Raw genomic sequence first — 66,382 nt, 5'->3', positions numbered from 1 at the left:
GACTGAACTGAAGGATTAGACTATTGCAGCAGCTTTAAAAACTCTAGGATCACCAGGGAGATTTGATTGTTTAGAGCCACCGCCCCTCCCTGACTGCCCAGAAACACGCCCCACATACAGGGCAGGCAACACCAACTACACACGCAAGCTTGGTACACCAATTGGACCCCACAAGACTCACTCCCCCACTCACCAAAAAGGCTAAGCAGGGGAGAACTGGCTTGTGGAGAACAGGTGGCTCGTGGACGCCACCTGCTGGTTAGTTAGAGAAAGTGTACTCCACGAAGCTGTAGATCTGATAAATTAGAGATAAGGACTTCAACTGGTCTACAAATTCTAAAAGAACCCTATCAAGTTCAGCAAATGCCATGAGGCCAAAAACAACAGAAAATTATAAAGCATATGAAAAAACCAGACGATATGGATAACCCAAGCCCAAGCACCCAAATCAAAAGACCAGAAGAGACACAACACCTAGAGCAGCTACTCAAAGAACTAAAGATGAACAATGAGACCATAGTACGGGAGATAAAAGAAATCAAGAAGACCCTAGAAGAGCATAAAGAAGACATTGCAAGACTAAATAAAAAAATGGATGATCTTATGGAAATTAAAGAAACTGTTGACCAAATTAAAAAGATTCTGGACACTCATAGTACAAGACTAGAGGAAGTTGAACAACGAATCAGTGACCTGGAAGATGACAGAATGGAAAATGAAAGCATAAAAGAAAGAATGGGGAAAAAAATTGAAAAAATCAAAATGGACCTCAGGGATATGATAGATAATATGAAACGTCCAAATATAAGACTCATTGGTGTCCCAGAAGGGGAAGAAAAGGGTAAAGGTCTAGGAAGAGTATTCAAAGAAATTGTTGGGGAAAACTTCCCAAATCTTCTAAACAACATAAACACACAAATTATAAATGCTCAGCAAACTCCAAATAGAATAATCCAAATAAACCCACTCCGAGACATATACTGATCACACTGTCAAACACAGAAGAGAAGGAGCAAGTTCTGAAAGCAGCAAGAGAAAAGCAATTCACCACATACAAAGGAAACAGCATAAGACTAAGTAGTGACTACTCAGCAGCCACCATGGAGGCAAGAAGGCAGAGGCACAATATATTTAAAATTCTGAGTGAGAAAAATTTCCAGCCAAGAATACTTTATCCAGCAAAGCTCTCCTTCAAATTTGAGGGAGAGCTTAAATTTTTCACAGACAAACAAATGCTGAGAGAATTTGCTAACAAGAGACCTGCCCTACTGGATATACTCAAGGAAGTCCTACAGACAGAGAAACAAAGAAAGGACAGAGAGACTTGGAGAAAGGTTCAGTACTAAAGAGATTCGGTATGGGTACAATAAAGGATATTAATAGACAGAGGGAAAAATATGACAAACATAAACCAAAGGATAAGATGGCTGATTCAAGAAATGCCTTCACGGTTATAACGTTGAATGTAAATGGATTAAACTCCCCAATTAAAACATATAGATTCGCAGAATGGATCAAAAAAAATGAACCATCAATATGTTGCATACAAGAGACTCATCTTAGACACAGGGACACAAAGAAACTGAAAGTGAAAGGATGGAAAAAAATATTTCACGCAAGCTACAGCCAAAAGAAAGCAGGTGTAGCAATATTAATCTCAGATAAAATAGACTTCAAATGCAGGGATGTTTTGAGAGACAAAGAAGGCCACTACGTACTAATAAAAGGGCAATTCAGCAAGAAGAAATAACAATCATAAATGTCTATGCACCCAACCAAGGTGCCACAAAATACATGAGAGAAACACTGGCAAAAACTAAAGGAAGCAATTGATGTTCCCACAATTATTGTGGGAGACTTCAACACATCACTCTCTCCTATAGATAGATCAACCAGACAGAAGACCAATAAGGAAATTGAAAACCTAAACAATCTGATAAATGAATTAGATTTAACAGACATATACAGGACATTACATCCCAAATCACCAGGATACACATACTTTTCTAGTGCTCATGGAACTTTCTCCAGAATAGATCATATGCTGGGACATATAACAAGCCTCAATAAATTTAAAAAGATTGAAATTATTCAAAGCACATTCTCTGACCACAATGGGATACAATTAGAAGTCAATAACCATCAGAGACTTAGAAAATTCACAAATACCTGGAGGTTAAACAACACACTCCTAAACAATCAGTGGGTTAAAGAAGAAATAGCAAGAGAAATTGCTAAATATATAGAGACGAATGAAAATGAGAACACAACATACCAAAACCTATGGGATGCAGCAAAAGCAGTGCTAAGGGGGAAATTTATAGCGCTAAACGCATATATTAAAAAGGAAGAAAGAGCCAAAATCAAAGAACTAATGGATCAACTGAAGAAGCTAGAAAATGAACAGCAAACCAATCCTAAACCAAGTACAAGAAAAGAAATAACAAGGATTAAAGCAGAAATAAATGACATAGAGAACAAAAAAACAATAGAGAGGATAAATATCACCAAAAGTTGGTTTCTTTGAGAAGATCAACAAGATTGACAAGCCCCTAGCTAGACTGACAAAATCAAAAAGAGAGAAGACCCATATAAACAAAATAATGAATGAAAAAGGTGACATAACTGCAGATCCTGAAGAAATTAAAAAAATTATAAGAGGATACTATGAACAACTGTATGGCAACAAACTGGATAATGTAGAGGAAATGGAAAATTTCCTGGAAACATATGAACAACCTAGACTGACCAGAGAAGAAATAGAAGACCTCAACCAACCCATCACAAGCAAAGAGATCCAATCAGTCATCAAAATCTTCCCACAAATAAATGCCCAGGGCCAGATGGCTTCACAGGGGAATTCTACCAAACTTTCCAGAAAGAACTGACACCAATCTTACTCAAACTCTTTCAAAACATTGAAGAAAAGGGAACACTACCTAACTCATTTTATGAAGCTAACATCAATCTAATACCAAAACCAGGCAAAGATGTTACAAAAAAGGAAAACTACCGGCCAATCTCCCTAATGAATATAGATGCAAAAATCCTCAAGAAAATACTTGCAAATCGAATCCAAAGACACATTAAAAAAATCATACACCATGACCAAGTGGGGTTTATTCCAGGCATGCAAGGATGGTTCAACATAAGAAAATCAATCAATGTATTACAACACACTAACAAGTCAAAAGGGAAAAATCAATTGATCATCTCAATAGATGCTGAAAAAGCATTTGACAAAATCCAACATCCCTTTTTGATAAAAACACTTCAAAAGGTAGGAATTGAAGGAAACTTCCTCAACATGATAAAGAGCATATATGAAAAACCCACAGCCAGCATAGTACTCAATGGTGAGAGACTGAAAGCCTTCCCTCTAAGATCAGGAACAAGACAAGGATGCCTGCTGTCACCACTGTTATTCAACATTGTGCTGGAAGTGCTAGCCAGGGCAATCCGGCAAGACAAAGAAATAAAAGGCATCCAAATTGGAAAAGAAGAAGTAAAACTGTCATTGTTTGCAGATGATATGATCTTATATCTAGAAAACCCTGAGAAGTCGACGATACAGCTACTAGAGCTAATAAACAAATTTAGCAAAGTAGCGGGATACAAGGTTAATGCACATAAGTCAGTAATGTTTCTATATGCTAGAAATGAACAAACCGAAGAAACACTCAAGAAAAAGATACCATTTTCAATAGCAACTAAAAAATCAAGTACCTAGGAATAAACTTAACCAAAGATGTAAAAGACCTATACAAAGAAAACTACATAACTCTACTAAAAGAAATAGAAGGGGACCTTAAAAGATGGAAAAATATTCCATGTTCGTGGATAGGAAGACTAAATGTCATTAAGATGTCAATTCTACCCAAACTCATCTACAGATTCAATGCAATCCCAATCAAAATTCCAACAACCTACTTTGCAGACTTGGAAAAGCTAGTTATCAAATTTATTTGGAAAGGGAAGATGCCTCGAATTGCTAAAGACACTCTAAAAAAGAAAAACAAAGTGGGAGGACTTACACTCCCTGACTTTGAAGCTTATTATAAAGCCACAGTTGCCAAAACAGCATGGTACTGGCGCAAAGATAGACATATAGATCAATGGAATCGAATTGAGAATTCGGAGATAGACCCTCAGATCTATGGCCGACTGATCTTTGATAAGGCCCCCAAAGTCACTGAACTGAGTCATAATGGTCTTTTCAACAAATGGGGCTGGGAGAGTTGGATATCCATATCCAAAAGAATGAAAGAGGACCCCTACCTCACCCCCTACACAAAAATTAACTCAAAATGGACCAAAGATCTCAATATAAAAGAAAGTACCATAAAACTCCTAGAAGACAATGTAGGAAAACATCTTCAAGACCTTGTATTAGGTGGCCACTTCCTAGACTTTACACCCAAAGCACAAGCAACAAAAGAGAAAATAGACAAATGAGAACTCCTCAAGCTTAGAAGTTTCTGCACCTCAAAGGAATTTCTCAAAAAGGTAAAGAGGCAGCCAATTCAATGGGAAAAAATTTTTGGAAACCATGTATCTGACAAAAGACTGATATCTTGCATATATAAAGAAATCCTACAACTCAATGACAATAGTACAGACAGCCCAATTATAAAATGGGCAAAAGATATGAAAAGACAGTTCTCTGAGGAGGAAATACAAATGGCCAAGAAACACATGAAAAAATGTTCAGCTTCACTAGCTATTAGAGAGATGCAAATTAAGACCACAATGAGATACCATCTAACACCGGTTAGAATGGCTGCCATTAAACAAACAGGAAGCTACAAATGCTGGAGGGGATGTGGAGAAATTGGAACTCTTATTCACTGTTGGTGGGACTGTATAATGGTTCAGCCACTCTGGAAGTCAGTCTGGCAGTTCCTTAGAAAACTAGATATAGAGTTACCATTCGATCCAGCGATTGCACTTCTCGGTATATACCCGGAAGATCGGAAAGCAGTGACACGAACAGATATCTGCACGCCAATGTTCATAGCAGCATTATTCACAATTGCCAAAAGATGGAAACAACCCAAATGTCCTTCAACAGATGAGTGGATAAATAAAATGTGGTATATACACACGATGGAATACTACGCGGCAGTAAGAAGGAACGATCTCGTGAAACATATGACAACATGGATGAACCTCGAAGACATAATGCTGAGTGAAATAAGCCAGGCACAAAAAGAGAAATATTATATGGTACCACTAATGTGAACTTTGAAAAATGTAAAACAAATGGCTTATAATGTAGAATATAGGGGAAATAGCAATAGAGAGCAATTAAGGAAGGGGGAACAATAATCCAAGAAGAACAGATAAGCTATTTAACGTTCTGGGGATGCCCAGGAATGTCTATGGTCTGTTAATTTCTGATGAATATAGTAGGAGCAAGTTCACAGAAATGTTGCTATATTAGGTAACTTTCTTGGGGTAAAGTAGGAACATGTTGGAAGTTAAGCAGTTATCTTAGGTTAGTTGTCTTATTCTTACTCCCTTGTTATGGTCTCTTTGAAATGTTCTTTTATTGTATGTTTGTTTTCTTTTTAACTTTTTTTTCATACAGTTGATTTAAAAAAGAAGGGAAAGTTAAAAAAAAAAAAAAACAAGGAAAAAAAAAGATGTAGTGCCCCCTTGAGGAGCCTGTGGAGAATGCAGGGGTATTCGCCTACCCCACCTCCATGGTTGCTAACATGACCACAGACATAGGGGACTGGTGGTTTGATGGGTTGAGCCCTCTACCACAGGTTTTACCCTTGAGAAGACGGTTGCTGCAAAGGAGAGGCTAGGCCTCCCTATGGTTGTGCCTAAGAGCCTCTTCCTGAATGCCTCTTTGTTGCTCAGATGTGGCCCTGTCTCTCTAGCTAAGCCAACTTGAAAGGTGAAATCACTGCCCTCCCCCCTACGTGGGATCAGACACCCAGGGGAGTGAATCTCCCTGGCAACGTGGAATATGACTCCCGGGAGGAATGTAGACCTGGCATCGTGAGACGGAGAAAATCTTCTTGACCAAAAGGGGGAGGTGAAAGGAAATGAAATAAGCTTCAGTGGCAGAGAGAATCCAAAAGGAGCCGAGAGGTCACTCTGGTGGGCACTCTTACGCACACTTTAGACAACCCTTTTTAGGTTCTAAAGAATTGGGGTAGCTATTGGTGGATACCTGAAACTATCAAACTACAACCCAGAACCCATGAATCTCGAAGACAGTTGTATAAAAATGTAGCTTATGAGGGGTGACAAGGGGATTGGGAAAGCCATAAGGACCACACTCCACTTTGTCTAGTTTATGGATGGATGAGTAGAAAAATAGGGGAAGGAAACAAACAGACAAAGGTACCCAGTGTTCTTTTTTACTTCAATTGCTCTTTTTCACTCTAATTATTATTCTTGTTATTCTTGTGTGTGTGCTAATGAAGGTGTCAGGGATTGATTTGGGTGATGAATGTACAACTATGTAATGGTACTGTGAACAATCGAAAGTAAGATTTGTTTTGTATGACTGCATGGTATATGAATATATCTCAATGAAATGAAGATTAAAAAAAAAAAAAAAAGACATAATGCTGAGCAAAATAAGCCAGGCACAAAAAGAGAGATATTGTATGTTACCACTAATGTGAATTCTGTGAAAAATGTACAAGGTTTTATACTGTAGAATGTAGGGGACCTAGAGATACCAATTAGTGGAGGGGGAATGATAATCTAATAAGAACAGATAAACTATGGAGGGTAATCTCAATGTTATGGGAATGCTCAGGAATGATTATGGTTTGTAAACTTTCTTGGATATAGTAAGATCATGTTGGAAGCAATAGAGTTATTTTAGGTTTTTTTTTTCTCTTATTCCTTTGTTTTCTTAGGGGTTGTTAATTTTCTTGGGGTATGGTAGGAACATGTTGGAAGCAATGTAGTTATTTTAGATTATTTGTTTTTCTTACTCCTCTGTTTGGACATGGTTTATTAATTTTCTTGGGGTATGGTAGGAACATATTGGAAGCAAAGTAGTTATTTTAGGTTATTTGTTTTCCTTAATCCATTGCTTTGTTTGAAATGTTGTGGGGTTTTTTTGGTTGTTGTTTGCCTGTTTGTTTTTAATTTTTTGATAAACAAAGTTAAAAAATTGAAAAAAAATCAGTAGAAAAATGGGAGTAAAAACTAAATGACAAATAAGGTGGGATGGGGGGATGGTTTGGGTATTCTCTTTTCACTTTTATTTTTTATTCTTATTCTGATTCTTTCTGATGTAAGGAAAATGTTCAGAAATAGATTGTGGTGATGAACGCGTAACTATATGATCATACTGTGAACAGTTGGTTGTATACCATGGATGACTGTATGGTTTGTGAATATATTTCAATAAAACTGAATTAAAAAAAAAAAAAGATGCAATATAGTTCAACCTCCAAAAAAAAAAAAAAAAAGAGTGAGGGGGGCAGGGATGGATAGTTATTGCTTAATACACAGAGAGCATCTGTTTGGGATAATGAAAAAGTTTTGGTATTGGATGGTGGAAGTGATACACAATATGGTGAATTTAATTGGTACCACTGAAATGTACATGTGAAAGTGGTTACAGTAAGAAATTCTGTGTTGTATATGTTACAACAATAAAAATAAAAATACAAATAAAATTTTTAAAGTGAGGCAACTCCGTAAGTGGTCAAATGAAAAAAGGGCTAGTTATCCTAGCTCTTTGGCCATCAGTAGTTGCCTTTTGGAGGCACTCCTCCTCTGACAGTGCTGTGGTTCCTCAGAGCTCTATGTTGTGATCTCTCTATTTCTAAGATATACATATTCTCCCTGGGAGGATCCCCAAATCCATCTCTCTAGCCAGATCTTTCTCTTGTGCTCCAGACCCTGAATATCCAACTGCCCACTGAGCAGATCCCCAAATCAACCGTGCAACATGAGCTCTCCCAAGTGTCTCAGTGTTCCTTCCTGGAGGTGGTGACTGGCATCACCATCTACCTATTTGAACAAACGAGAAACTTGGGAGTTATCCTCTCCTCACTCTCCTTCAAATCCAGTAAGTCATTTAGTCTTATCTTTTCTGCCTCCTTAATAAGCATCTCTCAAGTCACCTTACCTTCTCTCCATTTTCTCTGCCAATACCGAAGCTCTGACCATCTTTATGTCTTGCCTAAATTACAGAGAGGCCTCTTAAGTGATCTTCCAGATGCCAGAGCTGTATTCCTCTGGCTGCCATGTGATTGTTCTAGGGCCAATGTAATCATTCCACTCTCCTGCTTAAAATCCGTTAATGGTTTGCCACCTCTCCCAACTTTCTTCCACCTCCCACCATTGCCCAACACTTACCAGTCTTTGGATGTGCCATCTTCCTTCTCACTGCCCAGTATACATTCAGTTCCCTCTGCAGAAATTTTCCCTGGCTTACTTGTACTCATCCTGGATGTCTAACCCAGATGTCACTGGTAATAAAGATGGAGCTTGGACCCTTCTGCGTGCTATCAAAACACTCTATTTTTAGCCCCATCTTAGCATTAACTTTACTATGTTGTAACTTACTATATTACAACAGCGGGTTTCCTCTGCTTTTTCTTGCCACCTTCAACCCCCAGGATTACCAAGCTCATTCAAGATATTCCCAGAGTGTTAAGCACAATATAATTATTCAACAGATTATTTGTTGAATGATTAGCTCATCCTCAGTACTTATTTAATGGTTATTTCTTTATAGCATTCAGTCAAACCATATCATCTACAGAGACAGTAGTTAAATACTTAGAAATAAAGTTCTGTTAAAAAAAAAAAAAAACAAAAAATGTTCATCCAATGCAATGTTCACACAAATACTCCTCAACAAAGCAGATCATTCGTTAAATGCCTACAACATGTCAAGATTTAAACCTGGAGATGTAGGCACATTAATCTCACTTAATCCTCACTAGAACCCTAAAATAAAAACAGCTGACAATCGTGGGATGGAGAACATCTTCTTGACCAAAAGGGGGATGTGAAAGGAAATGAAATAAGCTTCAGTGGCAGAGAGATTCCAAAACGAGCCGAGAGGTCACTCTGGTGGGCACTCTTACGCACACTTTAGACAACCCTTTTTAGGTTCTAAAGAATTGGGGTAGCTGGTGGTGGATAACTGAAACTATCAAACTACAACCCAGAACCCATGAATCTCGAAGACAATTGTATAAAAATGTAGCTTATGAGGGGTGACAATGGGATTGGGAAAGCCGTAAGGACCACACTGCACTTTGTCTAGTTTATGGATGGATGAGTAGAAAAATAGGGGAAGGAAACAAACAAACAAACAGACAAAGGTACCCAGTGTTCTTCTTTTACTTCAATTGCTCTTTTTCACTTTAATTATTATTCTTGTTATTTTTGTGTGTGTGCTAATGAAGGTGTCAGGGATTGATTTAGGTGATGAATGTACAACTATGTAATGGTACTGTGAACAATCGAATGTACGATTTGTTTTGTATGACTGTGTGGTATGTGAATATATCTCAATAAACTGAAGATAAAAAAAAAAAATTACAGTTCTATGCTGCAAACTCAATGTATGTCATCACAGATGTCCCCCAACAGTTGTTCCAGACTATTTTTTAATTGTTTCTGGCTATTTACTAGTTGCTCTAGAAGACTAACTAAATTCCACACCTCTTGATCCTACCATCTTGTGCTGCCTCTCCCAATATAGATTTTATATACCTGTAGAGATGCCTTGTATTTGCTTCCCTACTTAATTTTGGTTTTCCCCATGGGAGTCTTCCAAAAGAAAGTCTGTTTTTGAAAGCTCTCCAAATTGTAATCCACTGTGATTTTTACTCAATGGTTTTAATGTATTGGTTAGAAATAGGGGAAGGGTGTTCTCTGATACTTTTACCAATGTACAATCTTAGGCAGGAAATGTGAACCTAGAGCTTTAAAGTAAGTGTTTCCCAGTCATTCTTGGGTTTCCTTATATGTAATGTTGGAGCTAGTATGTAGTCTTCCCTTATCATATGTGTAGAACTTGTCACTTTTCTATTCCTCATCATGGCTGCATTAGATGTCCACAAATGTAATCAGTGACATCTTATCCCCTTTCTGTTGCAGATAAAGTCTTTTGTTCCTTAGGGTACATAAAAGAGACACAGGATTGGATGGACCTTTAGTGGTGGCTGCTGTACACTTCTCACAGCCATAATGGGTTTCCAACAGTGCCCTCAAGCTACAAGTTTTGTTGGACTTCCTCCATTATGTGAAGGACTTCATTTCATAGGGGAAATACAGAGATGGGTCAGGGAAAAAATACAGCAGTTTCTGCTGTTTCTGTGCCCCAGCAAGAAGCATGGGGAATCCTTTGTCAGGATTCCCCTCAATTTTCCATGTTAATTGCCAGAAAAAGTTTGTGAAGCCACACTACCAATAAAATGTTAAATAAAAGTGACTACATTTAATCACCATCATTGTCAACTCTATATTTTCTTAAGCTATACAGTCCCAGTTTTATCCTCTGTCTGTCCTTCTGGTGTCATACATGCCCCTAGCATTCCTCTTTCAGTCATACTCACACTGAGCTTTGTTCATTATACTTACAATACTGTTCTATCATCACATAGCATTGTGCTAACCATTTATGGATATTTACAATCAATCCTGATGAACATTCTATACTCTTTCAGCATCAAATGCCTAATCTTTATCCACTTTCTACCTCATGATAACTTGTGTTCTTAACTTGAACTTTCAGAGTTTGCTCATTATAGTTAGTTCATATTAGGGAGACTATACAGTATTTGTCCTTTTGTTTCTGGCTAATTTCACTCAACATAATGTCCTTAAGTTCATCCACATTGTTGCATGTATCAAGACTTTATTTTGTCTTACAGCTGCATAATATTTCATTGTATGTATATATGACAGTTTGTTTATACACATCCATTGATGAACATTTGGGCTGGTTCCATCTCTTGGCAACTGTTCCAGTTTGCTAATGCTTCCATTATGCAAAATACCAGAAATGGATTGGCTTTCATAAAGGTTAATTTGGTTACAAAGTTACAGTCTTAAGGCCATAAAAGTGTCCAAGCTACAGCATCAACAGTAGGGTACCTCCACTGAAGGATGGCCAATGGCATCTGGAAAACCTCTGTTAGCTCAGAAGACATGTGGCTGGCATCTGCCTGCTCCCAGGATGCATTTCATAATGGCATTCTCCAAAATGTCAGTGTCAGCTTTCTAAGGCCATCTTCCAAATGTGTCTATCAGAGAGGATCTAAGATGGTGGCATAGAGAGGAGTGGAAGCTAGGTAGTCCCCCTGGAACAACTAATAAACAACCAGGAACAAATAGTAAATAATCTGGAATAACTGCAGGGGAACAAATGTGACCATCCACTCATCATACACCAACCTGAATTGGCAGGAATGCCCAAGATCACAGCATAAAATCCGTAAGTAAAAACTGCAGATCCAAGCCAGGAGCCCTCTCCCCCCACAGCCTGAGCTGAAAAGCCTCATGGTGCTAGAGAGAGGCTCTCCCCGAACAAGTGAATATAGCTCAGCTGACCTCCAACTGGGGTTTTAATTAATAAGTAAGGACTGCTCACTATGAGCTATGAATCCCAAGCAAGAAGAAAAAGGCTTTGGGTGATGACTGACCTTGGAGAGCCAGAGGATGGCTGCAGACTGGCCCTGAAGGGGGCTTTCTGTCCCTGTTTCAGATCAGTGGAGAAAGCCTCAGCCATTTTCAGTTCCCAGCACTCTGACCCACACAAGGGTGGGGATAGCACAGGCAGACACTATTCAAATGTTAATGACCTCCCCTATGGGGGTTTTCTTCCCTAAGAGGAGAGGAGTGGGGCCCAGCTGTACTACCCACCTTCCATTCAGAACCAGACCCCAGAGCCTGGGGGAAAAAAGCCATGGGCCACACCTGCTTACACCAGTCTGGAGTTACAGGCTGACAGGCACCACCTGCTGTGCAGAAAACCACACTGACCTGAGGCATCTCAGGGTGTACCAATTTTCTAAGACACACCCTCAGGGATACCAGATACTGAATAGTTCTTTCTTCTGTGACTTGAGCCCATTCTGGTCTGGGAAAACCTGATTGGGGTAACCAAAAACACCATACCTAGAAAACAGAAAATTACAGCCTACACTAAGAAAAATGAAGTTATGGCCCAAAAGAACAAACTTACACTTCAACTAAGATACATGAATTTAAACAACTAATAATAAGTCAATTCAAAAAGTTTATGGAAGACACGATGAAAGAGATGGACCATATAATGAAAATACTGGGTGTACATTAGGTAGAAATTGAAAGCTCAAAAAACCTACTGGCAGATTCTATGGAAATGAAAGGCACAACACAAGGGATGAAAGACACAATGGAAACATACAACAGGAGATCTCAAGAGGCAGAGGAAAGCACTCAGGAACTGGAGAACAAGGCACCTGAAAGCCTACACACAAAAGAACAGATAGAGAAAAGAATGGAAAAATACAAGCAATGTCTCCAGGAACTTAAGGACAAAACAAAAAGCAAGAACATACATGTCATTGGTGTCCCAGAAGGAAAAGAAAAGGGAAAAGGGGCAGAAGCAATAACAGAGCAAATAATCAATGAAAATTTCCCATCTCTTAAGAAATACAAAAAATATGGATCCAAGAAGTGCAGCATGCCCCAAACAGATTAGATCTGAATAGGCCTATGCCAAGACACTTAATAATCAGATTATCAAATGTCAAAGATAAAGAGAGAATTCTGAATGCAGCAAGAGAAAAGTGATCCATCACATACAAAGCAAGCTTGATAAGACAATGGGTGGATTTCTAAATAGAAACCATGGAGGCAAGAAGGAAATGGGGTGATATATTTAAGATACTGAAAGAGAAAAACCACCAACCAAGAAACCTATATCTGGCAATATGAGGGAGAGCTTAAAATTTTCTCTGACAAACAGACAATGATAGTTTGTGAACAAGGTACCTGCTCTACAGGAAACATTAAAGGAAGCACTGCAGACAGACAGGAAAAGACAGGAGTGAAAGGTTTCGAAAACAATTTTGGGAGATAGCACAGCAATGTAAGTACACTGAACAAAGATGACTGTGAGTATGGTTGAAAGAGGAAGGTTAGGAGCATGTGGGACACCAGTAGGAAAGAGGAAAGATAAAGACTGGGACTGTATAACTCAGGGAAACCTAGAGTGCTCAACAATTGTAATAAAAGGTATAAATATGTTTTTACATGAGGTAGAACAAATGAATGTCAACATTGGAAGGTTTTAGAAATAGGGTGGGATTGGGGTAAAATACAATCAATGCAAACTAGAGACTATATTTAACAGAAATTTTGTATTATGCTCCCTTTAATATAACAAAGGCAATATACCAAAGCTAAATGCATATGGGGGAGATAGGGGAAGGATATGGGACAACTGGCATTGGTGATGTTGTCTGACTCTTTATTCTACTTTAGGTTAATGCTATCTTGCCTGTTGTTGCTTTCTAGCTGTCATGCTTTTTTTTGTTCTTATTGTTTTTCTCCCTTTCTCTTTTCTTTTTCTTTTGTCTCTCTGCCTTCTTTGACTCTTCCTCCTTCTTTGTGAAATAAATGGAGATGTACTTATATAGATAGTGGCAATGGTGCTGAATACATGAATATGTGACTATACAGGGAACCAACAATTGTTTACTTAGGTTAGAATTTATGGTGTGTGAACAAAACCATCTTAAAAGAAATGGGTTGATGAAAAAAACTTGAGGGCATGATATTGAGTGAAATAAGAGAGAAACACAAAGGCAAATATTGCAGGGTCTCACCGATATGAACCAATTATAATATATTAACTCACAGACATTAAATATAAGTTACCAGGATACAGAATGAGGCTAAAGAATGGGGAGTGGTTCCTTATTATGAGCAGAACGTTCAACTAGGGTGAACTTAAATGTTTGGAAATGGACAGGGGTGATGGTAGCATGTTGTGAGAACAGTGCTTAATGGTGTGTGAAGGTGGTGGAAAGGGTAAGCTCAGAGTCATGTATGTCACCAGAAGGAATGTTGGAGGTTAAAAGATGGGAATATATAAAACAGTGAATCGTGTGGTGGACAATGTCCATGATTAACTATACAAATATTAGAAATCTCTCTCATGAATTAGAACAAATGTATGACACTATAACTACAAGTTAATAATAGAGAGGCATATAGGAAAAAATATATATACCTATTGCAAACTATATACTACAGTTAGTATTTTAACATTCTTTCATCAACAGTAACAAATGTACTATACAAAAACTATGAATGAATAATGGAGGAGGGCATGATTAGGCATATGGGAGGACTTGAGTTTCATTTTTTTGTCTTTATTTCTTTTCTGGAGTAATTAAAATGTCCTAAAAGTTGAAAAAAATTGTGTTGATGGATGCACAGCTGTATGATGGTACCACAGGCAATTGATTATACACTTTGGATCTCTGGATAGTTGTATAGCATGTGAACAATATATATATATATATATATATATATATATATATATATATATATATATATAGTGTATCAGCTGCAGCTCTTCTCCAAAATGTCACTTTCAGTTGCTCTGATTTCCTTCTGTTTGCCAGCTCTTTTATATGGCTACAGTGATTTAAATCAGACCCGCCCTGAATGTGTAGGGTAACACCTCCATGGAAATTATCCAATCAAAAGTTTTGCCCACACTTGATTGAGTCATATCTCCATTGAAACACTCAACCAATAGGTTCCAACCTTATCAACACTAATACTGCTGCCCCAAAAGATTGCATCAAAGAACATGTCATTTTGGGGGACATAATACATCCAAACTGGCACAGCAATAGTGAATAATGCTGCTATAAACATCAGTTTAAAAATATCCATTCATGTCTTAACTTTCATTTCCTCTGAGTATATACCTGAGTATGTCACCAGAAGGAATGTTGGAGGTTAAAAGATGGGAATGTATAAAACAGTGAATATTGTGGTAGATAATGTTCATGATTAACTATACAAATATTAGAAATCTCTCTCGTGAACTAGAACAAATGTATGACACTATAACTATGTTAATAATAGGATTGCTGGGTCATAGGGAATTCTATACTTAGCTTCCTGAAGAACTCCCATTCTGCCTTCCAGAGTGGTTGCATCATTCTACATTACCACCAACAGTGAAAAAGTGTACTTATTTCTCCACAAGTTTTTACATGAAGGAGAACAAGTGAATGTGAATATTGCAAGGTATTGCAAATGGGGTGGTATAAAGGGAAAATACAGTCAATGAAAACTGGGTATATAGTTAACATTGTAATATTCTTCCTTTAATTTTAACAAAGGCAATACATCAAAGCTAGTCAACAGAGGAAGATACAAGGGATTCTGTGTTGTATGGGATTCCAGTTCTTGCTGTTTCTTGTCTCTTATTTTAATTCTTGACTCATTTTTTCTTCCTCTTCTTCATTGTGGAATAAATGAAAATTCTCATATAGACTGAGGTGATGAAACCATAATTATATGATTATACTGGGAGCTACTGATTGTTCACTCTGGATGGATTGCATGATGTATGAATAAAACTTCATAAAATAAACAGAAAGATACAAGTGCCAGAGAAGATATGGAGAGAGATAAATACCTCTTCACTGTTGATAGGGAAATAATTTGGTGCAGCCCCTCTGGAGGGCAGTGTGGTAGATCTGCAGGAGGCTAAGAATAAGACTGCATATGACCCATCGTCCCCATTATTTGGTATATGCTTGGAAGAACTGAAAACAGGGACACAAATAGACATTTACACACTGGTGCTTATGGCAGCAGTATTCACAATTTGAAATGAATTTAGGCAGCCTAAGGGTACATCAACAGGAGAACAGAATGATTAACAGACATAGAGTGGGATATTGACCAGCTGCAAGAATGAAGTTGTGAGTCACCCAAATATGTGAATAAACCTCGAGGACATGACTGAAATAAGCCAGAAATGAAAGGACAAATATTCTAAGACTTAACTAATATAAACTTACTATAATGAGCTAATGCAGAGAACTGAAGTCAAGAATACAGGTACCAAGGCATAGACTGTGGACAGATATTGGGCAATAAAGTTTCAGTGGCTGAGAGATATCAAAGAGTTGAGAGGTCATTCTGGAGGTTATTCTTATGCATTATATAGATATTACTTTTTAGGTTCTAGTGTATTAGAAGACAGAGTAGGAAATACCTGAATATATTGAATGGTAATCCAGACTTGATCCTTGCTGATGATTGTGAGCTTTTATCATGGGACCACGTGATGGTGCAAACTTGGTAACTGACAATCCGTTTAACCAGGGCATGGGCAGATGACTAATAAATTAATGACAATAAATATATAAATAATAGTGGGGATAAGGGGTATGGGATGGTTTTGGTATATTTTTACTTTTTTAGTTTTTTAATATTTGGTTATATTTTTTTCTTTAAATAGAATATTGAAAAGTCTCAAAAATTGATTGTGGCAATGAATACACAACTATATGATGATATTGTCAGCCACTGATTGTAGACTTTGGGTGGATTATATGGTGTGTGAGTATATCTCAATAAACTTGCAATTAAAAAATAAGGGAAGGCAAGATGGCAGACTGGTGAGCTGTATGTTTTAGTTACTCCTCCAGGAAAGTAGGTAGAAAGCCAGGAACTGCGTGGACTGGACACCACAGAGCAATCTGCGTTTGGGCATACTTCATACAACACTCATGAAAACGTGGAACTGCTGAGATCAGGGAAATCTGTAAGTTTTTGCGGCCAGGGGACCCGCGCCCCTCCCTGCCAGGCTCAGTCCCGTGGGAGGAGGGGCTGTCAGCTCTGGGAAGGAGAAGGGAGAACTGCAGTGGCAGCTCTTATCCAAAACTCATTCTACTGATTCAAACTCCAACCACAGATAGACTGAGACCAGACACCAGAGAATCTGAGAGCAGCCAGCCCAGCAGAGAGGAGACAGGCATAGAAAAAAAACAACACGAAAAACTCCAAAATAAAAGCGGAGGATTTTTGGAGTTCTGGTGAACATAGAAAGGGGAAAGGCCCGGAGGCGCATATGCAAATCCCGAAGAAAAGCTGATCTCTCTGCCCTGTGGACCTTTCCTTAATGGCCCTGGTTGCTTTGTCTCTTAGCATTTCAATAACCAATTAGATCTCTGAGGAGGGCCCGGTTTTTTTTTTTTTTTTTTTTTAATCCTTTTTTCTTTTTCTAAAACAATTACTCTAAGAAGCCCAATACAGAAAGCTTCAAAGACTTGCTATTTGGGCAGGTCAAGTCAAGAGCAGAACTAGGAGAGCTCTGAGACAAAACGCAATAATCCAGTGGCTGAGAAAATTCACTAAACACCACAACTTCCCAAGAAAAGGGGGGTGTATGCTCACAGCCATCATCCTGGTGGACAGGAAACACTCCTGCACATTGCCAGCCCCATAGCCCAGAACTGCCCCAGACAACCCAGTGTGACGGAAGTGCTTCAAATAACAGGCACACACCACAAAACTGGGCGTGGACATTAGCCTTCCCTGCAACCTCAGCTGATTGTCCCAGAGTTGGGAAGGTAGAGCAGTGTGAATTAACAAAGCCCCATTCAGCCATCATTTCAGCAGACTGGGAGCCTCCCTACACAGCCCAGCAGCCCAGAACTGCCCTGGGGGGACAGCACTCACCTGTGACATAGCACAGTCATCCCTCAACAGAGGACCCGGGGTGCACAGCCTGGAAGAGGGGCCCACTTGCAAGTCTCAGGAGCCATACGCCAATACCAAGGACTTGTGGGTCAGTGGCAGAGACAAACTGTGGCAGGACTGAACTGAAGGATTAGACTATTGCAGCAGCTTTAAAACTCTAGGATCACCAGGGATAAATGATTGTTAGAGCCACCCCCCCCCCCTCCCTGACTGCCCAGAAACACGCCCCATATACAGGGCAGGCAACACCAACTACACACGCAAGCTTGGTACACCAATTGGACCCCACAAGACTCACTCCCCCACTCACCAAAATGGCTAAGCAGGGGAGAACTGGCTTGTGGAGAACAGGTGGCTCGTGGACACCACCTGCTGGTTAGTTAGAGAAAGCGTACTCCACGAAGCTGTAGATCTGATAAATTAGAGATAAGGACTTCAATTGGTCTACAAATCCTAAAAGAACCCTATCAAGTTCAGCAAATGCCACGAGGCCAAAAACAACAGAAAATTATAAAGCATATGAAAAAACCAGACGATATGGATAACCCAAGCCCAAGCACCCAAATCAAAAGACCAGAAGAGACACAGCACCTAGAGCAGCTACTCAAAGAACTAAAGATGAACAATGAGACCATAGTACGGGAGATAAAGGAAATCAAGAAGACCCTAGAAGAGCATAAAGAAGACATTGCAAGACTAAATAAAAAAATGGATGATCTTATGGAAATTAAAGAAACTGTTGACCAAATTAAAAAGATTCTGGACACTCATAGTACAAGACTAGAGGAAGTTGAACAACGAATCAGTGACCTGGAAGATGACAGAATGGAAAATGAAAGCATAAAAGAAAGAATGGGGAAAAAAATTGAAAAAATCGAAATGGACCTCAGGGATATGATAGATAATATGAAACGTCCAAATATAAGACTCATTGGTGTCCCAGAAGGGGAAGAAAAGGGTAAAGGTCTAGGAAGAGTATTCAAAGAAATTGTTGGGGAAAACTTCCCAAATCTTCTAAACAACATAAATACACAAATCATAAATGCTCAGCGAACCCCAAATAGAATAAATCCAAATAAACCCACTCCGAGACATATACTGATCACACTGTCAAACATAGAAGAGAAGGAGCAAGTTCTGAAAGCAGCAAGAGAAAAGCAATTCACCACATACAAAGGAAACAGCATAAGACTAAGTAGTGACTACTCAGCAGCCACCATGGAGGCGAGAAGGCAGTGGCACGATATATTTAAAATTCTGAGTGAGAAAAATTTCCAGCCAAGAATACTTTATCCAGCAAAGCTCTCCTTCAAATTTGAGGGAGAGCTTAAATTTTTCACAGACAAACAAATGCTGAGAGAATTTGCTAACAAGAGACCTGCCCTACTGGAGATACTCAAGGAAGCCCTACAGACAGAGAAACAAAGAAAGGACAGAGAGACTTGGAGAAAGGTTGAGTACTAAAGAGATTCGGTATGGGTACAATAAAGGATATTAATAGACAGAGGGGAAAAATATGACAAACATAAACCAAAGGATAAGATGGCTGATTCAAGAAATGCCTTCACGGTTATAACGTTGAATGTAAATGGATTAAACTCCCCAATTAAAAGATATAGATTCGCAGAATGGATCAAAAAAAATGAACCATCAATATGTTGCATACAAGAGACTCATCTTAGACACAGGGACACAAAGAAACTGAAAGTGAAAGGATGGAAAAAAATATTTCACGCAAGCTACAGCCAAAAGAAAGCAGGTGTAGCAATATTAATCTCAGATAAAATAGACTTCAAATGCAGGGATGTTTTGAGAGACAAAGAAGGCCACTACGTACTAATAAAAGGGGCAATTCAGCAAGAAGAAATAACAATCGTAAATGTCTATGCACCCAACCAAGGTGCCACAAAATACATGAGAGAAACACTGGCAAAACTAAAGGAAGCAATTGATGTTTCCACAATAATTGTGGGAGACTTCAACACATCACTCTCTCCTATAGATAGATCAACCAGACAGAAGACCAATAAGGAAATTGAAAACCTAAACAATCTGATAAATGAATTAGATTTAACAGACATATACAGGACATTACATCCCAAATCACCAGGATACACATACTTTTCTAGTGCTCACGGAACTTTCTCCAGAATAGATCATATGCTGGGACATAAAACAAGCCTCAATAAATTTAAAAAGATTGAAATTATTCAAAGCACATTCTCTGACCACAATGGAATACAATTAGAAGTCAATAACCATCAGAGACTTAGAAAATTCACAAATACCTGGAGGTTAAACAACACACTCCTAAACAATCAGTGGGTTAAAGAAGAAATAGCAAGAGAAATTCCTAAACATATAGAGATGAATGAAAATGAGAGCACAACATACCAAAACCTATGGGATGCAGCAAAAGCAGTGCTAAGGGGGAAATTTATAGCACTAAACGCATATATTAAAAAGGAAGAAAGAGCCAAAATCAAAGAACTAATGGATCAACTGAAGAAGCTAGAAAATGAACAGCAAACCAATCCTAAACCAAGTAGAAGAAAAGGAATAACAAGGATTAAAGGAGAAATAAATGACATAGAGAACAAAAAAACAATAGAGAGGAGAAATATCACCAAAAGTTGGTTCTTTGAGAAGATCAACAAGATTGACAAGCCCCTAGCTAGACTGACAAAATCAAAAAGAGAGAAGACCCATATAAACAAAATAATGAATGAAAAAGGTGACATAACTGTAGATCCTGAAGAAATTAAAAAAATTATAAGAGGATACTATGAACAACTGTATGGCAACAAACTGGATAATGTAGAGGAAATGGACAATTTCCTGGAAACATATGAACAACCGAGACTGACCAGAGAAGAAATAGAAGACCTCAAGCAACCCATCACAAGCAAAGTGATCCAATCAGTCATCAAAAATCTTCCCACAAATAAATGCCCAGGGCCAGATGGCTTCACAGGGGAATTCTACCAAACTTTCCAGAAAGAACTGACACCAATCTTACTCAAACTCTTTCAAAACATTGAAGAAAATGGAACACTACCTAACTCATTTTATGAAGCTAACATCAATCTAATACCAAAACCAGGCAAAGACGTTACAAAAAAGGAAAACTACCGGCCAATCTCCCTAATGAATATAGATGCAAAAATCCTCAACAAAATACTTGCAAATCGAATCCAAAGACACATTAAAAAAATCATACACCATGACCAAGTGGGGTTTATTCCAGGCATGCAAGGATGGTTCAACATAAGAAAAGCAATCAATGTATTACAACACATTAACAAGTCAAAAGGGAAAAATCAATTGATCATCTCAATAGATGCTGAAAAAGCATTTGACAAAATCCAACATCCCTTTTTGATAAAAACACTTCAAAAGGTAGGAATTGAAGGAAACTTCCTCAACATGATAAAGAGCATATATGAATAACCCACAGCCAGCATAGTACTCAATGGTGAGAGACTGAAAGCCTTCCCTCTAAGATCAGGAACAAGACAAGGATGCCCGCTGTCACCACTGTTATTCAACATTGTGCTGGAAGTGCTAGCCAGGGCAATCCGGCAAGACAAAGAAATAAAAGGCATCCAAATTGGAAAAGAAGAAGTAAAACTGTCATTGTTTGCAGATGATATGATCTTATGTCTAGAAAACCCTGAGAAATCGACGATACAGCTACTAGAGCTAATAAACAAATTTAGCAAAGTAGCGGGATACAAGATTAATGCACATAAGTCAGTCATGTTTCTATATGCTAGAAATGAACAAACTGAAGAGACACTCAAGAAAAAGATACCATTTTCAATAGCAACTAAAAAAATCAAGTACCTAGGAATCAAATTAACCAAAGATGTAAAAGACCTATACAAAGAAAACTACATAACTCTACTAAAAGAAATAGAAGGGGACCTTAAAAGATGGAAAAATATTCCATGTTCATGGATAAGAAGGCTAAATGTCATTAAGATGTCAATTCTACCCAAACTCATCTACAGATTCAATGCAATCCCAATCAAAATTCCAACAACCTACTTTGCAGACTTGGAAAAGTTAGTTATCAAATTTATTTGGAAAGGGAACATGCCTCGAATTGCTAAAGACACTCTAAAAAAGAAAAAGGAAGTGGGAGGACTTACACTCCCTGACTTTGAAGCTTATTATAAAGCCACAGTTGCCAAAACAGCATGGTACTGGCACAAAGATAGACATATAGATCAATGGAATCGAATTGAGAATTCGGAGATAGACCCTCAGATCTATGGCCGACTGATCTTTGATAAGGCCCCCAAAGTCACCGAACTGAGCCATAATGGTCTTTTCAACAAATGGGGCTGGGAGAGTTGGATATCCATATCCAAAAGAATGAAAGAGGACCCCTACCTCACCCCCTACACAAAAATTAACTCAAAATGGACCAAAGATCTCAATATAAAAGAAAGTACCATAAAACTCCTAGAAGATAATGTAGGAAAACATCTTCAAGACCTTGTATTAGGCGGCCACTTCCTAGACTTTACACCCAAAGCACAAGCAACAAAAGAAAAAATAGATAAATGGGAACTCCTCAAGCTTAGAAGTTTCTGCACCTCAAAGGAATTTCTCAAAAAGGTAAAGAGGCAGCCAACTCAATGGGAAAAAATTTTTGGAAACCATGTATCTGACAAAAGACTGATATCTTGCATATATAAAGAAATCCTACAACTCAATGACAACAGTACAGCCGGCCCAATTATAAAATGTGCAAAAGATATGAAAAGACAGTTCTCTGAAGAGGAAATACAAATGGCCAAGAAACACATGAAAAAAATGTTCAGCTTCACTAGCTATTAGAGAGATGCAAATTAAGACCACAATGAGATACCATCTAACACCGGTTAGAATGGCTGCCATTAAACAAACGGGAAACTACAAATGCTGGAGGGGATGTGGAGAAATTGGAACTCTTATTCACTGTTGGTGGGACTGTATAATGGTTCAGCCACTCTGGAAGTCAGTCTGGCAGCTCCTTAGAAAACTAGATATAGAGTTACCATTCGATCCAGCGATTGCACTTCTCGGTATATACCCGGAAGATCGGAAAGCAGTGACACGAACAGATATCTGCACGCCAATGTTCATAGCAGCATTATTCACAATTGCCAAAAGATGGAAACAACCCAAATGTCCTTCAACAGATGAGTGGATAAATAAAATGTGGTATATACACATGATGGAATACTACGCGGCAGTAAGAAGGAATGATCTCGTGAAACATATGACAACATGGATGAACCTTGAAGACATAATGCTGAGCGAAATAAGCCAGGCACAAAAAGAGAAATATTATATGCTACCACTAATGTGAACTTTGAAAAATATAAAACAAATGGCTTATAATGTAGAATGTAGGGGAACTAGCAATAGAGAGCAATTAAGGAAGGGGGAACAATAATCCAAGAAGAACAGATAAGCTATTTAATGTTCTGGGGATGCCCAGGAATTACTATGGTCTGTTAATTTCTTATGGATATAGTAGGAGCAAGTTCACAGAAATGTTGCTATATTAGGTAACTTTCTTGGGGTAAAGTAGGAACATGTTGGAAGTTAAGCAGTTATCTTAGGTTAGTTGTCTTTTTCTTACTCCCTTGTTATGGTCTCTTTAAAATGTTCTTTTATTGTATGTTTGTTTTCTTCTTAACTTTTTTTTCATACAGTTGATTTAAAAAAGAAGGGAAAGTTAAAAAAAAAAAAAAACAAGGAAAAAAAAAAAGATGCAGTGCCCCCTTGAGGAGCCTGTGGAGAATGCAGGGGTATTCGCCTACCCCCCCTCTATGGTTGCTAACATGACCACAGACATAGGGGACTGGTGGTTTGATGGGTTGAGCCCTCTACCACAGGTTTTACCCTTGGGAAGACGGTTGCTGCAAAGGAGAGGCTAGGCCTCCCTATGGTTGTGCCTAAGAGCCTCCTCCCGAATGCCTCTTTGTTGCTCAGATGTGGCCCTGTCTCTCTAGCTAAGCCAACTTGAAAGGTGAAATCACTGCCCTCCCCCCTACGTGGGATCAGACACCCAGGGGAGTGAATCTCCATGGGAACGTGGAATATGACTCCCGGGGAGGAATGTAGACCTGGCATCGTGGGACGGAGAACATCTTCTTGACCAAAAGGGGGATGTGAAAGGAAATGAAATAAGCTTCAGTGGCAGAGAGAATCCAAAAGGAGCCGAGAGGTCACTCTGGTGGGCGCTCTTACGCACACTTTAGACAACCCTTTTTAGGTTCTAAAGAATTGGGGTAGCTGGTGGTGGATACCTGAAACTATCAAACTACAACCCAGAACCCATGAATCTCGAAGACAGTTGTATAAAAATGTAGCTTATGAGGGGTGACAAGGGGATTGGGAAAGCCATAAGGACCACACTCCACTTTGTCTAGTGTATGGATGGATGAGTAGAAAAATAGGGGAAGGAAACAAACAGACAAAGGTACCCAGTGTTCTTTTTTACTTCAATTGCTCTTTTTCTCTCTAATTATTATTCTTGTTATTCTTGTGTGTGTGCTAATGAAGGTGTCAGGGATTGATTTGGGTGATGAATGTACAACTATGTAATGGTACTGTGAACAATCGAAAGTAAGATTTGTTTTATATGACTGCGTGGTATATGAATATATCTCAATAAAATGAAGATTAAAAAAAAAAAAAAAAGACATAATGCTGAGCAAAATAAGCCAGGCACAAAAAGAGAGATATTGTATGTTACCACTAATGTGAATTCTGTGAAAAATGTACAATGTTTTATACTGTAGAATGTACGGGACCTAGAGATACCAATTAGTGGAGGGGGAATGATAATCTAATAAGAACAGATAAACTATGGAGGGTAATCTCAATGTTATGGGAATGCTCAGGAATGATTATGGTTTGTAAACTTTCTTGGATATAGGAAGATCATGTTGGAAGCAATAGAGTTATTTTAGGTTTTTTTTTTCTCTTATTCCTTTGTTTTCTTAGGGGTTGTTAATTTTCTTGGGGTATGGTAGGAACATGTTGGAAGCAATGTAGTTATTTTAGATTATTTGTTTTTCTTACTCCTCTGTTTGGACATGGTTTATTAATTTTCTTGGGGTATGGTAGGAACATATTGGAAGCAAAGTAGTTATTTTAGGTTATTTGTTTTCCTTAATCCATTGCTTTGTTTGAAATGTTGTGGGGTTTTTTTTTGGTTGTTGTTTGCCTGTTTGTTTTTAATTTTTTGATAAACAAAAGTTAAAAAATTGAAAAAAAATCAGTAGAAAAATGGGAGTAAAAACTAAATGACAAATAGGGTGGGATGGGGGGATGGTTTGGGTATTCTCTTTTCACTTTTATTTTTTATTCTTATTCTGATTCTTTCTGATGTAAGGAAAATGTTCAGAAATAGATTGTGGTGATGAACGCATAACTATATGATCATACTGTGAACAGTTGATTGTATACCGTGGATGACTGTATGGTTTGTGAATATATATCAATAAAACTGAATTAAAAAAAAAAATAAAAGAAAAAGATAAGGTACACCTTTAAAAAAAAAAATAAGGGAAGAGTTCAAAATATTCACAGATAAGGGCTGAGATTGTTCCTTAATGAGACATACACTACAATTCTAAAGGGGGTTCAATGGCTGGGGGAAAAAAAGACAGGAGAGGCTTGTAGAAGAATATAGAAATGAAGATTACCAGTAAGGGTATTTGAAAGAATAAAAAGAAAAATAGACCTGAAAAATTAAAAGCCAAAGGATAAAATGATTGAAGTAAGGAATGCTTTTTTTTTTTTTATTTCTGTAATTCTTTATTAAAAATACTGCTGTACACATAAGACTGAAAACAGGATTAAAGATGAATAACACATATTGGGATCATGACATTAGAACTTAACATACTGGTGCTTTTTAGGGAAGGGGTTGACATCCAAATCACAGAACCAAGGTCAAAAACAAATACAAAGGTACCCTCAAAAATATTTACAATGAAGTAAATACACTAACAGAATTTAAAATAGGTACAAAACATTGAAATGACCAACGTTACATGATTTCAAGGGTTGTCCCTTCTGTGCTTTCATCTGTCCTAACAGGAAGGTATGGGAAGTTTATAACCTTAATTTGACTGTTCTCAGATATTAAACTCTTCCTATGAATTAAACAGACTCAAATTTCAGACAACCTCTTAAAACGGAATTACACTATGGAAAAGAGGGCTCCCCCAAAAACACCTAAGCAGAATTGAGAGTTCTTTTGAAAACCATTCCCAATAAAAACCAAGTGAAAAATAAATATAAAACAAAGCTAAAAAAAATATGCATTACCTGACACCAACTGTTTTCTGGCTGACAATATTTACTCATGAAAACATATCAGCTGTCTACCTTTTATATTCAGAGCAAGTCCTGAGGTTACAAGGGGCTGAAGCAAACTAGCATTTACAATGCAAACATTCTTGGGTTTGTGATTTGAACTTGCCTTGCAGAGGGAAGTTTGCTGGTCTATACAGAATGAGAAATTCAAGCCCTAATATTTTACCCCTGCCCTTCCTTAGCTTTCCCAAAACATTGGTCCACAAATCAAATTTTCAAAAAGTTCCCAAACCCTGAAACTAAAATAGATGATCCCCTTTCATTTTCAAAGAAAACAATATTGGAAAAAATCTCCAGCCCACTTATAAATTAAGCATTTCATAGCTCTTCTAGAATACAAGTAGTTCTTTTTTGTACAAAAGAATTACAATATGATTTGTCAAAAAACATATAAAAAGACAGCTGCTCTTCCTCAAGTACATGAGCTAATGATAAAAGACTTTCGCATGTTAATGTCTCCAAGTTCTTGTTCCTTTTACATAAAAAAAGAACATTATGGTGGCAAATGTTAATTATCCTTTGAATATTGAACATTATGTTCTTTTAAAATCCATCCAGATCAAATGCAGTAATTGATTTTCTTTTTAACTCAATAACTGATGCTGCGAAACATGGCCTCAACCACACGTCTTAAAAGGTGTAGAACACATCTCGTCTTCAAAGCTTTCAGGTGAAGAGAGGGGCTTTATCTTGATGCAAATCTCAAGGCAGAGAAAATCATTTTAAAGCTTATAAAAAGTAGACAGAGAAATATTAAAAACTTCTCTGAAAACTACAAATATGTATAATTATTAAAATTGAAGACAGTGACATCATTTGCAAATGCTTGGAAGTCTGTCCTGACCTTTTTCTGAGTATCCACATTTTCTTCATAGTTGCATGGTGAGCACCCAGTGCTAGTAAAACATTCAGTGCTGGGAAAGGATATATAGTCTTCATAACTGATTTTTAAGAAAGAAAATTCCTATGTATTTGGCAGTCTTCAGTATCAAAGTATAGGTATTTCATTAACTATAAATTCCACGAATACCCAAGTTTGGCGACAATTGCATGTCCAAATATTAAGAAAGTTAAGAGGAGGAAAATCGCAAACCTTTGAGATTGACTTATTCAGGAATATCCCACATAGTGAGTTATTATCAAAAGTACTCTTACTTTGGGCTAAGCAGTGACTGCAAAGGCACAGCAGATTGTTATCCCTCCAGATTCAGACTGTCAAAACTTCAGAAAGCTCTTGATGCCAGACCACTGCTGTGTTTAGTTAATCTTCTCAACAGTGTCTTTTGTATCTGTGTCCAGTATAAAGTACCATAATAAAGCTGTGGTTCAAAGAACAGAACTTTATACAAAAAAAGCAAACTGTAGATAACCTAAAGTAATATACTCCTGAACTTCAGGCTTTTAACACAATTTCTTAGGATTTTTTCTTTTTCTATTAAAAAAATTGCATAAATGTAAATGCATCTGACTAGCAGGGAAACATACTTTTTTTTTTTTTTTAAAGGTTTGGCTGAATTTGGAGCAAAGAGCTATTACGTGCTCCTTTGGTTACGGCTTATCCAGTCCTTACTCAGAAATGATTTAAATCAACTATTAGGGGAATTCACGCCCAACAATTCACTGATATTTCTCTTTGTGTGCTCTTAAAAACAAAACAAAACAAAAATCTCAATTTGAGCTAACAGTGGGTGGCATACAGAGCTTGCATACAAATACTCTCACAAGAATTATGCACTGTACTGTATTTCTATGAAAATTATTTACCTGGTCCATTATGTTATTCAGGGCAACCCATCCCCAAAAGAGCAAATTCTGCAACCCTCGGTGACAAAAATGCTGCCCAGCATTGTTTCCCAAAAATGTCCTTGCAAATAGTTTTCCTTAATAAGTATACAATGTGGCAAAAGTTCAAAGATCTCAAAAAAAGTCTTTAAAAAATTAAAATTAGTGCATATACAAGTGGAAAAAATAAAAGCAGGAACATCATTCACCTGATGGTGTTCCTTAATCTAAAATAAATTCTTCACAGAATATAGCCTCCAATGGCAGCCAGAGCTCTAGGAGAAGTGAAACATTCTTCCTTTCAAGTAACAGTGTACCCGACTGAAGTGCAAGCAGCTTCGCTCATCTCCTGTTTGTTTCCCAAGTGTGAAATGAGATGATGAAAACAGTTCAGCTGTAGTGCAATCTGCTATTGGTTAAGTTCCTTAGCAAGGTCCTGCGTGCTTTTTAAGCAAATACTACAACTGACCATTTGCAGCTGCAATTAGTTCTTGAAAAGTATTTTCGAAGCAGCGCTTTAAGTCACTGTAAGTCACCACAAGTACACTCTTCTCATCTCTGGAAATGAGGCTTATTTTTTCTGGCACACCAGCATCTAGCTTGTTAAGACAAGAAATGATATGACTAAGGTCAATCCAGGGAGCACCCACTTCTGTCACCTGATGAAAGAGATGATCCCTAAAGAGTTTCAACAGATAACGGTCTCCAGTCTCTGACCACGTAGGATCCTTCTGAAACTCCGGCCTCTCATTGATTGTTCCCAATTTTGCTAGAAGCCTAAACAGTCTTCCATTTTGAACTTCCTTTGCCAGGTCTTCCTCTATGACATCATTTCTCATTTGAGCAGCATCCAATTGGGTATAAAATCGAGCACCAATCATAGGCATGATGTCATTTACACTTCGCATCCGGTTTTGGTCAGTCAACAGATACAAAATCAGATTCTTCAGGTCAGAAGAGTAGTTGATTGTCACCAGTTCCATGGCTTTCTGTAAATTCTCTCGCTGAATTCCTGCCAAAGAGTTGCAAGCCAAAGCCAACACAACTTTTCCTAATGATATCAGATCTGCTTGCTGGTATTGAGCCATCAATGCCAAGGGATTATTATTCTGACTGTTATCAAAGGTTAAAACATCAGAAATGCCAACACAATTTACTTGCAGCCTCGTTTTGCCAGTTATCAGAATCTTCGTTGGGTCCATAACCCGGCATGCCAAACCTGCTGTATGAATGGTACGCAATGCAGAACTTAGCTGGACAATATATGCCCAGATAAGTGATTCTGGCAATAATCCAGCATGCTGTCTGGGCAGTGGTCCATCGTGTTGGCCCCACTTTCTCTTGGTGAAATAGCCATCAGCGTTAGGGTCATTGAAGTGTCTGCTCATCATAGTTTCTCCTCCCGCATGGAAATCATATGCGAACACAAGAGAAGGCTCTGCAAATGCTTTAGTGGTAAATACTTCATGCAAGGTGACAATATTTGAATGCTGAATTTTTTTCCACATATCAACCAACACCATGCACTTTGTATTAACAAGACGGAAACCGTGTATCCTCTGAAGGCAATATGGCAGATCATCTTTGCTATTTACAGCTTTGTAGCAAGATGTAATGTACCCAAAATTACTTGATTTCTGTATCCGGTTGGGTGGTGGCAGTGGTTCTAGAGGGAACAGGCTATGGTAGCTGTCAACTTCTATGGGGACTGCTGGCATATCTGCTTGATCAATTTGAGCCAGTTATTAAATGTCTGTTGATCAGCTCCTGTCGGAGTTCATCAGCCATGAAGAAGGAAGGTGCATTTGCTTTTGGTTGCATATAAGCAACATGAGGTGCAGTTGGAGGATAAATATGATAGTTTGGAAATACCATTCCAGTCAAAGGTGCTGGCGTTGTGTCCGTATAGAAGTAAGTCGTTCCACCTACAGTTTCCTTCTGGATCACCTGACCAGAAGACGAAGTCTGAGAAACAGGATTATTAACAGGTGTAGAGGCACTAGAAGGCACCATATAATTGGCTGGATTTGGAGTATGACTTCTTCTTCTGGGAGCAGGTGATGTATGCGGAGTTATCTTGGGGGAATGAAAAGGGGAAGATCCAGCAGACAATGACATTCCTGGTGCTAATCCAGCAGTAGCAGGGCTTCCCATGGATGGGTGAGAGAACACTTGAGAGAAGGCAGACATATTTAACTGGGGCACGTTACTCAGCCTGGAGGCTGTTCCTCCTTTAGGAATAAACTCGCTTGCAGTAGGATTTGGTGTCTGTAAATTGTTTTCTGTGACTCTATTCCACCAAACCATATTGATTGGTACTCCTGATTTACACCTGTCAGCAAGGCAGCCAATAGGGTTCTTTGCTTTTCGTGCCTTTGATCCCATCGGTACTAGCCTCTCCTCCAGCATCCCCAGGCGATACTTCCTTGGCTTTCTTCTCTGAGAGATGTTGAGGGCACCAAAGTCATTAAACAAGGATGAAGCAGGTGAAGTTAAAGGATCATGGCCTGCATATGGCTTGGCACTGTCATTCAGAAGGCTTGGGGAGCTGTTACTATTAGTCATTCTTTGCCAGCCGCGGTCCATCGAGTCCCCCGCTGCTGCCGCCTCCGCCGCCCGCGGCCGGAGGCCCAGGCGCCCCGAGCTCCGGCTTCTTGGGTCCTGGCGGCGGCGGCGGCGGCCCGGCTCCCCCGCCCGGGACGGCTCCGGGCGGAAAGCCGGCCCCGGGCGCGCCCGCCAGAGCCAGGGGGACGCTGTTGCTATGGAGGCCGAGGCCCGGGACGGCCCCAGCGGCCGGGTCCTCATGCAGGAACTGACACTCCTCCCCGTAGAAGCAAGTCTTATCCTTGGCGTAGTAGCGGCAGTACTTGAGCTTCAAACCCGCCGCCGCCCCGCCGGGGACACCCGCGACCCCCGGCGGGGCCACCACCGCCACTGCCGCCGCCAGCGCCGAGGAGGAGGAGGAGGCGGCGGCCGAGGGGGTCGGGAGGCCGCCGCCACTGTTCAGGGCAACGCCGCAGCCTCGGCTTCCGCCGCCGCCGCCACCATAGATGGGGGAGAGAAGGAGGATGCCGCCGGTGCCGGATGAAAGCCTGGGCGGGGTCGTAAGGAATGCTTTTAAAGTAAACATTGAATGTTAGTGGATTAATCTCCCCAATCTTAATATGCAGATTGACAGAATGTAAAAGAGGAAATTCAACAAGAAGTAATAACAATTATAAATATTTATGCACCTAATCAAGGTGCCCCAAAGTACAGGAGGCAAAGTCTGGTAAACTAATGGGAGTAATAGACATCTCTATAATCATAATGGGAGACTTCAATACACCACTCTCTTCAATAGATAAAACATCTAAACAGAGGATCAATAAGGAAACAGAGAACCTAAATAAGATGATAAATGAACTAGACATAACTGAAATATATAGAACATTGCACCCCAAAGAGCAGGATATAAATTCTTCTCAAGTGCTCAGCAAACATTCTCAAGGATAGACCACAAGCTGGGGCATAAAAGAGGTCTTAATAAATTTAAAAAGATTGAAATTATACATAGCACTTTCTCTGATCATAATGGTGTGAAGCTGGAAGTCAAAACACATGTAGAACTGGAAAATTCATAAATATGTGGACATTAAACAACAGGATGATTTAACAATCAGTGGGTCAAAGAAGAAATTGTAAGAGAAATCAGTAATATCTTGTGACAATGAAAATGAGAACACCATATATAAAAATATATGGGATGCAGTGAAGGTAGTACTTAAAGAGAAATTTTTACCCTTAAATGCCTACATTAAAAAGGATAAAAGACCCACTTAGTCATGGTGCATGATTTTTTTAATGTGTCTTTGGATTCAATTTGCAAGTATTTTGTTGAGAATTTTTCCATCTTGAAGACATAATGCTGAGTGAAATAAGCCACACACAAAAAGAGCAATATTGTATGTTACCACTAATGTGAACACTGTGAAAAATGTAAAATAAGTATTTTATATTGTAGTATGTAGGGGACATAGAAATAGACAGCAACTAGTGAAGGGGGAATGATTAGTAAGAACAGATAAGCTATTGAGGGTAATCTCAATGTTATGGGAATGCTCAGGAATGATTATGGTCTACAAATTTTTTGGGGGTATGGTAAGAGCATGTTGGAAGCAATGTAGTTATTTTAGGTTATTTGTTTTTCTTATTCCTTTGTTTTGTTTGAATGGTTTTAATTTTTTGAAAAAGTTGAAAAAGCTATTGCATTAATAAATTAACTTCAGTATAGTTATTTTATTTGGTTTTTCTTATGCTTTTGATTACGGTTTGTTAATTTTCTTGAAGTATGATAGGAACATGTTGGAAGCAATGTAGTTATTTTAGATTACTTGTTTCTCTTATTCCTTTGGTTATGGTCTGTTAATTTTCTTGGGGTATGGTAGGAACATGTCAGAAGCAAAGTAGTTATTTCAGGTTGTTTTTCTTAATCCTCTGTTTTGTTTTAAATGTGTTTTTTTGTTGTTTCCTTAATTTTTCAATAGGATATATATATACACATATATATATATCCTATTGAAAAATTAATATATATATATATGGAAGAAATGTAAATCAAAGACCTAGGTGAACACTGGAGAAACTATAGAACAGGTAACTAATACCAAAGCAAACAGAAAGAAATGAGAAAGATTACAGTGGAAAGAAATGAAATTGAGAAAAGAGGACAGAGATTCAATAAAACCAACAGTTGGTTGTTTGAGAATATCAATAAAATTGACAAACCATTAGCTAGACAGAAAAAGAATGAAAAGAAAAGATAGAAATAAATAAAATCAGAAATGATCATTACCAGGGACCCTAAAGAAATAAAAAAGATCATAAGAAGATGCTTTGTACAACTGGATGCCAACAAATAGACAGCTTAGAAACATATGAACAATGTACTGGCTCTCCTCAAAATTGAATAATTCTGTGCTTCAAAGGACTTTGTCAAAAAGATGCAAAGGCAGCTGACTCAATGGGAGAAGATATTTGGATACCACATATCTGATAAGGGTTTGATAGCCAGAATATATAAATCTTTCAAATCAGTTAAAAGACAAACAACCCAATTTAAAAAATTGGAAAGACATGGATACACATTTTTCCAAAGGGGAAATACAAGTGGCTACAAAGAACATGAAGAAATGCTTAGCCTCACTAGCTATTAGGGAAATTCACATCAAAACCACAATAGATGCCATTTCACACCTACTAGAATGGCCACTACTAAATATACAGGAAACTGGAGAGGATGTGGAGAAATAGGAACTCTTATTCACTGCCTCTTGGAATGTACAATGGAACAGCATGGAGTTGCATTCTGATACTTGAGATAGACCCAGAAGATCTGAAAGCAGTGACATGAATAGATATTTGCATGTTGATATTCATAGCATTATTCACAATTGCCAAAAGATGGAAACAACTCATGTCTATAAAAAGATGAATGGATAAACAAATATGGTATATACATATGATGAAATATTATATTCAGCAATAAGGAATGAAGTCCTGAAGCACACACCATGAATAAACCTTGAGAATATTAAGTGAAATAAATCAGACAAAAAAGGAAAATATTGTACCATCACACTAATAAGAACTAATTATAATATGTAAACTCATAGACATATAGTATATAGGTTACTGGGATATAGAATGAGGCTAGAGACTGGGGAGTGGTGGCTTAATATGTGCAGAATATTTAACTAGGTTGATATTAAATATGTTTGGAAATGGATAGGAATAATGGTAGCACATTATTGTGAGTATAATTAACAAGGCTGAATTTTGTGTTAATGTGATAGGTTTAGAATTATATGTGTCACCAGAAGGAAAGCCGGAGGTTAAAGCATTGGACTGTATAACACAGTAAACCTTGTGGTGGTGATCAGTGGCTGTGATTAACCATAAAAATATAAAAAATTTCCTCCATGAACTAAAACAAATGTGCCATACTACTACAAGGAATTAATAAGAGTCACATATGTGGGAAAATGTACCTATTGCAAACTATGGACTATACTTAATAGCAGCATATTAATCTTCTTTCATCAACAGTAACAAATGCACCACACAAATGATAGGGGTCAATGACAAGGGGGATAAGGGGTATAGGATGTTTGGCATTTTCTCTCTCACTTTTTATTTTTGAAATAATGAAAAAGTTCGAAAATTGATTCTGGAGATGTTTGCACAACAATGGGATGATACTTTGACATGCTGTATACTTTGGATGAACTGCATGGTGTGAGAATATGTTTCAATAAAATTTCATTTTAAAAAGTAGCTGGAGTAGATATCCATGTCTTGCAACAGACAATAGAGAAAACATTTACTCACCATAATGGAAAAATGAGTAAATTGTTGGAACAAGAGGTGTACTGAATTTTGTGCCCCAGTGTGGACATGTTCTTGGTCTTGTTCCCATTCTGGTGTGTGTGGGCCCATTTTAAATCTCTTCAAAATGTGACTTCACTAAAGTTGAGGGCCCACTGAATCACGTTGGGCTTTGATCTGGATTACTGGATGATTTTCAAGGGGAGTAAATGTCAGATATCAGGAGAGGCTGCCATGTGAGTTGCCATGTGAAAGAAAAGCCAAGGACAAAGGATTACTGATAGGCAGCTGTAGAATACCACAGTATGCTGGGAGAAAGCATCACCTAGATGATGCCTCAATTTCTTACTTCTCCTAAACTCAAAATCATGAGTCAATAAATTCCCATTGTTTAAATCAACGCGTAGTGTCTTGTTTTAGCAGCAAGGAAACTACATAACCTTTTAACAGAAAAAGACAGGATCATGGCAGTCTTAGTTTGTTAAATATTCTGGTTTGGAGGTGTACTGGATTTTGTAGAATATTCTTCTGCACTGCAAATTGTCATTTTAATTTTTATACTAGTAACAAATATAACATAAAATTCCCCAATGAATCATATTCAAGTATAGAGTTCAGTGGTATGAATCACATTCACTATTCTGTGCCACCATCACAACCATCAATTACCAAAAATTCTACAATCACCCCAGTTATTCTGAACCAATCAAGCATTAACTCATAATTCCCCTGGTAAACTTTACTATAGTTTTGACTCTATGAAATTGCTTATCCTAATTCATTCAATATTTGTCCCTTTGTGTCTGGCTTATTTCACTCAATATGATGTCTTTGAGGTACATAAATGTTGTATATATCAGGGAATCATTCCTTTGCACAACTAAATAATATCCCATAGAATGGGTTACCACACTTTGTTTATCCATTCTTCTTTTGATGGAAACATATGTTACTTCAATATTTTGGCGATTGTGAATAATGCAACAATGATTATCAGTATGCAAATATGTTTTACAAATCCTGCTTTCAATTCTTTTGGGTATATATTCAATTCTTTTTGGGTATATTTCAATTCTTTAGGGATTGCCACATCATATGGTGAATCTGTACTTAAATTCATGAGGAATGCCAACTAGTTTTCCACAAACTGCAGCATTTTACATTACCACAACAATGAATATTATTTCTTCACATCCTATCCAACAATTTTTCATTTTTCTAATAGTAGCCATTCTACTGACTGTGACATGGTATCTAGTTGTGGTTTTGATTTGCATATCAATGATGCTGAGTATTTTTTGTGTACTTCTGAGCTTTTTGTATCTTACTTGGAGAAATTCCTATTGAAGTATTTTGCCCAATTTATGATTAGATGGTCCTTTTGTAGTTGAGTTGTAAATTTATAAAATATATTGATTAAATCATTATCAGATAGGTGGTTTCCAAATATTTATCATTCTGAAGGTTTTCTTTTTATTTTCATGATGAAGTCCTTTGATGCAAAAAGAATGAGGTACCATGTATCTCAATTTTTTGCTGCTTGTGCTTTAGTTGTATAATCTCCAAAATCCATGGCTGGCATAAGGTCTGGAAGCTGCTTCCCTATGTTTTCCTAGTACCATTTGATGGAGACTGTTTTATCCCAATTGAGTGGACTTGGCACACTTGTGAAAAATCAACTAGACTAGGTGTGAGGGTCTATTCCTGAACTCTGTATTGGGAAAGTGAGTCCTCCAACTTCATTCTTTCTCAAAATGGCTTTGACTATTCAGGGCCACTTACCCTTCCATATGGATCTGATGACTTTTCCATGTCAGCAAAGTTTTGTAGGAGGTTTGATTGGGATTGTTTTGAATCTTTAAATTGTTTGAGTAGAACTGACATCCTAACAATGTTTAATGTTCGAGTCTGTGAACATGGAATGTCCTTCCATTTATTTATTTGTTTTTATAGCAATATTTTGTTGTTTCCTAAGCATAAGTCCATTACATTCTTGGTAAATTCCTACATATTTGACTTATTTAGTACCTTTTGGAATTGGACTCTTTCTCTGATTTCCCCTTAAGATTATTCATTATTACTGTATTTTCTGGTTTGCTAATGCTGCTGTTAAGCAAAAAGACCAGAAATGGATTGACTTTTATAAAGGGGGTTTATTTGGTTACAAAGTTACAGTCTTAAGACCATAAAGTGTCCAAGGTAAGGCATCAACAATTGGGTACCTTCACTGAAGGATGGCCATTGGTGTCTGGAAAAACCTCTGTTAGGCCGGAAGGCACATGGCTGGCATCCACTTGCTCCCAGGTTAAACATTTCAAAATGACGTTCTCCAAAATGTTGCTCTTGGGGAGTTTTGCCCTCTCTTACCTGCAGCTCCTCTTCAAGATGTCACTCTCAGTTTCTCTGAGCTCTTCTGTCTGTGAATTCCTTTATACAACTCCAGTGATCCAATTAACACCCACCCTGAATGGATGGGTTAACACCTCCATGGAAATTATCCCATCAAACATTTCACTCAGTTGATTGAGTCACATCTCCATGGAATCAATCAAAGATTCCAATCTAATCAACACTAATATGTCTGCCCTTACAAGACTGCATCAAAGATGGCATTTTGGGGGACATAATACATCCAAATTGGCACAGTGTATAAAACCACAACTGATTTGGGAGCATTGATCTTGGACAAAGCTCCTTTGTAAATTCCTTTACTAGCTCTAGTAGATTTGTACATTTTTAAAGGATTTTCTACATTTAGTATCGCATCATCTGCAAACCGGGAAAGTTTTTTCTTCAATTCAAATGTGGATGCCTTTTATTTTTTCTTTTTTAATTGCTCCACCTAGAACTTCCTGTTCTATACTGAGACACAGTGGTGATATGGGGCATCCCTGAGTTCCTCAACTTAGAGAGTCCTTTCAGTAATTCACCATTGAGTATGATGGGCAGTATGGGTTTTCCATTTTTGCCCTTTACCATGTTGAGGAGGTTGCCTTCTAATACAAGTTTTCTGAATATTTTTATCAAGATGTGGTGCTGGTTTTTATCAAATACCTTTCCTGCACCAATTGTGATGATCATGTGGTTTTTAATTCCTTCAAGAAATGTGGTGTATTGCATTAATTAAAAATAACACGTTGAAGGGCCCTTGCATATCTGGGATGAATCACACTTAATAATACCGTATAAATCTTTTAATATGCTGTTAGAATTGGTTTGCTAGAACTTGTTGAGGAATTTTGCATTGAAATTTGTAAGGGGTTATTGCTCTGTAACTTTCTTTTCTTGTGGTATTTTTGTCTGGCTATGGTATTCAGGTTATGTTGGCCTCCATAGAGTATTCCCTTCTCTTCAATTTTTTGGAAACTTTTTTATTTCTGTGGGGCCAGAAATAATGCACCCTGAATCTTTTAAAATTTTATGTAATTGCATTTTTTGCCAGCCTAGCTAAAGATATCTCAACTGATATATTCTAATAACAATCCATTTCCACTTAAAGAATGTATATCCTGCTTTGTGGGATGCAATGTTCTGAATGTCTCTTGAAGTGGGCCCCTGCCCCTTAATCTGTAACAGGAGGGTCCCCTCCCCCTCAACCGGCAACGACTGCACCGTAAAAAACGTTGTGTAAGCATTAAGCCCTGAGAAGAAGGAAGTGAAACTGTACCATTTTAGGGAGTGAAATTTGCGGTTGTACGCATTAGCCAAGCATAACCGTTTCAACAATCAACCATTGTGCCGACCTTGAGAAAATTTCTCAACCTTGCTAAAGATCCTAAGCAACCAATAACTAACCGGCAACTCTGCTTCTGTCAAAATAGCTTGCTTGCATTTTCAGGATGTGGTTTCTGCCTATATAAGTCTCAAGCACACTCAGGTCGGGGCTGCTTACTGAACTCCCTGCGCGCAGTGACAGTGAGCAGTCGCCGACGGCTAATAAAGGCTCTTTAAATTCTGTTTGGCTGTCTCGTACTTCAACTCGCGGGCACCGTAACATCTCTGTAATCTAGTGCATTCATATTATTCCCATATTGTTTACTTATTGATCTTCCAACTAGATGTTTTGTTGATGAGATTTGTTATTAAATATTCCAGATATTATTGTAGAGTTGCCTTTTTCTCCCTTCAGTTCTGCCAGTATTTCTCTCATGTATTTTGGAGCATTGTGGTCATGTGCATAAATATTTATGATTGATATTCTTTCTTGCTGGATTGCTATTTATACTGACCACTCCCTCTTTTCAATTGATTATTTTCACAATTTAGAAGACATCCCCACCTCCTTTTTGTTTTATCTTGATATAGATTATCTTTTCCCAGATGTTCACTTAAAACATATTTTTTTCTTTAAATCTAATGTATGTCCCTTGTAAAAAAAAAAACAAACATAATAGTTCTAGCTTTAAGTCTAAATGGGTTTTGTAAACAGCATATAGTTAGACCACATTGTTTTATCAATACTGCCTCTACTGAATAGTCTTCATTTCTATACTGTCCTCCAAGCCTCTTTCTCCCATCTTTTCCTTTCAGTGGGCAGAACTTAACTATTCTTGTAGGGCATGTCTCTTGTTAATGAATTCTATCAGCTTCTGTTTATAAATGAATATTTTAAACTCACCCTCATTTTTGAAGGACATCTTTGTTGGATAAAAAATTCTAGGCTGGCAATTTTTCTCTTTCAGTATCTTATACTTTACTACTGCCTTCTTGCCTCCATGGTTTCTAATGAGAAATCAGAACATAGTCATACTTGACTTCCATTATATGTGGTAAATTATGTTTCTCTTGCTACTTGCAGAATCCTCCTTCTCTTCAGCATTTGAGTCTGATGAGTATGTGTCTTGGAGTTGATCTATTCAGATTTATTCTCTTTGGAGTATGTTGAATCTCTTTGCATATTTGTCTTTTACAAAGGAAGGGAAATTTTTGCTGATTATTTTCTTATTCTTCCTATGCACTTACCTTTCTCTTCTCCTTCCAAGTCACAAATGATGTGCATGGTTGTAATACTGTCAATTATTTCCCTGAGACCTTCTTCAAATCATTCCATTCTTTTCTTCATCTATTCTTTTGACTCTGCCAATTCAAGTGCTCTTTTATCTTGCTGACCATTTGCTTCATCATATCTGCTGTTATCAGTCTCTAGTGTATTTAAAATTTCATCTATTGTGTCTTCCATTTCCATAAGATGTTATATTTCTTTATATGATTTCAGATTATGTTCACCCAGTGTCTTTTATTACAATATTATAAAGACATTAATATTCCAATTCAAATACATTTTTTGATTTCTCAGTTCCAGCACAAAAGATATTTGGGAAACAGAGGTAACATGGCAAAGCAGTCATATATTTTGACATCATTCATAGTTCTGTCCATATACTTAATTCACTTGATATACTTCTTGGCTATGTGGTCTTTTTTCAAAATAGTTTATTCACACACCATACAATCCATACAAGGTGAATAATCAATGCATTCAACACAATGAGAATCTATTACAAAATATAAATACGATATCCCTTAAAATACCCTATAATTGACACTTAGCTTTGGTGTAGTGCCTTTGTTTCAATTCACAAATGATATTACAGTGCCACTATAGTTCTTAGTTTGCATTCTTTATATTTTTTCCAGTATACCACCCTATTATTATGACTTTGTAAGAGTGACATACATTTGGAGTTACTATAGTGGATGATGGCTAACATTAATTATACCCAGTGCCTTCTTAATATCCTTTATATCATTAGCCATCTCATTGAACATCTTTATATTTGATTGAATAGATTTGATTAGTTGTTCCAAATTCTGTCATCTCTGACTTTCTTTCACTGCAGCATATTTTCCCACAATTCATTATACCTTTACAGTTTTTTTGCTGATACCTGGTCATTTGATTATATTGATGGGTTTATTCTGAGTGTGAGTTTCTCTTGTCAAGATTTTATTCATTGTGTGTGTCGAGGCTCTTCCTTGACAGTTGGATCATCAGTATTTCATAACGAAAACAGGGTGAGGCACAGGTGCATGGGGCATAGATCTAATCCAATGTGCCCTGGGAGTGGGTCTGGAAAGACTCCAAGACCTTTTCCGCACATTTGGGCCTGCCCAGCAGGTGTTGCTCTTCAGCTATTTCCTTCAGTTCTTGCTAACAAATTCACCTCTGAAGCAGTTGAAACAGTTGTGCCCAGCTGTGATGTGTCCAGGAGGGGCAGAAACTTCAGAGATCACATTCTCATTTTGCCAGCCAATGTCTGGCTCATTGTTGGGCCATGTCCTGCTCTGTACTTTGGATATAGGACACCCACAGCTGTGCCTGTCTGCAGACACCCCCAACAAGGATCAAAACCCTCACCACTGCTTCCTTCTAGGTTGAGGGATGGGTGATAGAAGCCAAAGAGGTAATTGCTTAGTCTCTGATCACAGTTACCTTCAATCATATTCACTTTCTCTGCTCCCGTATCTGTTATTCCCCCTTCTTACTTTGCTTTTGTCCCACATTATGTTTTACTATGCATGTACATAGTCAGAAAATGACATTCCTGTTCAACTGTATTTTGACTTCCAGGAATTAAAGTCTAGAGTTATATATTGAGTGGGCTTTTGCCTTTACACATTCAGGTACCTTTACTGAAGTCCTTTACTAGACATCGCTGCAAGCTATGTTATCCGGTATTTTTCTTCCAAACTGAAAATCTCCCTTTGGTAATTATTGTAGGACAGGTCTTTGATTCATAAGCTGCTTCCATTTATCTGGAATATATTAAGCTCTCCCTCTTTACATTTTACTACACAGCTTAATTTTACAGAAAGACTATATTATAAAAATAGTCTCAAGCATTCAAGGAATCAGAAGGCCTGCCGCACAAATAACCACATTCAATAAACTTTTGTAGAAAGGATTCAAATAAAAAAAAATCCAGGAGGTGCCATGTAGGTTTCGGAAGTAATGCTGATTACACACCTTGGAGAAGGAGAAAGTATACAGATGGATTTGAGAGTACACTAATATTCTTATCTTGTTTGGAGGAAGATATAGATAACATTTTTTAAGTTGAGGAAAAGGAAACATAAAAGACATAGACGTTGAAATAAACAAGATGATAGAGACAAATCCAGATACCTCAAAATTAATATAGTAGGGATGAGACAAAGATAGGGCTACTTCCTCATCAAACCATTACATTTTCCTGAACAAAGCTAAACTTCCTTTTTTCAGCCATGATTTGCATAGTTGGGTCATGTCTAATCCTTGCCAATGAATTGTGAGCAGAGATGGCATGTTGCTTCTGGTCCAAGGCTGTGAAGAATAGGTGTATCTTCTCCAAGCTCTCACTCTGGTCTGCAAAGATGGAAGTGAGGTTATTTTTCATACATTGATAAAGGTTATTAGAAAACTTATGTTTCATAAAAGTTTCCATAAGTAAACGGAAATGAAATTTTCAGGATAGGACAATATATTGGCAACCAATATGAACAATGGAAGAAAAATATTCAAAAAATATAAATGACCTCTACAAGTTATAAAGAAAAACAATAACTGAATCAAAAAATGGATAATAGAGTTTAAAATGTAATTTACAGAAGTGTATACAACAAATTTCAACTAACTTTAAGATACTTAAATTAGTAATAAGGAAAATAAACACTAAAGCAACAAGGTACTATTCCAAATTCATTAGATAAATACAATTCACCCAAAATATACAATCAATGGATTTTAATATGACATTTATACACTCCATCACAATTTTAGAACATTCTCATTACTCCAATAAAAAAACCCATACCCCTCAACAGTACCCTATTGATACCTCTATGCCTCCCAGCCCTGTACATCTACTAACCTAATTCTGTCTCTACAGATTAATAAACTTATTTCCATTTAATAGTCCATAATTTGTTTTAGGTGTATTTTTGTCCATATAGTACCCTATTAATAGCACCTTGTAGTAGTGATGTACATTTGTGAGAGTTCACAAAAGAACATTCTTATATTTGTACTATACACCACACACATAATCCAGTGACCAACACACTAAATTTTATACTCTAGCTTTCCTTCTCTATGAATTTATTATACCTAGTACATATTAGGGATATAATATGATATTTATTCTTTTGTGACTGGCTAATTTCATTCAACTTAATGGTCTCCAGTCTCTGATTACCAGTGAATGTTTCAAACTATCCCTCATTATTGAGGGACAGCTTTCCCAGATAAAGAATTTGGGACTGACAGATTTTTTCTTTCAGTATATTAAATTTATCACACCACCACTTTTTGCCTTCATGGTTTCTGATGAGAAATCAGGGTTAGTCTTATGGCATTCCCTATATGAAATGTATCACTTTTTCTTGCTCCTTCCAGAATTATTTGACATTTAATACTCTGAATAGTATGTGTATTGGTTAAGGTCTAGTTGGATTTATTTGGTTTGGTATACTTTGCATTTCATGGGCCTGGATACCAATGCCTTTCACAAGAGTTGGGAATCTCATCGATTATTTCCACAAATACTCCCTCAGCTGCTTTTTCATTCTCTTTTTCTGGAACACCCATGACACAAATGTTTCTATGCCTCATGTTGTCCACCAGCTCTCAGAGACCCTGCTAAATTTTTCCCATTCTTTTCTCTGTCCATTCTTTGGGATGGTTCCATTAAATAGGTCATCTTCTAGGTTGCTGATACTTTCTTCCGCCTGTTCAAATCTACTGTTGTGTGGTCCAAAGCAATTTTCAATTTAATCTATTGTCTTTCATTCCCATGTTATTTTTCTTTGCATACCAAAATCTTCTTTATGCATACCCAGTCTCTTTTTCTAAATTAACTATTAACTAAATAAAATAAAATTAAAAACAAAAAATACAATAAAAAACATTTCAAACAAACCATAACAAGGGAGTAAGAAAAAGACAACTAACCTAAAATAACTACTTTACTTCCAACATGTTTCTACTCTACCCCAAGAAAATAACCTAATATAGCAATATTTCTGTGAACTGGTTCCTACCACACCCACCAGAAATTAACAAACCATAGTCATTACTGGGCATTCCTAGAAGGTTAAATTTACCCATGATGGCTTATCTGTTCTTAATAGGTAATTGCTACCCCTTCACTAATTGTTATCTATTGCTAGGTCCCCTACATTCTACATTATAAACCACTTTTTCTATATTTTTTTATGTTCACATTACTGGTAGCATATTTCTCTTTTTGTGCCTGACTTATATTGCTCAGCATTGTCTTCAAGGTTCATCCATGTCATATGTTTCACAACATCATTCCTTCTTACTGCCACGTAGAATTCCATTGTGTGTACATACCATATTTTATTTATCCACTCATCTGTTGAAGGACATTTGGGTTGTTTCCATCTCTTGGCAACTGTGAATATGCTGCTATGAACATTGCATGCAGATATCTGTTCATGTCACTGCTTTCAGATCTTCCAGGTATATACTGAGAAGTGCAAATGCTGGATCAAAGGGTAACTCTATATCCAGTTTTCTAAGGAACTGCCAGACTGACTTCCAGAGAGGATGAATCATTATACAGTCAAACCAACAATGAATAGGGGTTTCAATTTTTCCACATCATCTCCAGCATTTGTAGTTTCCTGTTTGTTTAATGGCATCCATTCTAATTGGTGTGAAAGTGTATCTCGTTGTGGTCTTAATTTCCATCTAATAGCTAATGAAGATGAATATTTTTTCATCTGTTTTTGGCCATTTGTACTTCCTCTTCACAGAACTGTTTTTTCATATCTTTTACCCATTTTATAATTGGGCTGAACATACTATTGTTCTTGAGTTATAGGACTATATTATATATGCAAGATATCAGTCTTTTGTGAGATACATGGTTTCCCAAAATTTTCTCTCATTGAGTTGGCTGCCTCTTTGACAAATTCGTTTGAGGTACAGAAACTTTTAAGTTTGAGGAGTTTCCATTTATCTATTTACTATTTTGTTGCTTGTGATTTGGGTGTAAGGTCTAGGAAGTGACCACCTAATACAAGGTCTTGAAGAAGTTTCCCAACATTATCTTCTAGGATCTTTATGCTATTGTCTTTTATATTGAAGTCTTTGATCCACTTGGAGTTAATTTTTGTGTAGGGTGTGAGGTAGGGGTCCTCTTTCATTCTCTTGGATATGGATATCCAACTCTCCCAGCACCATTTGTTAAAAAGCCTGTTATGTCCCAGTTCAGTGGCTTTCAGGGCCTTATCAAAGATCAGTGGGCCATAGATCTGGGGGAGTATCTCTGAACTCTCAATTCAATTGCATTGGTCAATGTGTACATCTTTGTGTCAATACCATGCTATTTTGACTACTGTGGCTTTATAATAAGCTTCAAAGTGAGGGAGTGAAAATCCTCCCATTTTGTTTTCTTTTTGAGAGTGTTTTTAGCAGTTCAAGGCATCTTCCCTTTCCAAATGAATTTGATAACTAGCTTTTCCAAGTATGCAAAGTAGGTTGTTGGAATTTTGATTGGGATTGCATTGAATCTGTAGGTGAGTTTGGGTAGAATTGATATCTAATGACATCTAGCCTTCCTATACATGAACATGGAACACTTTTCAAACTTTTAAGGTCCCTTTCTATTTCTTTTAGTAGGGTTACTTGATTTTTTTAGTTGCTATTGAAAATGGTATATTTTTCTTGAGTGTCTCTTCACTTTGCTCATTTCTAGGGTACAGAAAAATTACAAACTTATGTGCATTAATCTTGTATTCTGCTACTTTGCTAAATTTGTTTATGAGCTCTAGGAGCTGTATTGTAGATTTCTCAGGGTTTTCCACATATAAGATCATATCATCTGCAAATAATGATAGTTTCACTTCTTCCTTACCAATTTGGATGCCTTTTATTTCTTTGCCTTGCTGGATCGCCCTTGCTAGCACTTCTAACACAATGTTGAATAACAGCAGTGACAGGAAGCATCCTTGTCTTCTTCCTGATCTCAGAGAGGATTTCAGTCTCTTGCCATTGAGTACTATGCTGGCTGTGGGTTTTTCATATATGCTCTTTATCATATTGAGGAGGTTTCCTTCAATTCCTACCTTGTGAAGTGTTTTATCAAAAAGGGATGTTGGATTTTGTCAAATGCTTTTTCAACATCTATTGAGATGATCATTTGATTTTTCTCTTTTGATTTGTTAATGTGTTGTAATACATTGATTTTCTTCTGCTGAACCATCCTTGCATGCCTGGAAAGAAACACAATTGACCATGTGGGATGATTTTTTTAATGTCTTTGGATTTGATTTCCAAGTATTTTGTTGAGAATTTTTGAACCTATATTCATTGGGGAGACTGGACTGTAGTTTTCATTTTTGTGGCACCTTTGCCTGGTTTTGTTATTAGACTGATGTTAGCTTCATAAAATGTTTTATGTAGTGTTCAATTTTCTTCAAATGCTTTGAAAGAGATTAAATAAGATTGTTGTGAATTCTTTTTGGAAAGTTTGGTAGAAGTCCCCTGTGAAGCCACCTGGCCCTGGGCATTTATCTGTTGGAAGTTTTTTTTGATGACTGATTGGATCTCATTGCTGGTGATTGGTTGGTTGAGGTCTACTTATTCTCTGTTCAGTCAAGGTTGTTCACATGTGAATTTTCTAGTATCTGCTGGTTATTGACTTCTAATTGTATGCCATTTTGGTCAGAGAATGTGTTTTGAATAATTTCAATTTTTAAAAATCTATTGAGGCTTGTTTTATGTCCCAGCATATGACCTATTCTGGAAAAAGTTCCATGAGCACTACAGAAGAATATTTATCCTGGTGATTTGAGAGGTAAATCCAATTCATTTATCAGATTGTTTAGGTTTTCAATTTCCTTACTGGTCTTCTGTCTGGTTGATCTATCTATAGGAAAGTGATGTGTTGAAGTCTCCCACATTTATTGTGGAAACATCAATTGCTTCCTTTATTTTTTCACTGTTTCTTTCATTTATTTTGTGGAAACTTCACTGGTGCATCAACATTTATGATTGTTATTTCTTCTTCTTGAATTGCCCTTTTTATTAGTATGTAGTGGCCTTCTTTGTCTCTTATAACATCCTTGCATTTAAAGTCTATTTTATCTAAGATTAATATTGCTATTCTTGCTTTCTTTTGGCTGTAGCTTGCATGAAATAGTTTTTCCATCCTTTCACTTTCAATTCCTTTGTTTCCTGTGTCTAAGATGAGTCTCCGGTATGCAAAATATTGACGGTTCATGTTTTTTGTTTCGTTCTGCCAATTTATATCCTTTAATTGGGAAGCTTAATCCATTTACATTCAATGTTATTACTGTGACAGCATTTTGAGAATAAGCCATCCTATCCTTTGCTTTATGTTTCTCAGATATATTTTTCCCACTCCTTCTTCTTGTTTAATTTACCCATACTGAATCTCTTTAGTACTGAACCTTTCTCCTTTCTTTGTTTCTCCATCGGTAGGGGTCCCTTTACTATCACAAGTAGGGCAGGTCTCTTGTTAGCAAATTCTGTCAGCATTTGTCTGTGAAAAAATTTAACCTCTCCCTTAAGTTTGAAGAACTTTGCTGGATAAAGAATACTTGGTAGGCAATTTTTTACTCTCAGAATTTTAAATGTCATGCCACTGCCTTCTCGCCTCCACGGTGACCACTGAGTAGTCACTACTTAGTCTTATGCTGTTTCCTTTGTAAGTGGTGAATGGCTTTTCTCTTGCTGGTTTCAGAACTTGCTCCTTCTCTTCAGTATTTGACAATCTGATCAGAGTATGTCTCAGAGTGGGTTTATTTGGAGATCACTGGGCATTTACGATTTGTGTATTTACGTTGCTTAGAAGGTTTGGGACGTTTTCCCCAAGAATTTCTTTGAATACTCTTCCTGGACCTTTACCCTTCTCTTCCCCTTCTAGAACACCAATGACTCTTATATTTGGATGTTTTATATTATCTGTCATATCCCTGAAGTCCATTATGATTTTTTCCTCCATTCTTTCTTTTGTTCTTTCATTTCCCATTCTGTCGTCTTCAAGGTCGCTGATTCGCTATTCAGCTTCCTCTACTCTTCTACTATGAATGTCCAGAATCTTTTTAATTTGGTTGACAGTTTCTTTTATTTACATAAGATCCTCTCTCTTTACTCTTGAAATTTCTTCTTGCTGCTCTTCTAGGGTCTTCTTCATCTCCTTTATATCCTGTGCCATGCTCTCTTTGTTTGTCTTTAGATCTTTGACTAATTGCTGCAAGTAATGTTTCCTCTGATCTTCTGATTTGAATGTTTGGGCTTGGGTTATCCATATCATCTGTTTTTTCCATATGCTTTAAAATTTTCTGTTGTTTTTGGCCCCTTGGCATTTGCTTAACTTGATACAGTTCTTTTAGGATATGTAGGCTTAGTCAAACACCTATCTCTAATTTGTCAGATCTACAGCTTGATGGTGTACACTTTCTGAAATTAACCAGCATGTGGTATCCATGAGCCACCTATTTCCCTCAAGCCAGTTCTCCCCAAATATGTCTGGTGAGTAGGGGTCTGAATCTTGTGGGGGAGTCCAATTGGTGCACCAACTTTTCATGTGTAGTTGGTGCTGCCCACCCTGAATGTGGGGCATGTGTCTGAGCAGTTAGGGAAAGAGGGTGGCTTTAATAACCAAGCCTCCCAGGTGTTCTTGGAGATTTAAAGCTGTTGCAAGAGCCTAAACCTTCAATTCAGTCTAACCACAGTTTGTCTCTGTTGCTGATCCATAAGTCCTTGGTATTGGTTTGTGGTCCCTGGGACTTCCAAATGGGTCCCTCTTCCAAGCTGTGCCCTCCTAGGGTCTCTGCTGAAGGAAGACAGTGCTACCTCACAAGTGCCCACCATCCCCCAAAGGAAGTTCTGGGCTGCAGGGCCATGTAGGGGCATTCCATGCGTTCAGAAAGGATGGCTGTATGAGGTGTTTTAATACCCCCCTTTTTAGCACTCCTCTGCCTTCCTAGCTCTGAGACAATTAGCTGCAGGTGTGCAAAACACTAGTGTCATCATCACACATTGGGGCATGTGTGCGTGTTGCTGGAAACAATTCCCGTCACCCAGTGTCTTAATATTCTTTATCTCTTTAGCCATCTCACTGAATTTGTTTAGATTTGAAAATCTTGGATTAGTTTTTCCAGATTCTGTATGTCCTCCAATTTTATTTGCTCCTTTGACTGGGCAATACCTTCCTATTAATATGGCTTATTACTTTTCACTGATATATGGGCATTGGATTACCTTGGTGAGTTTAGTCTGAAGGTTGTATTATATTGCTCATCAAGCTTTTGTTGATAAGTGGGTGCTAATGCTCTTCTTTAACATTTGGTTCCTAAGCATTATACAACCATGGCTGGACCAGGGACCCAGGAAGTGGACAAACACCAGTTCCACAGGGCCCCAAGAGGTCAGGAAAAGATACCTAAACACTTTTAATTCCACTGCCTAAGGGTGCACATTCACGGCCTCCTGAGCATATGGTCCTTGTCACACAAAAGTCTTTAAGATGTCTTCCTGGAGAAGTACTTTCCTCACCTACCAGCAGATGGTGATCTTTGGCGAACTATTATACTCAGCACTCAGAAAGCAGGTTATTTTTAGCTGTCAGCTCCAAAAAATAAATAAATAAAATAACCTAGCTAGCACAAGCAGGGAGCCTTGAAATTCCTGGCAGTCACAACAGTACAAATTCACTGGCCAGAGGTGGCAGGGCTTTTGGTATGTGATGAAGTGCTTTTCTCTTCCTTTATCTTTAGCATTTGACATTTTGATTTGTAGGTATCTTGGATTAGGTCTATTCTCTTTGCAATACACTACACTTCTTGGAAATGTTTATTTACATCTTTCATTAGTTTATAAATTTTTGCCCATTATTCCCTCAAATATTCATTCTGCCCTTTTCCCTTTTGTTCTCCTTCAGAGATTCCCATGAAACGTGTTTGCACACTTCATGCTGGCAGTCATGATCCACAGGAAGTGTTCAACATTTTCCATTCCTTTCGCTATTATGAATAATACATTTTCAATATCCATTAATCTGCATTTCATATGCATAATGTTAAATTTCTTTCAAGACTTCAAAATTCTTCATAATCAAATATTACCTTCCTAATATACTTTAGCTCTATATTCACTATTAGCTTATTTCTATCCACACTTTTCTTCATGTCTATATTTATATTTGTTCAAACATCTTTAATTAGTTGTTTCAAACTCTGTTTCTCCTCCAAGGTTTTAATTTGTTCCCTTCAGTGAGCCACAACTTGCTTCTTAGAATGGCTTGTATTTTTTTTTTTACAAATGTATGGGTTTCTAATTATTTTGATTTGTTGATTGTTAAAGACAATTTCTTACTCATCAATAGTTTTATTGTTGATTTGCTTTCTGTTAAGGCTCTTCTTTGATATTCGATCCAATTTGTTCTGGACCTTTAGTGCAGTCTATGTTTAACTGTTCAGACTTTCTCAATCATTCAGCATAATACTTGCTCTGCATAAGTGATACAACTTTTGAGACTGCAGTTCTTCATGCAAAATTGTTTGACTTCCAAAACAAAGGTAACTTTCCTCTTTCCCATTTATGGGAAACTTGATCTTTTACATTTCTTTTTGGTAGAATTTTCTCAATTTCTTTGACTTGTTTAAATTACAATGAAAAGGATACTGAGTAAGGGAGTGAATTTAAATTCTGTGACCTGATCTGTCTTTCAGCAATTGTGTTCCCTCTTTTTTATCCATGAGGCATTTTCTACCTCAAGATTCATCAACATTAGGATATTCCCACTCTCAACAGCTAGATTCAATCAATCCAAAGGATTCTTTTCACATTTACATTGTCCAGACTGAATTTAAACTGTGTACCTTTCACCAAAACTCATTCCATGGTGTTTTTCCCCATCTCTGGGCACTTTTGTATATGGAACTCCTGAGCTGTTCTTCTCCAGGGACTTAACAAATTTGGGTCCCTTTGCCTGTGTAAGTCTCTAACTTGCTGCTGAGTGGCTCAATGTTCAGCATCCACTGCAGGAGGGACCTACATTCTGATGCCTGTGTGTGACTTCTAAGCTGTGTGATAGGAAGTGAGGGGGAGTAGTCCATATTAACTGGTGTGAGACCCAAATTCATACCTGATTCTGGTTTTCTTTGATTTACATTTGTGGACTACTTTTCCAATATCTACTGTACTCCAGAGGTCAAAGCAAGTGGTACTTATTCTTTTATTAGTTGATGATTATGGCACTTTTCCATGGGATATTTTATGCCAATGTTGGTAACCACTCCCTGTTATTTTAATCTTTGACTTTTACTCTATTAAAGCTTATGACTAAATGATTTATATTTTTTAATAGTGAATTAACTTCAGATTCAAAGGATCCCACAAAGACAATAAACCCACAGTTTCTACCACAGGTTACATTTTGCATAACTATAGTAATCAACACCAAGAAATTGACATTATTAGAATATGAATAGTTCTATGCCATTTCATCATGTTAATCCTTGTAATCATATCAATAAATATAAATAACTATAACATCATCAAAGATACCCTTTCTAATACAGATTCATATTCACAACAACCCCTATACACAAACAAGGATCACTACCAGGTATCAATCAAAAATAGGTTCTCCACCTCTGTGTCTTTTTAAAAAAGACATATAAATAAGCTTATATTATGAGATTTTTCTGTTCAACAAAATAACCTTAAGTAATATCTCAGTTGATGTGTATCTAAATAGTTCATACCTGTAAGTAGCATATAGAGGTATAGCTGTACAAAAGTCTTTTGTAGCAATGGAAGAACATTTGTGTTGTTTTCTTTTAGTGAATACAAAGAGAACTACTGTAAATTTTCAAGTAGAGGACTTTGGGACATGAGTTTTGAATTATCTGAGATATAAGTGCAGTATTGCAATTGCTGGATCTTATTACAATTCCAAGTTTAGTTTTTAAAGAAATTGCCACATTATTTTTGAAAGTTGCTATGCAATTTTACATTCCAATCAGGAATGTATGAGAGAATTACTTTCTACATGTCCATGCCAGCATTTTGTATTCTCCAAATGATTTCACCCATTCTAATAAATGTGTAGTCATATACCTTCATGTTATTAATTTGCTTCCTAGAGATTTTAAACATGGCATGTCTTTGTTTTGCTTTGTTTTGTTTTTTTCCTTTCATAAAGCTTTGTCAGTGAACTGTTCCTTCAGGCCTTTTGGCCATTTACTAACTTGATGGCTTGCTCCTTAACAGATGAGTTTTGAGACTTCTTTAACATAGTCTAGGAATAAGTCCAATGACAGATACATGGGTGACAAATCCTTTCTGTATCTAGTTTCTCTTCTCATTCATATCATAGGTTATCATAAAAAACAAAAATTTTGATGTAGTTATTTACTTTTCTTTTCTTGAATGAATTGTTCTTTTTATGTCATGATTAAGAACACTTCAAGTCCGAGGGCAAAAGATTTCTCCTATGCTTACGTCTAAATGTTTTATAGTATTTCATTTTATATTTAAGAACATTATCCATTGAGTTATTTTTGGTAGAAGATAAACAGTTTAGGTAAAATTTCATTGTCATTTTTCCATATGGATGTCCAACTGCAATGTATGAGAGAACCATTCTTCAGTTGTATTAGTTTTGAATCTCTCTGAAATATACATTGAACATATTTTTGTAAGTCAATTTCTATTTCCCTTTTGTATTTCACTGATCTATGACTCTATCCCTCTAACAATATCATGCAGTATTGCTTGGGATATCTATATTATGTCTTAATATCAGGAAGAGTAATTCAACCCACTATATAGTTCATTGGGTAGCTTTGCATTGACCCAGTATATCAATTTGGAGAGAATTAGAATCTTTCAATCTATGAACATGGTATATCTCTCAGCTTCTTTCATCAGCATTGTATACTCTTCAACACCTGATATATGATTGTAACATTTCATTTTGCAGGGATTATAAATACTTTAATTTCAATTTCAGTGACCATGGGTAATAACTATGTAAAAATGAAATTGATTCTTATGTGCTCATTGTGGCTCCTGTGCCCTTGATAAACTCATTTATTAGTACCGGATTTTGTTGGATTTGTCACTTATAAGTAGGAGGGTTTTTCTTCTTACTCTACAATTCTTATTCCTTTATTTCCTTTCCTTCCCTTTTTGCACTGGATGAAACTTCTAGCACTACATCAACAGTCATACAAGTGGACATTAAAGACTTGCTTCCCATTTCAGGGGCAAAACCTTCCAGTCTTTCATCAATAAATGTTACATCCACTTTTTTCATAAATATTATTTATCAATTTGAGGAAGTATGCTTCTTGGCAAATTCCTGAGTTACCATAAAGCTTGAAATTTATTAAAAGCTTTTTCTATTAATAGGATCTTTTTTTTAATTTCACCTGGCTAATAGGGGAAGTGGAATTGCTTAATTTTCAAATATTAAAATACACTTACATCATTAGAATAAACCACAATTATTTCCAGGTATTACTGGATTGACTGATAACTTTTCAAAAAAAAATTTATAATCCACATTCATAAAGTTATTGTTTTTTAGCTTTCATTTTCTTTATTTTTTGCTAGTCTTGATATCATAATGACATTTATTCCTTGATCTGCTGTGTTCCAGAAGAGATAGGGAAAAATTACTTTGCGTAGGACTGAAATCTTAATGATGTTTATGCTTCTAATCCATGAACATCATATCATGACTTTAATATCTGTATAGTTTGTAGTGATATCCATTTATAATATTTACAATTTCTGGCATACTGTTGTCTTGCTTGATGCTTGTAAATTTCATTGATCTTTTGAAAGAATGCTTTTAGGTCCATTATATTTATCTATTATTTCTTGCATTTTCTCTTTTTCTCTGATATTATCTTTATTATTCCCATTTGCTTTCTTTGGTATTAATTTGCTCTTATTTACCTAGTTTCTTAATGCAGTAGGTTACATTACTGATTTCAGAATTTTGAACATTTCTATTGAAACATTCAGCAATTTAAATTCCCTGCCTAACTATTTAAAATTCTTTTCCATTAGAAAAATTGCAGAGTTACAGAAAAATCAAGTAAAAATTACAGCATCCTTTTAGGGCAATAAATTTCCATCTCAGAATTGCCTTTGCTGCATCCCATAAGGTTTGTTGTTTTCATTTTCATTTGCCTCAAGACATTTACTAATTTCTCTTCTAATTTCTTCTTTACACACTGGTTGTCTAAGTGTGTTATTTAGCCTCCATATATTTCTGAGTTTTCCAACCTTCTTCCTGTTATTTGTTTCCAACTTCATTCCCTTATGGTCCGGGAAGATGTTTTGTATAACATCAATTCTCTTAAACTTGGTGAAACTTGCTTTATGACCCAACATGTGGTCTATCATAGAGAATGATCCATGAGCACCTGGGAAAAATGTGTATCCTGCATTGTGGGTTGTAGTATTCTATAAATGTCTGTCAAGTCTAGTTCACTTATCATACAATTCAACATGTTTCCTTACTGATCCTCTGTCTAGATGTTCATGTTCTATCCATTGAAGAGAGCAATGTACTGAAGTCTCCAAATACTATTGTACAGGTATTTACTTCTCCCTTCAGTGTTGTCAGTGCTTGACTCATGTATTTTGGGGCAATCTGGCTTGGTATATAAATATTTGATTGTTATCTGTTGTTGAAGAACTGACACTTTTATTAATATACAGTGTCATCCTCTGTTAATTGTTTTACATTTGAACTCTAATTTGTCTGATTACTTATAATCCCATTTTTTCTGGTTGTTTTTGCGAAATACCCTTTTCCAGCATTTCACTTTCAGCCTATTTTTGTTCTGGTGTCTAAAGTGAGTTTCTTGTAGGCAACATAAGATGGGTCCTGTTTTTTAATCCATTCTGCCAGTCTATGCCTTTTTATTGGAGAGTTTAATCAATTAACATTTAGTGTTATTACTGTAAGGGCAGTAATTTGTAATACCATTTTGTCTTTTGGATTTTATTTCATATGTTATTTCTCTCTCCTTTTACACTTCTTGACTGTCATTTCTATACTCCTTTGCAAACCCTGTCCATATTTTCGTGTTTCCTAGCAAGGCTTGGTATTTTTAGCTGTCTAGGCATTGGATTTTGTTTACTTTATTCCAGAGCTCATTTTTTAATTTTACCTGCTGTTTTCTTGTTGGTTGGCTTTGGTCTCTATCCTTTTGTGTTCAGTTGAACTTATTCTAGACCTCTAACACAGCTCCTGTTTAGTTCATCAGCATTTTTCACCTCATTTTTCTGGTTCTTCCATGCCTCCATGAAATCTTTCCATGAGAGAGTCTCCTCAGCTATGATCAACCCCAATCAGATTTTCCCAGTCCAGACAGGCCCAGGTCTCAGGAGGGTATGTTTTTTCCCTGAGAGTGAAACCCTCCTCTGAAGACTCTAGACTCTTGTTTTTCCTATCCTGTCCAGCAGATGGTGGTTGTCAGCACACAGCAACCCACCAGCATAAAGAGTTGCCACAGGTGCCTTTAATTCTCCACAATCCCTGTCCCAGACAGGGGTGTCTGACTCAAGCTGGTTTCCGTTTTCAAGTCCCTGGCATCTGAATACTCTGAAGTACCACTTAAGCTGGGCCCCATGCCCTCTTGTCTTGAGCATGTTATACCCTTTAGGGAATTGTCTCCCCCATTAGACTCATTGCTTTGTCTCTCAGACCTATCCTGGCCCCACCCTTGTATGAGTTCAGGGGCCAATTGCAAATATCTCTCAGTGTCTGTCTGGAAATATTTTAATCTCTCACACATTTTTGAAGGACAGTTTTGCCAGATATAGAATTCTTGGTTGGCAATGTTTCTCTTTTACTATCTTAAATATATCATACCACTGTCTTCTCAGTTCCATGGTTTCTGTGGAGAAATCACTTAGATTCTTGATAACTATTAGCAATGTTTCCTACGTTTGTGTTTAATGCCTTTAAATTCTTTAGATTTATTCCTTGCTACTTGATTCTTTTACTTGCTACTGTAAATGGAATTTTATTCTTGATTGTCACTGCTAGTGAGTATACAAATTATTGATTGGGTGTTGACTTTACATTCCACCACTTTGTGGAAATCATGTATTAGCTATAGGAGCCTTGGTGTGATTTTTCATGATTTCAGGATATAGGGTCCTGTCATCTGCAAATACACAAAGTTTTACTTCCTCCATTCAAATTTGGATGTAGTCTCATTTTTTATGGTTGTTGAAACACACTAGTGACAGTGGGTTTACTTGTATTGTACCTTTTCTTAGAAGGAAAGTGTTCAGTCTTAAAGGATTAAGTATGATGTTATAACCGTGTTTTTCAAATGTTCCCTTTATCATCTTGAGGTAGTTTACTTCTAGGTCTATGTTTCAAAAGTAGGGTGATTTTGACTTCATAGAATGAGTTGGTAGTGTTCCCTCCTCTTCAAACTTTGGGAAGAATTTAAGGATTTGGATTAATACTTCTTGGAATAACTGGTAGAATTTCACTGTGAGGCCATCAGGTCATGGGATTGCTGACTCAATCTTTAAACTGGTAACTGGTTTGTTTAGGTCTTCTATTCCTTCTTGAGTCATGGTAGGTAATTTTTGTGTTTCTAATGATTTGCACATTTCATCCAGGTAATCTGATTCATATGTACAGTTGTTCCTAGTATCCTCTTCAAGGCAGTTATATTGTAATATATTCACATACAATACAATCCAAAAAGTACAACCAATAGTTCACAGTGTCATCACATAGTTGCGTATTCATCACAACACATTTTAGAACATTTTCATTATTCAAGCATCCCAAACCTCGTTATCTCCCATTTATTGACCCATAACATGGCTGTTATATTGTCATCAATGATGAAAGAATATTAAAATATTACTGTTAACTTTAGCAGTTTGTAATACATGCATTTTTAGAATATGCCACATTGTTATTAACTCCCTTAAGAGTGAATATATTTTTATATTTCTACTATAGTCATCGACTACCAGTGTTCACACACTCATACAGTACCATGTTTAATCCTCTAGCTTTCCTTATAGTGACAAATACAACCCCATCATCCACAATCACATGCAGAATATTCTATTAATAACACTCACAATAAAGTGATACCATCACCTTTATCTATTTACACTAAAATTCTACCTAGGAAAAATTCTGCAATGTGCATCCTAATATCCTGATATTTGTTTCTGTTTCAGGGGTCTGTCCACAACATTCATTTTGAAACTTTGTTATATGTATCTTTTTTTCATTATCAATCTTGCTAAAGGTTTGTAAATTTGATTAATATTTTCAGGTAACCAACTTGAAACTACTTTTTCTTTGTTGTTCTCCATTTCATTTATCTCTCCTATATTCTTTATTATTTCCTTCCCTCTGTTAGTTTCATTTTACTTTGCTCCTCTTTTTCTACTATCAGTTTCAGGTTAAGTGTCTGATTTGAAGACTTTCATCTTTATAAATACAAGAATTTAGAATTAAAATTTTACCTCCCAGGCACTGTGTTTTCTTCATACCATATGTCTGGGTTCCTTGTATTTATATTTTCAGTCACCTACAGTAATTTCCTAAACTCCCTTCTGATTTCCACTTTTTATTACATTATTGTGAAATATAACATACACACAGAACACTGATAACTTTTAATGTATGATTTAACAAGTAGTTAAAATGAAATTTCAAAGAATGTTATGGATTACATGTCCACAATTTGTTATTAGATTACTGTGAAATATATATATGTATACACACACACACACACACACACACACACACACAGAAAGGTGGTAACTTTCAAAGTCCAATTTAACAAGTAGCTATATAGATAATTTCAAAGAATGTTATGCATTACAGTTACACAGTTAACATAACTTCCTTACTGTGGAATAAGGATAAGATATATGCATAAACTTGGTAACATTTGAAGTACAATTTAACAAGTAGCTATAGAGCAAATTTCAAAGCTTATGAGTTAGTTTCACCATTTCTGTTATTTCCATTGAGCTACTCTAAGATCCTAGCATCAAAAATATATATATATTATATATATATATAAAGATTCAGTATTTGTAATCCTTTACTAAATAATATCTTGTCTGTTGCCACCTGTTCCTCCCATTTAATCACTTTCTCGGTCTTCAGGGATGTATACTGATGTCTATGGATGTCACAGACCACCATAACTTCTTCATATTAAAAAGGGCTGCTGACATGGGGAAGGGCAATGCATCTGGTTGATATTTTGGAGAAGCTATTACCTCTGAGTTTTGATATTTATCTGGCAAAGGAATATTCTGGGGGATTTACGATTCTGAAAATTAAACTTAGTGAGTGAAATCCTTATAGTGTCTCAGGAACCTAGGTATTGTGGGACCATTGTTAGTTCAGGCTTTTTGGGATATTTGGCTGGAGTTTGCATAAGAGTAACAGAATAGCCACTCAACTCTATCTGAAATCTGTTAGTCACTGTAACCTTGTCACCTTTCCCACCTTTGGTCAAGAAGGCATTTTCAATCGATCAATACCAGGGCCAGACTCATCCCTGGGAGTCATGTCCCACATTACCAAGAAAAGTCACTTCCATGGGAGTCATGTCCCATGGGGTGAGGGGGAAGGTTAATGAATTCATATGCAGTTTGGCTTAGATAAAGGCCACATCTAGGCAACAAAAGATTTTCTGGAGGTGCCTCTTAAGCACAATTATAAGTAGGCTTAGCCTCCCTTTCACAGCCATAAGTTTGACATGAGCAAGCCTCAAGATCAAGGGGGTTCCAAATTTCTCACAGCACATATTCTGTCCAAGATAAACAGTGTCTCACATTATCCTCCCATAGTTTTACAATCATCACCACTCTCAATTTTAAAAAATATCATAAGAAAAATCACCTAAAAGCTCTTATCACACCCTAATTATTCATCCCTGGTATTAGTGTAGTACTGGTAAGGTATTCCTATTAAATATAGTCTATAATATGGAATGGGTAGTTTTTCCCATATACCACTCTATTTTTAAGTCTTTGTACCATGTCATACCTTAGATGTATATAATGCAAGTATTTATATTTGAAGTGATACTTGGTGGGATACATCCCTTTACACAACTTTTGATCATGCTTGCCTTTAACGCAGCACTGATACTTAAAATCCCATTAACAATCATCACAACTGTCTACTAACATGTCTGTACATATGTGGTTATCATAACTCCTTCACTTCCTTCTATCTCCAGGTCCCATATATTCTAGATTAATATACACTTCTTTTACATTGTTCAGAGTTCATAGTAGTGGTAATATCCAGTCTCTCTCCTCTTGTGTATGACTTATTTCACACAGCATTATGTATTCAATGTTCATCCATGTTGCCATAGGTTTCAGAAACCTGTTCCTTTTTAGTGATGCATAGAATTCCATTGTATGTACATATATTTTGTTAATCCACTCATCTGTTGAAGGACACATGGATTGTTTCCATCTTTTGGCAATTGTGAACAATGCTGCTATGAACATCAGTGTGCAAACACCTGTGTCACTACGTACAGATCCTCAGGGTATATGCCAAAACGTGACACTGTCAGACTGTAGGATAACTCAATACTCAGTTTTGTGAGGAAGCACCAAAGTGTCTTCCACAGTGGGGGTACCATTATAAATTCCTGCCAGCAATAAATAAGACTTCCAGTAGCCACATATACTCCAGTATTTGTAAATTCCTGTTTAAGCCATTCCTTTTGGTGAAATATTATATCACATGGCAGTTTTGATTTCCACTTCCCTAATAGCTACTGAAGATGAATATTTTTTGCATGAGTTCTTCGGCCATTTCTCTCTTCCAAAAACTGTCTTTTCATATGTCTTGCACATTTTATAATTAGACTGTTTGTACTATTGCCATTGAATTGTAGGATTTCTTTATATATGCTGGACAAGTCTTAACAGATAAATGATCTTGAAATGTTTTCTACCATGGAGTTGGGTGCCTTTTTACCTTTTTGAAAAAAGTCCTTTGAGGAACAGAATATTTTGAGTAGTTCCCATGTATCTATTTTTTCTTTCCTTGCTTGCACTTTGGGTCTAAGGCCTAAGAAATTACCTCCTAATACTAGGTCTTAAAGATGTTTCCCTATATTATCTGCTAGGAGTTTTATGGTGCTATCTCTTATACTGAGTTCTTTGATGCATAGGGTGTGACACAGGGGTCTTCTTTCAAACATTGGGATATGGAAGGCCCATTCTCCCAGCGCCATTTGCCGAAGAGATGGTTTTGTACCAGTTCAACGGCTGTGGGAGCCCTATAAAAATCAATTGACTACAAATCTAAGGGTCTATTTCAGAATCTAAATTTGATTCCATTGATTAATGTCTATCTTTGTGCCAGTATCATGCTGTTTTGACTACTGTGGCTTTCTGCGTGACTTTAAATACAGAAAGTGTAAGTCTTCCCCCTTTGTTCTTTTTTAGAAAGTTTTTGGCAATTTCAGTTCCCTTTCCAAATAAATTTGATACCTAGTTTGACAAAGTCTGCAAAGTAGGTTGCTTGAATTTTAATTGAATTGTGTTGAATCTGGAGATCAGGTTGGGTAGAAATCACATCTTAATGATGTTTACCCTTCCTATCCATGAACATGGAATATCTTTTCACCTTTAGGCCCTTTTCTATTTCTCTCAGTTAAGTTCAGTAATTTTCTGTGTAGATGTCTTTTACATCCTTGGTTAAGTTTATTCCTAGGTACTTGATTTTTTCAGTTGCTATTGTGAATGCACATTTTCACTTGCGTGTCTCTACAGTTAGGTGATTTCTATTGATTAGGACCATTATTGAATTTTGCACATTACTCTTTTATCCTGCCACTTTGCTGAATTTATTTGCTCAAGTAGTTTTGTTGTCAATTTCTCAGGATTTTCCAAGTATATGATACCATCTGCAGGTAAGGGCAGTTTCATGTCTTCCTTTCCAATCTACATGAGATTTATTTATTTGACTTGCTGGATTCCTCGAGCTACAACCTCCATGCTGAATAATAGTGGTGACAGTAAGCATCTTTGTCTCCTTCCTGATGTTAGGGGGAAGACTCAATCACTCACTGTTGAGTAGTATCCTCACAATCAGTTCTTCACATATGCCCTGTATCATTTTTAGGAAGTTTTCTTCAAATCCTACCTTTTGAAGAGATTTTATAAAAAGGATGCTGAATTTTGCCAAATCCTTTTTCTACATCTATTGAGAGAAACATTTGATTTTTCCCTTTTTGATTTGTTAATGTTTTGTATTACATTAATGTTTTGTATTCATTGATTCATTTTCTTATGTTGAACCAAAATTCAATTTCTTATGTTGAACCAAAATTGCATGCCTGGAATTAACCTCACTTGTTCATGGTCTATGATTCTGTATTCAATTTGCAAATATTTTGAACCAAAATTGCATGCCTGGAATTAACCTCTCTTGTTCATGGTCTATGAATCTGTATTCAATTTGCAAATATTTTGTTGGCAACTTTTGCATCTGTATTCATTAGGAAGATTGGCTTGTGGTTTTCCTTTCTCGCAATATCTTTATCTGATTTAGTAGTTTAGTAGTTAGGTTTTTTGAAAGACTTTGAGCAGGAATAGTTTCATTCCATTTCAGAAAGATTGGTAAAATTCCCCTGATAATTCTCTAACATCTTCAGTTGCTCAGGTAGGTCTTTGATTTTAGATGTTTCTTCCTTTTTAACATGCATTTAGAGTATAAATTTTCCCCCTCAGCAATGGTTTTACTGTATACCAAAGATTTTGATATATCATGTTCTTGTTTTCATTCATTTATAGAAATTTACTGATTTCTCTGGTAATTTCTTCATTGACACACTGGTTATATAGGAGTGTGTTGTTTAAGCTCCACATATTTGTGAATGGTCTGGTTCTTTGGTGGTTGTCTTCTAAGTGCATTCCATTATGCTCAGAGAATGTGCTCTGAATAATTTCAACCTTTTGAAATTTAATGAAGTTTGTTTTGTGCCCTAGCATAGGATCCATCCTGGAAAATGTTCCATGAGCTCTAGAGAAGAACATATATCCTGGTAATTTAAGATGGATACTCTATTTATATGTATTACATCTAATTCATTTATCACTTTGTCTAGGTTCTCAATTTCCTTGTTGGTCTTTGGTTGTTCTATCTATAGAAGAGTAGTGAATTGAAGTCTCCTATTACTGAAGGAATGTCTATTGCTTCCTTCAGTTTTGCCATTCATAGTCTTATGTACTTTGCAGCACTTGGTTAGGTGCATAAACATTTACATTTATTTCTTCATAATTGTCTCCTTTATTAACACAGTCTCTTTGTCTCTTATGACACTGTTGCATTTAAAGTCTATTTTATTTCCTTACCTTTGGAGGCAGCTTGCATGGAATATATTTTTTCCCATCCTTTCACTTTCAATCTCTTCGCATCACTGGGTCTAAGATGAGACTCTTCTAAACAGCATATTGGTGGACCATACTTTTTCATCCATTCAGACAATCTGTATCTTTTGGTTGGGGAGTTTAATCCATTCACATTCAATGTTATTACTGTGAATGCACTGATTGAATCAATGATCTTATCCTTTGGTTTTTGTCAGATCTCTATTTTTCCCCAATTTTATTTCCCTTTAAGTTAACCTTACTGATATCTTTCAGTTCTGTGACCTTCTCCAGACCTCTCTCATTTCCTTTTTCCTCAGCTAGAACTCCTTTTAATATTTCTTGCAGGGTATGTCTCTTGTTAACAAATTTTCTCAGCATACGTCTGCAAAAATTTCATAATCTCCTTCAATTTTGAAGGAGAGCTTTTCTGCACAAAGAATTCTTGGCTGGCAATTCTTCTCTTTTGGAATCTTAAATATGTCAAATTCACTTTGCAACTCCATGGTGCCAGCTGAGTAGTCAGTACCTTGACTTACGTGAATTCCCTTTTATGTGGTAGATTCCTTCTTTCTTGCTGGTTTCAGGACATTCTCCTCCTTCAGCATTTGACAATCTGTTTAGTATATGTGTTGGAGTGAGTTTATTTGGATTTATTCTATTTTGAGTTTGCTGGGCATCTATAATTTGCGTATTTATGTCATTTAGAAGGGTTAGAGAATTTTCCCAAACTATGTCTTCAAATACTCTTCCTATCATTTACTCTTCTGTTCTTCCAGAACACCAATGATTCTTATATTTGCATGCTTCATTTTGTCCATCATCTCCCTGAGATCCGCTTCAACTTTTTCAATTTTTTTCACCATTTGTTCTATTTTGTTCACATTCAGTTGGTCTGTCTTCTAATTCACTTCTTTCTTCTGCTTCTTCAAATATGCTGTTGTATCTCTAGTATATTTTTTGTCTAATGATTTTTTTAAATTCATTTTATTGAGATATATTCAAACCATGCAGTCATACAAAACTCAGCATGCATTCAATTGTTCACAGTACCATTACATAGTTTGCATTCATCACCAAAATCAATCCCTGACACCTTCATTACCACATACACAAAAATAAGAAGAAAAATTAAAGTGAAAAAGAGCAATTAAAGTAAAAAAGAACACTGGGTGCCTTTGTTTTCCTTCCCCCATTTTTCTACTCATCCATCCATAAACTAGACAAAGGGGAGTGTGGTCCATATAGCTTTCCCAATCACATTGTCACCCCTCATAAGCTACATTTTTATACAGTCGTCTTCAAGATTCATGGGTTCTGGGTTGCAGTTTGATAGTTTCAGGTATTTACTGCTAGCTACTCCATTTCACTAGAACCTAAAAATGGTTGTCTATATTGTGCGTAAGAGTGCCCACCAGAGTGAACTCTCGGCTCCTTTTGGAATCTGCCACTGTAGCTTATTTCATTTCCTTTCACATCCCCCTTTTGGTCAAGAAGATGTTCTCCATCCCACGATGGCAGGTCTACATTCCTCCTCGGGAGTCATATTCCACGTTGCCAGGGACATTCACTCACCTGGGTGCCTGATCCCATGTAGCGGAAAGGGCAGTGATCTCACCTGCCAAGTTGGCTTAGCTAGAGAAAGGGCCAAATCTAAGCAACAAAGAGGCATTTGGGAGGAGGCTCTTAGGCACAACTATAGGGAGCCTTAGCCTCTCCTTTGCAGCAACAGTCTTCCCAAGGGCAAGTCCTGTGGTAGAGGGCTCAACCCATCAAACCACCAGTCCCCTATGTCTGTGAGGACATCAGCAACCATCGAGGTGGGGAAGCCCAATATCTCTGCATTCTCCACCAGCTCCTCAAGGGGGCTCTGCATATTTTTTTTCATATTTTTTAGTATATTTTTAATTTGATCAAAAGTGTCTTTTATTTCCATAAAATCAGCTACTTTCAAATTTACTTTTTCAAATTCTTTAAGCTCTTCACATCTTGGCATCCTTTATGAGCTTAGAGAACTCATTGAAGTTGTTTTGGCGAGTTGTGTGTAAATCTTGGATAAATTGCTTCATGTTCCGGGCCTCTGCAGTTTTTTAAATTTGGTTGTTCAGCATCCCCACATCTTCCTGTTTCTTGTCATTTATAATTTTCTGTTGGCCACAGAGCAATTGATTATCTTGATTAGATTATTTGAGGATATGCAGGAATATTTCCACATGTACCTATAATTTGGTTGGACTACAGCTTGTTGCAGTGCACTTTCCCTGCCCTCCAAGCAGATGGCAATTTTGAGCCACGTCTTAACCTCAAGCCAACTCGCCCAAAATTACCCTGTGCATTCAGAAGGGTCCAAACTTGGATATCCAATCAGTCCACCAGTTCTCCATGTGCACTGGGGACTGCCAGCCCTGTGCATGGGGGGAGGACCCTGTGCAGATCAAAAGGAAGTATGCTCCAGGGCACAGTGGGTCCAGTGGTTCCAGGGGCTCTCTGACTGGCACTAGGGCTTTAGGTTTCCATGTCTCTCTCCAGCACAAATGCAGGGCAGTCCCTGTCCACCATGCAACCATGAAGCTCTGGGGTTTGGGAGAGGTTTCCAGCACTTCAATGAGGCGCACCTGCCTCTATTCTTCACCCAGCTGTGCATAACCTGCACCTCTCTGGAGGAGTAGTAAATGTGGTCACAAGTCCACATAACCCCAAGTTCCCAAGTTCCCTCACATGAGATCCCAGCCATGGGTCTGTGAAAGATTATTTCTCCAGCCAACTGTTGAGATGGATGCATGTTGGAGGAAAGCAACACCCTCCTGTGCTTAGCGGCCAACTCCAGCCACCAATCCCCATCGGTGGTCCCAGCCAAAAACACTCACCCTGCCACTTCAGGTGCAGACTCTCTGTGTCTCCATCCAAGTCCCCACCATGTGTTGTACAGGTCCCTTTCCAGCTGGTCACACCATTGAACTGCTTTAGGTGGTGCTTTCACAGAGAAGTTTGCCCTTCCTCTCCTACTCCCCCATCTTTCTGGAAGTCTGATTTCCTCTATAATCATTGTTTTCCATTTTCCACATATTTGTGCATTTTCAATTTCTCCTGCTAGTATTGATTTCTAGCTTCATTGCATTGTTTGAAAAAGATACACTGTATGATTTCAAAAATTTTATCTTTATTCAGACTTGTTTCGTGACCTATCTTATGGTCTATCCTGGAGAATGATCCTTGAGCACTCGAGAAGAATGTGTATCGTGGTATCATCAGAGGCCATACCCTATATATATTTGTTAGGTTGAGGTGGTCTTCTAAATCATTCACCTCCTGTACTTTGTTACTGAACTTCTGACTAGATATTCTATCCACTATTTAAAGTGGTGCATTAAAATCTCCCACTAAGTTTCTTCTCCCTTCAAGTATGCCAGCATTTGCTTCACATATTCTTGGCCTCTGCGGTTAAGTGAATATAAATTTATAATTGTTATTTTTTTTCAACAGAAAGCAAAGCCTGACTTTTTTGTCCATCAGGCAAAAGAGAATTATTCTTGTAGGGGAAGCCAATGAAGAAAGCAAACTGTTGATATAGTCACATATTACAGAAATTGGACTGTAGTTTTCTTTTCTTATACTATCCTTATCAGGCTTTGCTATTAGGGTGGTGTTGCCACCATAGAATAACTCCAATTTGTTGGAAGAGTTTGAGCAGGAATGGTATTAATTCTTCTTGGAGTTCTTGGCAAAATTCACCTGTAAAGCATCTGGTCCTGCTACTCAAGCTCTCTTTTCACTACTGTTTGTAACTTTTTTCATCATTTTACTTTCAAACCTACTTGTATCTCTGAATTTACGCTTAGTCTCTTGAACACGTATAGTTCCTTCGGGCTCTCTTATCCTATCTACTGATTGCTACCTTTTGGCTGGCAAGTTTAATCCATTTTTAAGAAAAATCACTCCTATAATGCAGGGATTTCTAATACCACTTTCCTATTTACCCTTTCTAAATCTTATACTTTTTTTCCCCTCATTTATTCCATTAATAACTAACCTTATTTATCTTTTTGGGTTGTACCATAAGGACTGCCTTCTCTATTTTATCTGGATATATTTTTCATCAATTTATCCTTATAGTTACATGGGGGTTAATATTTAACATGTTAAGTATGTAAAAATCATATTTGCTTTCACAACAAAAGTCTTCCATAACACATAAATACACATTTCCATTCCATCTGCAGCCCACCTTTCCTTTTACTTTTTACGATTTACAATTCTGTACATTGTCTGAAAGCATACATTTTTCATTTCATTTGATTTTTGCCTCCTTAGCACCTGTAGGAATTAAGAAGTGTAGTTACAAACCAAACAATACAATAATACTGCAATTTAGTTTCCTTTACTATGCATTTTTTATGCAACTTAGAAGCACTGTCTAATGCCTATTACATTCATTCTCAACAGCTCCATTTAACATTGCTTGGAAAGCATGTCTAGGGATGATGAACCACCTGAACTTTTTGTTTACCTGGGAATATCTTAGTTTCTCACTCATCTTTGAATCAATGTCATTGTCAATATAAAATTCTTGAATGGTTTGCATTTGTTTTAATTCAACACATTATTTCAACCTACTGCCTACTTATCTGCATGGTTTCTGAGATGTTGGCACTCAGAGTAATTGGAACTACCATGCACATAACACATTTTCTCATCTAGCTTTCAAAACTC

General features: G+C 37.1%; 1 protein-coding gene across 1 annotated transcript; it reads right to left on the bottom strand.

Moving 5' to 3' along the window:
- Nucleotides 1-27,082: 27,082 nt before the first annotated feature.
- Nucleotides 27,083-39,262, bottom strand: LOC119522209 (PAN2-PAN3 deadenylation complex subunit PAN3-like). Its single transcript, XM_037820835.1, is given in 5 exon segments — nucleotides 27,083-28,496; nucleotides 28,557-29,637; nucleotides 29,639-30,469; nucleotides 30,471-31,011; nucleotides 39,226-39,262. Coding segments are annotated over 5 exon segments (2,631 nt in total). The 3' UTR covers nucleotides 27,083-28,355.
- Nucleotides 39,263-66,382: the final 27,120 nt, after the last annotated feature.

The sequence above is a fragment of the Choloepus didactylus genome, chromosome X (genome assembly GCF_015220235.1).
Source record: "Choloepus didactylus isolate mChoDid1 chromosome X, mChoDid1.pri, whole genome shotgun sequence".
In the NCBI taxonomy this organism is placed as follows: domain Eukaryota; kingdom Metazoa; phylum Chordata; class Mammalia; order Pilosa; family Megalonychidae; genus Choloepus; species Choloepus didactylus.
The sequence above is the reverse complement of the archived record's forward strand: the minus strand, read 5'-3'. Positions and strand labels throughout refer to the sequence as shown.